The sequence below is a fragment of the Bidens hawaiensis genome, unplaced genomic scaffold (assembly GCF_021521415.1).
Source record: "Bidens hawaiensis isolate Kalapana, Puna unplaced genomic scaffold, B.hawaiensis_p1.1 tig00001521_1, whole genome shotgun sequence".
Taxonomy (NCBI): Eukaryota; Viridiplantae; Streptophyta; class Magnoliopsida; order Asterales; family Asteraceae; genus Bidens; species Bidens hawaiensis.
Genome location: NW_027491087.1, coordinates 2,437,972 through 2,510,060, shown reverse-complemented (window position 1 = coordinate 2,510,060; position 72,089 = coordinate 2,437,972). Strand labels below are relative to the sequence as shown.

The 72,089-nt window shown below is 37.4% G+C and overlaps 3 protein-coding genes and 2 pseudogenes across 4 annotated transcripts; 4 read left to right on the top strand and 1 right to left on the bottom strand.

The window, feature by feature from the left end:
* The first annotated feature begins 31,740 nt into the window (after nt 1-31,740).
* On the top strand, nt 31,741-35,924 carry LOC143584660 (putative 1-acylglycerol-3-phosphate O-acyltransferase). The gene is made up of 9 exons (XM_077066667.1): nt 31,741-32,120; nt 33,446-33,682; nt 33,815-33,861; nt 34,452-34,570; nt 34,653-34,813; nt 35,041-35,150; nt 35,228-35,327; nt 35,473-35,602; nt 35,768-35,924. Exons 1-9 carry the CDS (start codon nt 31,945-31,947, stop codon nt 35,891-35,893), a joined length of 1,206 nt encoding a protein of 401 aa, XP_076922782.1. The 5' UTR covers nt 31,741-31,944; the 3' UTR covers nt 35,894-35,924.
* A 1,953-nt stretch (nt 35,925-37,877) lies between these two features.
* Nucleotides 37,878-37,975, top strand: LOC143584824 (U6atac minor spliceosomal RNA; annotated as a pseudogene).
* A 205-nt stretch (nt 37,976-38,180) lies between these two features.
* Nucleotides 38,181-40,936, top strand: LOC143584650 (putative TPR repeat-containing protein At1g05150 pseudogene; annotated as a pseudogene).
* A 6,760-nt stretch (nt 40,937-47,696) lies between these two features.
* On the top strand, nt 47,697-55,138 carry LOC143584640 (porphobilinogen deaminase, chloroplastic). The gene is made up of 5 exons (XM_077066655.1): nt 47,697-47,783; nt 52,965-53,370; nt 53,450-53,656; nt 54,563-54,740; nt 54,820-55,138. Exons 2-5 carry the CDS (start codon nt 53,008-53,010, stop codon nt 54,930-54,932), a joined length of 861 nt encoding a protein of 286 aa, XP_076922770.1. The 5' UTR covers nt 47,697-47,783; nt 52,965-53,007; the 3' UTR covers nt 54,933-55,138.
* Nucleotides 55,139-58,317: 3,179 nt separating this feature from the next.
* On the bottom strand, nt 58,318-60,084 carry LOC143584328 (B-box zinc finger protein 21-like). Of its 2 annotated transcripts, none has more exons than XM_077066412.1 (2): nt 59,277-60,084; nt 58,318-58,680 (listed from the first exon to the last, which is right to left on the bottom strand). In XM_077066412.1, exons 1-2 carry the CDS (start codon nt 59,829-59,831, stop codon nt 58,318-58,320), a joined length of 918 nt encoding a protein of 305 aa, XP_076922527.1. In that variant the 5' UTR covers nt 59,832-60,084. The 2 variants fall into 2 exon arrangements, with proteins under 2 accessions (XP_076922527.1, XP_076922533.1); XM_077066418.1 differs by having other exon boundaries at nt 58,318-58,668.
* Nucleotides 60,085-72,089: the final 12,005 nt, after the last annotated feature.

The window sequence follows — 72,089 nt, the reverse complement described above, 5'->3', positions numbered from 1 at the left end:
AGCTTCTAAAACTTGCTTATTTGCTATTTGTTTGTTGAAAAGCAAATGGGTGTTTGGTAAAGCAGTTCCTAGAGCTTCAAAATGAAGCTTTTGAAAAGTTGCTTTTGCTTTTTCAAAAAGCAAATAAGCAAAAAAGCAATTTTAAAAGCTCCTCCAAACACCCCTCAGTTGTAACCATTGTTTCAATGCATTCTTCATGGACCATTTTTTTTCAAAAAGACCCACTGCTTATTAGGTTCTAAAGATTCCAATGAATTGGGTTATTATATTTGCAAATGAAAACTTTGATGATTGATTAGTCTATGTTGCATATAATTGAAGGGATGGGCTTTCAATTGGGAATTCATTGTAATTTTAATGTTAATATCCTCCTCAGTAAGTTTATATGTCTTATTATTGTATATTTTAACGCTAAATCAGTTGTTTGGAAAATTCAGCTCCGTTTTTATTAATTTTTCAGTCTTCACTTTGGAATGAGGAAGCTGAAGTTACGATACAATATACCTCTCGAACCAGCAATTCAAATATTATATCCCGTATGGCCATATGTCAAAAAAGGTTCAACCTATAGTATTTAGAACAACTTTATATGCTACAGAAAAATCATGAAAGCTCAGAATTCACTAGTGAAAAGTTATTAACTAAACGGAAGTCGTTGTGTTCGCCTGTAGTGTCTGCTTGCAGGTCTTCCGGTATGGCGACATAGTTTTTGGAACGATCGTCAACGTGCATATCGTAAATCAATCAAACTTTTTCTGATTTCAATAATTTATGTGGTGGTTGTGGTCTATTTAGTGTCAATCGATTTGAATGTCGGAATAGATAATTGTTGTATTTGTGTTTGTGTTTGTGTTTGTGTTTGTGTTTGATTTAGGGTTTTAATCGATTTGAATCATATTTACTTTTGCATTGATGATACCCAAAACAGGACGGTTGACGATAATTTTGCAGTATATATTTATTCATTTTCTAGCATCCGCAGTATAGTTAATAGTTACATTGATAGAAAATCAATTCCGTGTATAGTTATAAAAATCTAGATTTGTACAACACCACAACCTATCTCTAAATGATGAATATCTATCTGCGATCATGGAAGATAATTTGTTTTGTCATAATTACTCTGATAGATTTTGGCCTTTTCAAGCAAACTTCTATTATTGATTTTTCTATGCACGTACATTAATGTGTGTATTGTTTTGAGTTACGGTGGCACACCAATTCATTTCCTACATAGTTATGATGTTTATATAACCAAATTATTACTCAAGCCCTATAAACCAATTCATTTCCTACATAGTTATGTTGCTTCATAACCGAATTATTACCCAAGCCCTATAAAGATCGCTACTACTGCATATGACTACAAATTTGTGGAAGAGTTCTTTAGGCTTGGAGCAAATTTGTTGCAGGTGATCAATGTAGTCATTCTTAAAATTTTATCCTTCGGTTATACACTTTTTAAATCAACTGATACCCGCTGCGAAGCGCGGGTGGGTAACCACTAGTTTAATTTATAAAGAGGATGTCACTAACTTTAATCGAAAAGAAGTTGGTCTCCTTTTTTGCAACTTGAACCTTTTAACCCTTTAAGTGTGATAAGACATTGAAAATCAAGTTAGCTTTGACCCAAGCATTATCAGCTCTGATTTGGACTAACTCAATAAAGACAAATGAAGTTATAAATGACTGTTGGTCTTCTTGCTAATAGAATGAATGTGATAGTCTAGGTTTAAGATCTTAATTTCTGAGTCTCACAATAGTAAATTTCTTCCTTGATGTCGTATTTTATTGATTTAGGCATGGAGCGTCAAAATCATTATGAAAGACAAAAAGGCTTACTCGAATATTAAAGGTAAATCCAGACATCGCTAGAAATAAAAACAAAAAGAAATGCCCCAACTTATAAATGGGTGTTACATCCGTTCCGTCTTGAGTGACAAGCGGCCTATTTATAAGACATGGGTGAAACGTCCCAATGGGTCCAAGTCTTAAGTGACAATGCTTATAATACCAATCACATCCACGACCAAACCAACAAATTGGTTGTCCAGATTTAAGAAAGACAAGATAAACCAATTTAAACTCAGGGCCATGTTGTCCACACAACCTAAGACCACTCGTAGTGGTTGGGGAGAAAACACACATCACGAAGGAGAAAAAGGTTTCAGCTCCACCACCGTGCAAAACGGTTGTTGTCTACACAACGAATCCTGGAAAAATGAAGGAGAATACGAGGGTGGGGGCAGTGTTGAGCTTGTTTTGGAGCCTACAACGAGCCACTACGTTTGATCAAAGTTATCTCATGACTTATTATTTTTAACGTTGGCCACCTTTAAAAAAACAACTAATATCCCTTTATGTTCTTAAACTCATTTTTCACACCATGTGACACTAGCTAACATTTTATAGAAAATAAATACATGTCACATCTTCATTGGTTTTTATTTGATTTTCATTTTTTTTCTCTTTTGGGACAATTAAATTTCTATACACAGTTTGATGTTATCTAATAAAGTGTATTATTTAAGTTTCAAATAAATCTGAAAACACAAACTTGTTTTTTTTTCTTTTCTATTTGAACACTTTGAAAAATCGGAGTTCTATTAAAGTGTATTATTCTAGTTGTTTTAATATAGTTTTAATAATGTTATTTGTATGTGAACTTATTATCTTAGAAGTTTATACTTTTTATTACTACTATTACTATTACTAATATATATATAAAACTAGCTTTTAGCCCGCATGTTACGCGGGCTTATATAGATTTTTTATTATTAAATTAAAAAACGAAACAGAACATCTATAGCTTTAGAACTCGCGGCTGGATGCAAAAGATATTCTTTTAAAACAACTTGTTTCGACTTGATGTTACAAAGTATGAACAATGCCAAAAAAAATTGATAATTGTGTAACTATTAAAAAAACGCAGCCCCGTTTGGTAAGAAAAGAAAATCATAATAAGCAAAACATGTGCAACTTGTCCAATCTAAAACTAAAAACTGAAGATGTAATAATCCAAACACACTAATCATATTAACAGTATTAAAATGTGTACCCAAACACACCCAAATTGGGTATTTAGGTTAGAATCTATAGAACAACAAATTGAAAGCTAATTACGCTTGCACAAAGAAGAGTTCTAAGGAGAATTTCAACCAAGAGTGTAAGAGTGATGAATTTTCGATGTAAATTTGGGGAAGAACTGATTCATCAAAACTGGAAAGAAAAAATGCCTACGAAGTTTCTAAATTTACTGCATTTATAGGTGTTATTATGTGCACCATTAGACTGTTTACTTGGCTTGCTTTGACCAGACAAATCATAGTCATTGTTATTACCAAATTGTCCTTCCCGATTTATAGTAACTTTAAAATTTTGATAAAAATATTAGATATTACATATTTTCCCCTGCAATACAAAGCTTCCATTTTAACTTCCTTCAAAGTCAAACAAATGATTATTTTTACCTTAAGACTTTAATTCATCCATAACTAACTCGTATTTTGATCTGTTTGCAATCTTTGATGTTTGTTGATATTAGGTCATTTATAGCAACAGGTTGACTCGGACAACATGTTTTGTCCTGAATTCATTCTTATCATAACCTGTTTTGGCCCAAACTCATTTTACTCAAAAAAAACCATTTACCAGAACATTTTTATTTTTTTAAGTAATTTATCTTTTAAATTAGAAAATATAGCAGTTTAAAATAACATCTCTCTTAAAACAACTAATTTCGACTGAACTAATTCCAATCATAAGCCGTTTCGTCCATATGTTTATTTTTGTTATTAAACTAATAACTCTCGGACATTAAATTAGTTCTTAACTATATCAATGATGATGTTAACAAAGTCAAACTTAAAAACAAAAATTATACAACTCAGAATTTCAAAGATAAGTTAAGATGTGCATATATAAATAACGAATTTGATGGTATCCAACATAAACTTATTTACACATATTGAACATGATATATGTGAAAAAGTTGGATTACATATATAACCATTGACCTAAATATGAACACCCAAACCGCCGATTTAAATTAACATAAAAACTAAGAATAACACGAATAACGAATTTGTCTTTTAAGTTAAATAATGTTATAGTTTAAAACATGTTTCGACAGGAACTCGATCATAACCATCTATGACCGACCCATTTTACCCGAACCAATTTGAAAAGCAAATATAAAGAAGTTTATGCACATCCAACTGTATATACCTTTCTTTTTTCAAATCTAACAACAATGGTAACCGATAATCGATTCGGTTAGCAAATGATTTCCACAATAACATATAACTAAATTGGCATATAAATAATGAGATTATTAAGCAGTGTCATTACTTCGCGTTGTATGCTTTTATGTTCTTTTAATTCAAAGATTTTACGTGTCGGCCGAATTTATGGCAGCTGTAATCATTCTGACTAATATCCAGTATAACGAAACTAACAACATATATTAATATTTAAAAACTGAAAAAAGAAAGCCCAAATATACATCAATCATTTGCATTAAAATATGCGAAAAATTCTAAAATAAATAAGAAACCGATAACTAAAACAAATTTCATACCATGATTTGGTAAGCTGGAGATCAAAGCGACATCGAAAAACTTCATCGAGTGAAACCAAGCGCATCTACAACTTTTATAAAGGATAAATAAAACATTCTTTACTTTCTTTTATTCATACAACTTCTTAATATAGACATTATGCAACTCTATTTTGGTATGGTTAACCTGATAATGGATAAAACTAAATGAATTGTTAGGCGAATTGTGTATATTTGACCCACAATATAAGAAGAGGAAGAAAGACCGCGCCGCCACGTCCACGTGATGATTACCATGAAGTACATCAACTGTTAAGATGTGGATTGGGAGTGGTTTTACGGATTAACCCGCATATTTAAATTTGCAAATGTATATGCAATGGTGGGAAATCTTTGTATCGTCACTCACCGGCTATTTGCAATATTCCTTCTAGCTTTCTTCATTCACTCCACAATTGAAAATATATGACATTTTAATACCTTGAAGCCTCCATGGTGTTTCCTCAAAACCATTAGTATCCACTTCAAATTTATTCCTAAATAGACAATATTATGTCAGTTATAAAAGCATAAAACTAAATACCCACACACACATATACATACACATTCGATCATTGCTTATGTGAAGGAAGTGCGAAATCAAGTCCACTGCCAAAATTCACGACCCGCTACATTGTTACCCCAACACAGTAACACACACATACAACACATTCGATCATTGCATATTGGAAGGAATGTTTTTATTAATGCCAGTTGGACGCCATTCACCTATACCTCGACCAACAAAAGATAACTGACCACCAGGTGGATGAACTTGACCCGGAGCTCCACCAACTGCAGGACCTGTTCCAGGAATTAATGCAGTACCAGGTCTCACATATACTACACATTTGCAGTTACATACAAGAATCATTATATAAGGTCAGTATCAAATTATAACACAATAAAATGCATGAAAGTATGAAACAGTTCATTTCATGAAAGAAAAATATTTCATTGGCCAATAAATTAAATCAGCACAACAAAATAATAAGTTAATACATTTACAATCTTTACTAACTGAATAATAAAATAACAATCTATAGTACAACAATTTACATGTCAATAACTCAAGATGTATTATAGTTATCAGTTACCTTCAATTGCAAATGAAATGGATGATAATCATGACCATCAAATCCCATCGTGTGTGCACCTACAGCTCCACCGTCGTCTTTTCCATCACTGCCCAATTCGCTCCTTTCACTGTCATCATCGCCCGCTTGATTAACATCTTCACCCCAGTCTTTCATCTCCTCCATTGGTTGACGATTAACAATAACCAAATCATATCCGTCTTTATCATCGTCTTCATTTAAACCTCCACCACCCTCCATTCCCATCATAGTTCTTTATGTGATTAACAGATTATTTGATCTAAAGTATATTATGCTAAGCAAAATAAATGTCGAATATATTGTCATAAATTAGATTTCCATCATAGTTCTGGATTCCCTGTTTTGAGCTAAATCCTAAGGTCTTCACCGACCCCGCGACCCGACAATGGTCAAATTTAGTCTATTACAAATCTCAATGTATAAAAAAGCAAGTTATATATAAATACAATGATGATATACATACCACTACCATATTTGGAGCATAAAGCATAAAGAAAGTATTAACATTTTGAACCTATAAAAGGCGATCTTCTAAAGCCAAATCATGCACAAATTCATTCAAATTCTAATCTAACTCAAATACATTCAGTCCGTAGATAAAACCGTAAGCTAATGTGAAAAAAACCATAAGAAACCATATATGAATATCCAACATCATGCAATTCAAAATTACGAACATCTATAAACAAATAAAAAACCGAAAAACCAAAACGAAGCACACAAATTTCACATAACTTAGCTACATATTTAAATTATGCGAAAGTTGAATAAACCAAAACGAATCAACCCTAGTACGAATATCACAACCCAAACCAAACTGACAATTCGACGATGGTGGGAGAAACAAACTTTTTAGGATGTTATATCTTCATATTTGGTTAAAAAAGTGATTGTTATTATTAATTCAAACTTAAATAAAATCTACCATCTGATTAATTAATACATTATTTGATTAGAAAACTTTCATGACACAATTCAAATAATACCTTTGCCTATACCAAATGACCCAAACTGAAAGCAAATTGACCCAAATAATCATAAAAATAGGTAAAATGATTAGTTGAATGGATACTGCAAAGTTGGTGATGCTGTTTTAACTGAATAAAAAAAGATAATTGCTAACCAATCCGCTATCCAAATCTTCACATTGCAGCCAGCTGATACGAGTTTGGTGACACTTAGTGTCTTCATTTGGTTCAAACCGGGTTAAACCAATGAGAGTCCACCATTCAAAAATCAAGCAATCTGGTATTATTAAAGAAACCAACAACCTTAAACGGATCAAACGATAAAACATCAATGGTATCAATTTACCTGGCGTTGTACAGAAGGCCCGTTTGAACATTGAGGGTTTCGTGTTCATTCACCACATCTTTCTCCATGTTCCTAGAAACCCTAACCTTTACACGGGTCAAGAAACCCTAATCAATATAGTTTCAGTTCCGTCGGATAACCATCACAATCTACGATGATGGTGAGAACCCATTCAGATCCAATGCTTCCTTCAGTCGTCAAAGGATTTCATCAATTTCCATCTACTACTGATTACGATCTGCAAATTATCCACTGATTACATGTTCGTTTGTTTATATTATCACCAAATTCATGAGAGTAGTAGTTTTGGCGGGAATTGAGGTATAGGGTTTTGTTAATTTTGGGGTGATAGGGTGGCTAAGAGGGAGGGTGCGGTACCAGAAAACCAGAGAGAACAGAGAAAGGATTAAGGAGGTGTTTTGACCCATTTAAGTGTATCTCGATTTGGTAAGAATCATAACCCGCGAAATTTAAACTTTAAACGGGTCAAAACCGGGTTATATCAATGAGAAGTCACAATTTTAAAATCAAACAAATCTGGTGACTCCAAAAAAAATGGGAGCGATCACATCGCGACACCTGGGATTTTTATGTCTTCGTTTATATATATTATAGATAGAACTTTAGTGTCGCAAGTGCCTTATTGGACCACTTGGTGGCACCGTATTAGTTCGTGATTTTTTTTTCTATTTAGTTCAATTACAATAACGAACGTAAGGGAAACCGACCAAATGTCAATTTTTTTGTTTAAGTTTCGGTATCATAACGAAGCTGACGGAAACCGACCAAATTCGAGTAAACTCGCCTCTTAAACGCCTGTGACTGACAACGCTCAGCTTTTACCAACGCACAAGTTCACCGTCTAACGCCCCCTACCCATTGCCCATTGGTCCACCTTCATATTTATATTTTTTCTTTCGTTTTTTAGCTTCAGTCTCGTAACGAGCGTAATCAAAACCGATCGAATTCGTGTCGAATTACTGTCACAATGACCAAGACCTAAAACGCTTGTATTTTCCACCGCCTGAGTTTGCCAACAAAATAAACATCGTTTTAAATATTTTGTTTTTTTATATGTTAATCTTTTTATATGCTAATTTGAATAATTAATTTTTTGGGCTTTAACGCTCAAACTTACCTACGATGTCTAAACCTAACGAACATAACCGATACTGACCAAATTCGCGTCAACTCATCATCGTAATGCTCAGGTTTTACCAACGCCCGAGTTTCAACGTTGGACTTTTGTCAACTGCCCGTCGCAACGCGCCAGAGAGAAGAACTAGTTATATACGTTAGATAACCATAAACCGTATTTATTTGACAAAAATAAATGGTTTAGATTTAGCTATGAATGTAGATAGTCTATACTTGAAGATTTGTCTCATCTTATTTAATAATTTGAATTTCTTTTTTTTAGTAAAAGAGAAATATTTAAAATGCAAGATGTTCAAGAATGATTGTTCAAGAATGCCGTGAATTTTAAACAGTACAATTATTTATTCAAAACGTATTAAAGGCAATCTCTTCTTTAGACATGAAAAGCAGGACTTATAATAATAATAACAAAGAACTACAGTACACAAAGAGAATATGTTAATAAGGAAATATAGACAAACATATAGAACTGAAATTACAAACTTAAAACCCATAACTTAGTAGCACAGATTGAAACTACAAACTTAAAAGTCATAACTTAAAAGTCATAACTTAGTAACACATAGATAATTGAAAGTACAAACTTAAAAGAGAATAACAGTGCACCACATAAGCTTAAAAGAGAAAATGCTGGTTGCCACGTTTCAACGTCAGTTCCTCGCTTCACAAACCTACAAATTTGATTAAAAACCCAATTAGCTAAATGAAGAAACAGTAGGTTACCCCGGGCAGATTACGGATAATCTGGGGATTAAGTAGATGTTTCCCACGAGGGTTAGGTCCGGCAAAAATGGTTGTTCTTCTGATGACCTGCAAAACAGACACCGTGAGCTCGTCACTGAGAAGGGGGGGTACCTTCTTGTGACCACCCTCCGGCGTGAGAATCAGACTAGATTGCTCTTGAATATAAGTGTATATTAAGAGAAATTGCTAGAGCAGATATCAGATAATATATGGAGATATAAGATGATGATACCGTTCCAAGGTGTTGGAGTATTTATAGCCAAAGGTAGGTGTCCAAGAAGGTACAGCCGGCTGTATAATATTCCTTTTCTACCAACTGTGGGCTACGCACGTGCCGTGCTGGTGGTTGGTGGGTAGGCAGCGGCTGATAGTGACATGGCCGGCTGTGTACTATTCCTTTTCCACCAACTGCAGGCTATGTACGTGCCACGACAAGGGTTGGTGAGTAGGCAGCGGCTGATAGTGACATTAAGTACTAGAGCGTGCTGCTCGTCGTACTGTTGTCAGTGAGCTGTCGCAGCTTTGGTCAGATCTTTTGTCCATACCTTGGCAGGTATAGTACAAAAGGTCCTCCAGTAGCGTACGGACTGGCTCATTTGGGCGGGAGAATTCCCGGCTTTGGGCGGGAGTATTCCCGGCTTGCTCATTCCCTCTTCAGGTGACATTACTGAATTATTTGAGAGTTAGTGCCTTGTGCGTGTAGCCTTGCTGTTAGTGCGGGTAGCCTTCCCTGATGGCTAGTATCCGCAGCTGCGGGAACAGGCGGAGTACGTCACCATTGGGAGGCTTTTCCTGCTGGAACAGCTTGCGTACTGCGCGTAAGGACGTCATCTCTCTGAGCATGGTTGGTCCTGCGGATCCAGTTGGTCTTTGCGCAGACGTCCCTCTTTAAGGTGAGTCTTGCGAGTTCAACTGCGCAGACGTCCCTCTTCGAGGTGAGTCTTGCAGGTCCAACTGCGCAGACGTCCCTCTTCGAGGTGAGTCTTGCAGGTCTAACCGCGCAGACGTCCCTGTTCAAGGTGAGTCTTGCGGGTCCAACTGGGCTCTGCTGGGACCTACCTCTTCACTAAATCAAATCATCAGTGAATAAAACAGTTACTTAAAAAAATACCAACTAGCAATAAAGAACTTAGAATAGTTTGGATTAGACAATCACAAAGCCTATAATGTTAGTGTTTGCTGGTATTTGTTTTGAGTCTAGCTTTGTTTTGTTCCGTGTTTTTAGTATTGATCAAGTCTGGTATAATTTAAATTACGTTTGTTATTTCATCATATGTCCGGGTTGTTATCGCTATTTCACTGGTACTTTCTGCTTCTTATCTCATAATTGATCAAACATATGATATATGTAAGTTAAAATAAATCAAACCGAGTATTTGTGTCTTCTCCTTAAGCAATGCTTCTGCAGCCTGAACTTGCGATTGTTTTGTGGTAAAGTCCGCTTTTGACATGTTGAGATCAGTTTGGGCCACCTCAATCTTCCCATGTAAATTGCAAGCCTTCGATTTAAAAGGTTGAAATCATAAACTAGAGTATCTAAATAGTCTCTAAAGCCACGCTCTTGATATATTAGTCTACATTTAAATTCCAGAGCAAGACTTCGGATGAACACCAGTATATTTTGATCGCTTGAAATCTTTTGGAGACAAAATTCTAGAAAGCTAACGTTGTAGTAAGTGAGCATCTCCGCCATCTCAGTAGGGGTTATTGCTTCGACGGATAAAAGTTGTGCAAATACGCAGTCCCTTTGTGCACATTGTCTTGGAACAGACTGGCAGACACCACAACCCAAATCCATAAATTTAATAATTTGTCCTAGCTGTTACAAATGATCATCGATCAGGTGTCAGAACATAATAATATTTAAAAGTGGGATCCTGAGTTCAAATGTCTATACATAGGGGGGTGGATGTGGTGGCATCACTCATCACACACCCCACCCAATTATATGGTGCCACATCACCAACCCAAAATCTATCACATGTGATGGTTTTTTACTAGGGGTGGTAGTGTGGTGTGATGGTGTGTGATGGAAATTTATATTTTTTATTTTTTTTGTAACTTAAAAAATTAAAACAATATTTAATAGAATTTAAAAATAAAAACAATAGTTACTATAACATAATTCAACTTAAAAATTAGAATTAAAAAATAAAAAGTTAAAATAAACGTCTACTCCTCGTCTGAATCCGGGAATTCCAACCCTAAAGAACCTATAAGCTCAACTAGATCTCATCTCAAACGATAGTGAATATCTTCATCCCGTAAGTCTAATTGGACAACATCGGGAACGGGAACTTGAGTCGGAGGATCCGGTACCCAATCTGGAGAAATTGCATTTCCATCTTCTTTTATTAACATATTGTGTAATATGATGCATACATACACGTAGCTAGCGATTGTGGCTTTTTTCATTGCACGAACCGGTCGACTAAGTATACACCATTTACCCTTTAAAACACCGAAAGCACTCTCGACATTTTTTCTTGCCGATTCTTGCAACTTCTTGAACGTCTTTTCATTGGTCTCGACAGGAAACGAAAAGGCTTACACAAAAGCAGACCAGTGCGTGTAGATACCATCGACGAGATAGTAGCCACGTCTGTAATTTTTTCCCGTTGACAAAATACGGACAGAAAGGTGTGGTGCCATCTGTTACGCTTTGAAACAACGGTGATGATGTGGTAAAAATCATCCAAATAAAAACACGCTAATCTAGACACTAAGTAATAAATTCTAGACTCGTAAACTTAACTAAAACTACCAACCGGCAAGTGTACCGGTCGACTCTAGTACAGTTTAGTAAGTTCGGATATCGAACCCACAGACTCTTTAGATTACGTAAATTAACTAATTAGACTCAACTAACTAACACGACTATTTATTTTATATTATTAAAGGGGTTTTAAACTATATTATATTAAACTAATAAAATAAACTAATTAATAAAAAAACAAGTAAAATAAACAAATGACACTTTTAATTGATTTAAATAAGATGATGATGAAAAATCACCTAGGCTAGAATCCCCAAAGTTTCAGTTATCAAATATTTGGAAAATAATCGTTATGGAACTGGGATCGTAAAATAGACGCTTAAAAGAAAACCCGAACATGACCCTTGACACTTCAAGAAGATGTTGGAATACCGTATGCCCGAGACACATAATTAGGTTAATGTGGCTAGTTGTGTTTGATCCAAGTCGGGTCATACCCAATAACGAGTTAGACACACACCAATTATGTATTTGTTGAGATATGATCTATAAAACAAATACAGAACACGACACATTCAGAAATCGGGTTTCTGAATAATTACTTGAAAGTGTTAAATAAATTAATTGGTTAATTTATTTATTCAAATAATTATTATTGGAATGATTATTTAAACATGTGTTATTTTATAAAATGGTTTATAAAAGAAGGGGTGTTTATATATTTTATAAGGTATAAAATATATATATCATTTAAAACATGAGTCACATACACTCCATACACTTGGTCAAAGTTGGTAAAGAGTTGATGTAGGTTGAGTAAGACTTACTTGACCAAGACCTAACCAAGGGATTTGATTGAGATATGATCTCATTTTTAAATAGCATCAACATACTTTCAAGTAAGAAATAATATATACAACACACCATTCTCTTTCTCTCTTGTTTTTTTTTGGTTCGGCCGAAATCAAGAAGAAAAGGTTTGGGTCTCGGTTTCTCGTGTTCAAGCTTCCTAACATAGCTCGGTGTGTGTTGGAGGCTCGGGGTATATTCTGTTTGAGGATTTTCCCTTTGAAAGTCTAGCATCAACATCATCATCTTCTTCAACATCAACTACACTCTTAAAGGGTTAAGAATGTAAGTGTTTATAGCTTTGATAGTTTAGTTTTTCCGTATCATTTGATCCTTGCTTCGGGTTTCTAATAAATAGATTATTGGTAATCTTATGACATGAATAAACTAGGTTGTTCATGAACACATCTTATATAAACTTGTAATATATACATATATAAACACATGGATACATATGTTTAGTTTGTAAATATCACGCTTCCGCCATTTTAATGACTAGTTAAATGGTTAACTAAGTTTATAAATTCCATAGAAACCCAACAAATGGCATCAAGAGCCGGGATACGGAAAACTAAGCTTCGGGTTTTCGGTTTTATATTTTCCCTTGAAAGATTTTATACAAAAATAAACATGCATGATTTTTTTGAATTTAATCTTGTTATATTTTTTGGCTTTGTTAAAAAAAATAAAATAAAATAAAACCGAGTGAAATGGGCCGAAGCCCATTTTGGGTGAATGGGCCGAAGCCCATAAGACCTTTCATTGGGCCGAAGCCCATGTGTTTTGGACATGTGGGCCGAAGCCCATAATCAAGTTATTGGGTCAAGCCCAAATGGGTTGGGCTAGGCCCGATAAGGTCGAGGGTTTTTGAAACGGGATCCTAAAACATAACGGGTTATGTTTAATATTTATTAAAACTAGACCGAGCCTAGACCAAAATGGATGTTTGTTTGTGGTTGATAATTGTAATTAATTATTCAAGTTTCGGTTTGTAATAATTAATTAGGGGCAGTTTTGTAATTATTTATTCATATGGGTATGTAATAAATAGATTGTTTGTAATATTTTATTTTATAGAAAAATGTATTAGGACATTTGTTTTGTAAAATTAAAGAAGATTGCAAAATTGGAAGTTTGGGCCTTATTGGGCCGGGTATGGTGATAATGGGTCTCACAAGCCCATTAAGGGGATTCAAGCCCAAAAGGACCTAAGCCCACCTATTGAGCCCAAATGGAAGCTTATGGAAGCTAAGGCCCAAGTTCAAGCCCAATGGATCACAACGGGGTTGAAGAAGATGCTCGAAGCATTTGGATGCGGGATCGAGTGGGAGCTACAACATCCATGTGTCATGTGTCCCTTAGGATCGGACCTAAGACACACACTTGTTTCGGCTAACAAGTGTGTCTAACTTAGTGGCTCGTGTCTAGTATAATTGTGTATGCTTGTTAATTGATTGTTTGATTATGTGGTTGCTAAATATTAGGATATCAACTTCGTCACATAGAATTAATTAACAAAGCATAAAACGGGTTCTAATAATTATCGGTAATTACGTGACACATAGTTTAATAAAATGGATTTATTAACTAGCCGTCTCACGCCCATAATAAAATGGTTTTATTATAAATTAGAATTTTGAAAATGGTTTCAAAATTATCATGTTACTAAATGCATGTTAGAACATGATTTAAAGTTTTACAACTAGAATTATTAAAACTAAAAAATCCCTTTTAAAATTAAGGATAATAAGTTAAACACCATCCTTTTTGTATAACGCTTAACATATTAGTAAGCTCTTAGTGGGAAAAAGGTCACCTAACCGCGTAGAGTAAATTAATATGTTGAGGTAATATTGGCATATAAATGGGAAAAAGGTCACCTAACCGTTTGTATGTTGATATTACAAGTTGATACAAGTAGGACGACTTAAATTAGAACCATGTGAAGAGGGTCACCCAAGCATGGGGTCTAATAGGTGTTGATGGGATAAACATGCCGACACGAAATATGATTTCGAACCGGTCCTATAAACTCTAGAAGTTGCAAAAGGGTTTGCAATTGTTATGAATAACTACCTTGATAAACCGACAATGGGAAAAAGGTCACCTAACCGGAGTCGGGTTTATCGTTGGATTCTAGATTTTAATTATTAATTATATTTGGCATATATAAAAGGGTATTAATAATTAAAAAGGTAAAACACTAAAATGAACTTAATTAAAATTCTGCAGATGGCCGCACACGTCGACGACAACATAATCCCTAACGTCCAAAATGTATCTCTCCGATCTATTCTCGCTAAAGACCGTCTTAACCACAATAACTTTTCGGATTGGTTCCGAAATTTAAGGATTGTTCTAAAACAAGAAAAATTATATCATGTTTTGGAAACACCTATCCCCAACGAACCGGAAGAGGGAAGTGAGGTCGAATATATGAATTGGGTCCAACACACGGAAGATTCCATTCAAGTGTCATGCCTCATGTTGGCGACTATGGTTCCCGAAATCCAAAAGGATTTCGAAAACCATAATGCGTACGACATGATTACTCAACTTAAGGAAATGTTCCTTAAGCAATCAAGAGTTGAAAGGTTCGAAACGGTTCGAGCCTTGCATGCATGTAGAATGGATGATAATCAACCAGTTTCAACTTATGTACTTAAGATGAAAAGTTACATTGATCGCCTCGCCAAGCTCAATTGTCCCATCTCAAAAGAGTTAGCAACGGATTTGATCCTTAACTCCCTGTCGAAAAGGTTCGACACTTTCGTGTTAAATTATAACATGAATGGGTGGGACAAAAACATTGGAGAACTTCACTCAATGCTTAAAACAGCCGAGGCGAGCATGGGTAAAAGGGTTTTACCCGTGTTTGCGATCAATGAAGGTAAATCCAAGAATCGATCTCAACCCAATTCTAAGGCTAAGGTAGCAAAAAGAAAGGGTCCTCCTGTGCATCTTAAGGGTAAGGGCAAATCACCGGTTATGGCAAAGAAACAAAAGGTTGTGGAACCGAGGGGTCATAAGGATGATCCTTGTTTTGGTTGTGGGGAGACCGGACATTGGAAACGCAATTGCCCGGTCTACCTAAAAGAGCTAAGAGACAAGAGGAATGCGGGGCATGCCTCGGGTAATGTCTTTATGATTAATATTGAGCTAAATCTTATTTCTTCTAACACATGGGTATTGGATACCGGATGTGGAACTCATATTTGCAATTGGTTGCAGGGGTTCAAAAGGAATGAAGACTTAAAGAAGGGCGAAGTGAGTCTTTTCATGGGCAACGGTGCAAGGGTGCACGTGGTCGCTAGAGGAGACTTCACTTTATCGCTTCCAAGTGGTTTGGAAGTTGTTTTGAGAAATGTTTTGTATGCTCCTAATTCGACTAGGAACATTATTTCCGTGCACCTTCTTAGACAATGTAACTTTGACTTTAAATTTGTAAGATCAGAAATGCATGTATCATCTAACGGTATCTTTTATTTTAAAGCTGTACCAAACAACGGTATTTATGAATTGGTTCATGACAATACCTCAAATAGCTCATTATATCAAACTTCCACTAAAAGACTCAAAAAGGATTTGAGTGATTCCTACATTTGGCATTGTCGTCTTGGACACATAAACAAGAATCGTGTAAATACTCTCCAAAAGAATGGTCTTTTGAAAACAAATGAGTTAGGTTCGTTTGATGAGTGTGAATCTTGTATTCAAGGCAAGATGACCAAAGAACCTTTTAAAGGTACAAATGAGAGGGCTAAGGACTTGTTAGGTATCATACATACAGATGTATGCGGACCTCTCAAGCCCACTAGTAGGAATAGTGAAAGGTACTTCATTACCTTTACCGACGATTTTAGTCGATATGGGTATGTGTATCTAATGAAACACAAATATGAAGCCTTTGAAATGTTCAAGGAATTTCAAAATGAAGTACAAAATCAGCTCGACCGAACAATCAAGGTACTCCGCTCCGATAGAGGAGGCGAATACCTAAGTGATGCTTTTCAATGTCATCTTAGAGATTGTGGAATTATTTCACAGTTCACTCCTCCGGGAACTCCTCAACATAACGGAGTATCCGAGAGGAGGAATAGAACACTGTTGGACATGGTTCGATCAATGATGGCACGAAGCTCACTACCGCCATCATTTTGGGGATATGCGCTACTTACAGCGGCTCGTATTTTGAATATGGCCCCGACCAAAAAGGTGGATCGAATACCCTATGAAGTGTGGCATGGAAAGGTTCCATCCTTTTCATATTTAAGGGTATGGGGATGCATAGTTTATGTTAAACGTGACACCCCAAATAAGCTTGAGGCTCGATCCATCAGGTGTATCTTCATAGGATACCCAAAGGATGATATAGGATATATATTCTATGATCCTAGTGAACAAAAAGTGTTTATTTCACGCAAAGGATACTTCTTAGAAACTAAGTTCCTTATGGAAGGACCTAGTGAAAAGAGAGTGGAACTTGAAGAGGTTCAAGAATCACCGGATGATACACAGTTGGTCGATACTAGTTTTCAACACGAGGATGTTGAAGGTGATCAAATGGTTGATCATACACACGTTGCTCGCAGATCTAGTAGGATTAGTCGACCTCCCAAGAAATATGGATTTCTCGTGGATGATTGCTACTTGGTCGATTCGGATGAACCGATTTCCTACAAAGATGCTATGTCACAACCTGATTGTGATAAGTGGCTTGAAGCCATGAGTGCCGAGATGCAATCCATGCACGATAACCAAGTTTGGGAATTGGTTGATCGTCCACTTAACTCCAAACTGGTTGGATGTAAGTGGGTCTTCAAGAAGAAGACCGATATGCATGGAAATCTAGATACTTACAAAGCACGACTTGTAGCAAAAGGTTTCACACAAACTCAAGGGATTGATTTTGATGAAACCTTCTCGCCGGTCGCGATGCTTAAGTCGATCAGGATATTATTTGCCATTGCAGCTCATTTTGATTATGAGATATGGCAGATGGATGTCAAGACCGCTTTTCTTAATGGATATCTTGAGGAAGATGTCCATATGGTTCAGCCTGAAGGTTTTGTCGATCCATCTAATCCTGACAAAGTATGTAAGTTAAGGAAATCAATCTACGGGTTGAAACAAGCATCACGGATGTGGAATCATCGTTTTAATGAAGAAATCAAAGCGTTTGGTTTCGTCCAAAACGGTGATGAGGCGTGTGTGTATAAATGGGCTAGTGGGAGTATAGTCATGTTCCTTATTTTGTATGTCGATGATATACTTTTATTTGGAAATGATATACCAAGTATGGAAAACGTTAAAGCGTGGTTAAGTAGTCGTTTCTCAATTAAGGATCTTGGAGAAGCGACATATATCTTGGGAATAAAAGTCTATAGGGATAGACAAAGGAAATTTATCGGACTCAATCAAAGTGCGTACATTGATAAAATCCTGAAAAGGTTCAGGATGGAAAACTCTAAGAAAGGTTTGATACCTATTCCTAGAGGAACCGTGTTAAGCTCATCTCAAAGTCCTAGCTCTAAGGAAGAGCAGGATAGGATGAAGCATGTTCCTTATGCTTCGGCAATAGGATCTATTATGTACGCAATGATGTGCACCAGACCGGACGTCTCGTATGCTTTAAGCATAACGAGTAGATACCAGCACAACCCAGGTGACAGTCATTGGATGGCTGTCAAGAATATATTAAAATACCTTAGAAGGACTAAGGATATGTTTTTAATATATGGGTCTGGTGAGGAGGAACTCGTCGTAAAGGGTTACGTGGATGCGAGTTTCCAAACTGACCGAGAGGATTCTCGGTCACAGTCGGGATATGTCTTCATTTTGAATGGAGGCGCTGTCTCTTGGAAGAGTTCGAAGCAGGATGTTGTCGCGTTATCCACTACAGAATCTGAGTACATCGCCGCTTCAATGGCAGCCCAAGAGGCTGCATGGATGAAAAAGTTCATCATGGATCTAGGGATTATCTCTACCATTCAGGAGCCCCTAGAGATATTCTGTGACAATGAGGGTGCTATTGCACAGATCAAGGAGCCTCGTGCTCATCAGAAAACGAGGCACATTGAGCGCAGATTCAACTACATAAGGGATGAAGTTGAAAAGGGAAAGATATGTATTCATAAAGTTCATACCGATCAAAATATTGCGGACCCACTCACGAAGCTCCTCGATAGGCCAAAGCATGAGGGTCATGTTTGTGCATTAGGACTTCGGTATTCTAGTGAGTGGATTTAATCTGTGTTTAGTGTTTGTATAAGAACGAATGTAATGGGTATCTCATGATAATTAATTATGTTTTAATTTTTCAATGAGTTATGTTCTATATTTGCATGTTTAATCCATGAATGACTTATGTTGTTCTAAAAGTCCGTAGTCGATCATGCTTGTGGGAACAAGTATGAAGGTAAGACTATTATGAACCCGGATTGGTTGATATTCATGTGATGAATATAGGGCATAGGTTTGCCACCAAGGTTCATAGATATTTGTGGGATACGAATATTGGATTTGACCCGCTCTCAAGAATCACTGCATGGAGTTAGTGTAACTGATCATAAGTAATCCTTGAGTAAAGGCGAGTATCATTGTGTCCTTTGACCTGAGATGCATATTGGATCTGGTTTTTCATCAAGTCTGATAACTTGACTCTCTTCTTTGTTATTTTGGTAACACGATAACGTGTAAGAAAGAGCTCAGATATCATACGAGATGTCAACAAGGGTGTATGCAGTCAAGATGGGATTTGTTCCTCTTATGTGTTGAGAGTTTAGATGTCTAAGGCCTGTTAAGTTAAATCATCGAGAGAATGATCACTCTGTGTCTCTTCAATTTGACAGGACATCTAGTAACAAAGGGATGTAGTGATAAGACTTACCTATATCATATCAAGTATGGACTTGAAGGGGATGATGTTATTGAATGGCACTTAGTCAAACACACTAGGGGTGGTGACCTGTTGTTAGGCGGTATTCACCATTAGCATTAACTTCTTATGAGTCACGTGCAAGTGGGAGATTGTTGGAATACCGTATGCCCGAGACACATAATTAGGTTAATGTGGCTAGTTGTGTTTGATCCAAGTCGGGTCATACCCAATAACGAGTTAGACACACACCAATTATGTATTTGTTGAGATATGATCTATAAAACAAATACAGAACACGACACATTCAGAAATCGGGTTTATGAATAATTACTTGAAAGTGTTAAATAAATTAATTGGTTAATTTATTTATTCAAATAATTATTATTGGAATGATTATTTAAACATGTGTTATTTTATAAAATGGTTTATAAAAGAAGGGGTGTTTATATATTTTATAAGGTATAAAATATATATATCATTTAAAACATGAGTCACATACACTCCATACACTTGGTCAAAGTTGGTAAAGAGTTGATGTAGGTTGAGTAAGACTTACTTGACCAAGACCTAACCAAGGGATTTGATTGAGATATGATCTCATTTTTAAATAGCATCAACATACTTTCAAGTAAGAAATAATATATACAACACACCATTCTCTTTCTCTCTTGTTTTTTTTTTGGTTCGGCCGAAATCAAGAAGAAAAGGTTTGGGTCTCGGTTTCTCGTGTTCAAGCTTCCTAACATAGCTCGGTGTGTGTTGGAGGCTCGGGGTATATTCTGTTTGAGGATTTTCCCTTTGAAAGTCTAGCATCAACATCATCATCTTCTTCAACATCAACTACACTCTTAAAGGGTTAAGAATGTAAGTGTTTATAGCTTTGATAGTTTAGTTTTTCCGTATCATTTGATCCTTGCTTCGGGTTTCTAATAAATAGATTATTGGTAATCTTATGACATGAATAAACTAGGTTGTTCATGAACACATCTTATATAAACTTGTAATATATACATATATAAACACATGGATACATATGTTTAGTTTGTAAATATCACGCTTCTGCCATTTTAATGACTAGTTAAATGGTTAACAAAGTTTATAAATTCCATAGAAACCCAACAGAAGACATCTATGGATTTCTAACAAGTTTTAAGACTCACCAGTTTTATATATTAAACTTCCCTACAGTTATTTAATTATATATGATAGAGTATCTTTATAGTGAAATCCTACCTTACAGCGCGGAAATCAAAAGTAATTCGATGAACTTAATTGACTCGCTAGACAATATTAATTAATCAAACCTAGACGGACTCCTTACGAAAAACTAAATCTAGCAATCTTAATTAACAAATATCTAACAATAACCTATCACCTTACAGCTTTTTAGGTTAGCAACACACTTTTATTCGTTTGACTAATAATATTATTCCTATGATCTTATTCGAATTCAATCATAAACTAGTCAAAAACACACAGTAGATGACCTAACAAAATCCTATCATATGAAACAATCACCAAGAATTTTGTGGAATAATAAAACTAGAACAACCAAAACCAAGTACACATACGCATCAATCAAATAAACCAAACAATTTACTGAATCATAAAACCATAACGTAAGGCAAATTCCAAATAAAATAAAACTTCAAACAATGGCTCATCACAAGCCTAGGCAGTCTAATGGTTTAACCAACAACCATACTCAATAACAAAAGAAAATTAATTGGTTCAAATAATGAATTCATAAAGATAATAATAAATTCAAACCCATAATAATAATGTTTGATTTAGTAGGTGTTGAACCCAAACGCTCCTTCCTCGAACCAAGTTATCTTCTTTCTCAAAACCCCTTTCTTGCGTTGCCCTCTTTGTTCCGTCCGTATCCCCTCTTTAAAAACAAGAAAAACCCTTTACATACTTTCTTTGCGTGCGCATTACTTCTTGTGAAGCCCAAGTCCATGTCTTATTTTATTCCAATAATGCTCACATGCAGATCTTTTTCTTTCAATATGTATGATTTTCATTTAACTTAATATGGAATTTCAAAATTGACCTACCATATAATTCACAGAAAACGAATTTTAATTATTAGATGTAACATATATATATTATATAATATTTGTTTCACACATCGATGATTTAAATTAATTTAAATACTATTATTTATTAATTAGTTATATTAAATTAATAGTAAGAATAATAACATTGAGGATTTATTTAGATATTTGCCCATTATCTCAAGTTTATTAAAAATACTCTATTTTAACTCATTATCTTTTAGGACCTTTAAAAACTCACATATGAACCAGTTAAGAATAATATTCAATAAAAGTATGGCTCAAAAGCACTCAAAAGTGTATGAAATATTTATATAATAATATGTATATTTTAGACTATAACAGGTGATGTGTACAAAACAGTGATGTCGTTGTTTGAGCCGAGAACACCAAAATAAGAATGTCAAATCCATAAATCATTTGACGCAACCGCTTCTAGTGAAATAGTCGGGCGTTTGATATCACCCCTAACATACGCCCCTCGCAACTCCCGTGGACAATTCCTCCATTCGATATGTGTACAATCGATGCTACCGAGCATCACTGGAAAATGCCATATAGCCTCGTGTGCGGCGTAAAGACGTGTAATGTCGTGTCTTGTTGGTTTTCGTATAAACTCTTTGTCATACAATTTTATAATCGCATTACAAAAGAATTGTAGACATTCATGTGAAGTTCTCTCAGACATTTGTAAGTATTCATCGAATTGGTCGGTTGGGTTACCTGTCGCTAGTTGACGAATAGCGGATGTGCATTTTTTAAGCGCCGTAAAACTTCGTTTGCCTCTCGTGTCGTAAGATTCTTGAAACCATTCTTTGTTTGCTTCGACGTCGGCCACAATCTTTAAGAATAAAGATTTCGGCAAACTAAAGTGTTCCTTAAACGTCTTGTCATTGTATTTCGGCTCATCCATAAAATAGTCGTTCATTAGCACGTCGTGGGCATGTATACGATCACGCACCACCACTTTTTCTTTGGACGACTCAGGCCTTCAAGTTCTTTATATAGTAACGGGAACCATTCGAGAATGTCATCGTCTGAAGACGAAGAGCTATCGGTGTCTAAGGGCATCGAGTGTTTCGGAAATTCCATATTTTTTTGTTGTGAATGAAGGGAAAGTTTGAGAGAGTTTTTGAGTTGGATTTGGTTTTGATTTGGATTTGGTTTATGTTTTTGTTTTGATTTTATATTGGTTTTTTTTTTATTTAAACCCCCCCCCCCCTCCCAACGGTACAATTCCTTGGAAATCACCATTCATCAAGCGTGATGGCCATCACGCAAATCCCCTCTTTTCCGCGTGACAAGGGGGTGGCGGCGGTGTGGAGATGGTCACCACGCGTGATGGGTGATCCGTCACGTGGTGCCCAGTCCCCCCTAAGTAGATTGTGGATTTGTGTTAGGGCAGTTTGATTCATTTTTGAAGATTTAACAATAATTATCTTAATTTCAATATTGCTTATGAACATCAAATAAAAATTACACAAAACAAAATAGTTGTTTAACAAGGAATTCTTTATATATTAATAAAGAGAGAACCAGATTAGCGGCGAAGTTGCGAAGAAACTAGGGATTATGAAGCGACTCAGTCTGTTTATGATCCCAAAGACGTATCTAATTGCACAACAGTCCTCAACATTTTGTTTTGATCTTACTAGGTGTTTTCTTTTCTTGTTTCGGGTTTTTAACAAAACTAGACTCTAATATTTGAAACGTTTGGTTTATTTGATTTTTATAAAAAGTTGTGTTTTTAAATTATTTAATTATTATCTAAAACTAAAAAGAAACTAAACCGACCAAATAACAAAACTGATAAACCTTAGATAAGACCAAGCATAGGAAAATCAAGTGTCACACCCCGGCCTTAGGGTTTTGCATATAATATCATTTTGACGAACCCAAAACATCTATCCGTCCCAGAATAGTTCCAAGAGCCAAAAAGATGATTTTCCACCATTCCAATCTTCCTAATGGCGTGTTTCATCATTATTGAAGATATGTTCACGAAGATGAGTGACTAGTTGTCACACCCCTATTCTAGGCCTAGGGGTATAATCCATAGTTGGTACCATATTTGTAAATAAATCAGAGTTACGGGTTTTAGCGGAAGACTTTTATAAAAAACAAAGGATCGATATTATAAATATTTACAATACAAAAGACGAGAAGAAAGTCTCGTTTTAAGTTTACGTGTTTATATATTTTACAAAACCACCATATTTTATATTTACACAAAATTATCCGAGCCATCGGATTCTTGAGCTTCTTCATCTTGCAAGCTCTATTCCTGATTACCTGCAAAATGTTAAATAAAATACGTCAGCAACGAATGCTGATGAATATGCTGACGCTAAAAATATTTTCTTTACTTAATCACCCCTCGAGACCACATAAGTCTCGGCCCATCTTGGGTTAGGAATAATCAAGTTAAAACAATCATCATAAACTCGAGTCTCTGCACTAGGTCACCTTAGCGAAACACCGCAACGTTTATGACATAACTTAGGTACCATAAATATACACATGGTCATTCCCCACTCGGACGTAACTTAGGTCCGGCCCATCGTGGCTGGAGGTCGTGACCAAGCGTGGTGCGATACGCCCACCGCATTTCACATATGTAAGGATCCAGACAAACGTATACCATAGCCTGAGAGCTGGCTTATACTCTTATTTATAATATTTTTAGAGACACGAAGCCTCATTTAAAGTTTTACACATAACACGTTTGTTTGTTTGAAAACAAGTTTGTAAAAGTGGGACGTATTCACCTTTCAAATGGGATCGGCTTCCAACACCTTCCGTTGAGTCTTTCTCGCTATCTCGCACCTATAGTACGAGTATAACTTTCATTAGCCGGATACACGATCCGGCTTAAGACCTTTAGTCTTATTTATCTCGATGAACCTCTAGTTCATAATCTCTTTTTACTTTAAAACTTTTAGTTGAAAAGTAATATTAATAAACCTTTAGTTTATTTATAAAAACCCGACGTTTCTTCTTTATTAAGAAACGTATTTCTTTCTTTATTATTTAAGTATACTCATTACACTTAAATAATATATTTTATAACAAAGAATATTTATACATACATACATATATATATTATTTTTCTTTCTTTATTTTCTTTGTTATTCATTTCTTTGTTTATCGAGAATAACTTCTACTTGGGTATTAAGCCTTTATAATATTTTATTATTATTTTGGTCGGGCATTATGCCTACCTTGCTTGGCTTAGAAATACCCTTCTCACTCGGGCAGCACTTCGACTCTATCTCTCTTATCCACACACGCTTGATTAATCCTTTGACACGCTTATCGAGACACCAGCACGTACTTCGAGATAGCTATCGGGACGTCGGGCAGCACCTCCTCTACACTTGGAACTTTGTTGGCAAGTGGCACGTTTATCGAGGTGTAGGGCACGAAAAACGAGGTAACGGGGGCACGTTTAACGAGGCGGATCGATGTCACGTTTTATGAGGTATAGATATTAGTGAGAGAGTAATGTGTGTGTTTTTGGTGTGCAAATGGGAAGAGCCGGAGGCTGCTATTTATAGACTCGAAATTGGATCCCATCGCGCTACGCGATGGGTTCCTTGGCAAGCCCATCGCGTAGCGCGATGTAGGCTTGCGGAGTCACATCGTAGACTTGCCACGTGGTGACAAGTGGCAGGCGCCGAGCCACGTGGCTACACGTGGCGGACGTGTTGCCACGTGGCGGCAGACGTTGCCACCGTGTGCCACGTGGCACACGTGTCAATATCTGTCAGACATCCCATCGCGATACGCGATGGGTGTCTCTCTTGACCTGTCGCGTAGCGACGGGTCAAGAAAACAGATTTTTCATTTTAGTGCCTGGAGTTTAGAAATTGACAGAATTGGTCATTTTACTTTAGAAATTGACATTTTTGGCCCGAAAATTACGTGATGTTACACTAGTCGTCTTGAGTCATACCCGGGATGTATGGTATTGCACTTTTACAGTTTTTTCTTATATTTTAAGAACGAACTAATTAAAATTGTTAATTATTGATCTATGAACATTGATTTTTGGTATTATAGTGCACTCGGTCGGTTTAGTTTTTTTTTAATCAGAACGATTCGTTTGCCAGTTGTTATGATACGTGTTTCATAAGGTTGTATTGATTAGTTTGAATATGATGAAGTATACAATTGCCCTTAGTTGAGTCACGCTGGCAAGGAACCTTTGATAATCAGTGTCGCATGTTAGTGATTGCTGATGTCTAAGGTTTGACTAGTTGGTTAACCAGATTCAATTATTAATAATAAGTCTGTTAAATAACATGGGATTGTTGTTTGTTACATGCTTGAACCTCGTGTGTGATTTGCTCTTGTAAATTGTTTAAAACTTGATTAATTGTTTGCTTAATATTAAACTTAAATAATTTCTAGTGTGATCAACACTCAAAATTGCTTACTTCATACTGTTAGAATTTAATTACACGCTACACTGACCACATACTCCATGTGGTTCGACACCATACTTGCCATAACTAGTTTAAAGTGATTAGGACACTTGTTTATTATTGTATTTTACTAGATCATGATATTCTAGTAGAGGTGCACAAATCGGTTTTTTTAAAAAAACCGGTTCGGTTATTAACCGGACCGGTTTTTTTTGGCCCGGAAAAAAACCGGTTCGGTTAATAACCGGACCGGTTAATAACCGGTTTTTGTATCTGAAAACCCTAACCGGTCTAACCGGTTAGGACCGGTTTAGGAACCGGTTAGAACCGGTTAATAAACCGGTTTTTTATTAACCGGTTTTTTAATAACCGGTCTAACCGGTTAACCGGTTTTTTTTTTTTTTTTTTTAAATAACCATTATTTTTTCACAGTATAAACAAACCGGTAACTACAAGGCAAAACGGACTGACTCCATTCTTTGCTTTCGTTGTTAGGGTTCTTTGCTTGGAAGATTAAAAACACATAACTTTCATTTATAGCTTTTACATTAAAAATACAAACATTAAATCGTTATCGCATATTCGTAACTCAAAAATACAAACATTAAAGAATGCTTAGACACGATTACATTAACAACTTGCTGTTTCTTACTCATTATTTTCTTCGCTACCCGATCCCGAGCTATTCCTTAGGTAATCGTCGTACGCGGCTTCTTCATCGGTCATTGGTTGAGTGTGTCCTTGATTGACCTCGTCTTCATACAAGCCCGCCTCATAGTCCATTTCCCCCTCGAGTGAGCGTTGATGTTGTGCCCTATCTAAAGAGTCCAAGTAATCCTTGTAGCAAATCGACATCTCTACAGCTGGTGGAGTGAGTCGAGTCCTCCTAATCGATATAACCCTGCCAGAAACAGAAAAAGCAGACTTCGAAGCTACCGTGGAAGCTTGGACCGTTAGTAAATCTTTGGCCATGGCGGCGAGGATCGGAAACTCATCCTCCTTACCTCTCCACCAAGCCAGCAAATCAAGACTTCTAAATTCATCCGGAGTCATGTGTTTCACAAAGTTGGTACCACCATACCTTCCAAGTTCACTGCTTGGGGTGTTTACCTTTTGACGTTTACCGGCGTCTTCCCAAATCATGTAGTACATCCCCATTTCAAGGTCGGTTTGGGATTGGGATTGGGCAACAGCTCTTAACGAGTCATGAATTTAGGAAGACGACCCGTATTTTGTAAGGTAAACATCATACATGTTAGACAAGGTGGTGTTGAAAGCATTCTTTAAAGTTTGGTTATAATAGGGGTTTTGATCGTCGTTTAACTCTAGCTCATCACAAATTTTTTCTATTAAAGCTTCAACACCACCAACATTGATGCAAGGGTTTAACGCAGCAGCACATGTCAAAACAGCGGGTAGTTGTTGAAAATATTTTCTAAATTTTTCTTTCATTTTTACACCCATATCAAAATAAGGTGCACCCCTACAATGAAGTTCACTCAACTTTGTGCACATGACAGCAATTTTTGGTAAAGCAATGGGGCTTGTTGGATAGTAAACCCCGGATAAACTAGTTGTGCAAGATTTAAAAATTTGAAGGACCTCCGTAACGATCTCAATCAATAACCAGTTTCTAGGATCGTACGGTGCACATTTACCCCTACTTGACAAAATTTGATGAAACGCAACTAGTGATTCTTTTTGTTGGATGGCTTTCTCAAACATATCACAAGTCGAGTTCCATCTTGTTGGACAATCCCAATTTGGCCCCAACCATTGACATTAGCTTCTACACAAAATTTTTTGTATCTTGAAAATGTTTTATTGTTGCTAAAAACATCTCGTAACATTCTTTTAAAATTGTTTCTTTGCGTTTCGATCACGTTTAACCCATCTTGCACGGCCAAGTTGATAATATGTGCAATGCATCGGCTATGAAAAAACGCTCCATTACAAATAGGTTTATACTTTAATTTTAAATGGCCAACCGCGGCCGTATTGTTGGACGCGTTATCAAACGAAATTGAAAAGATTTTATGTTTAATCTTGTATTGTCGAATGACTTTATCCAAGAGTTTAAAAATATTTCTACCCGTGTGCGGGTAATCAAACAATTGAAACGCAACGGTTCGTTTCATCATTTGCCACGACTCGGGGTCAACCCAATGAGCCGTCACACAAATGTATGAGTCGGGCGAACCATTAGGTACCGACCACACATCCGTTGTTAAGTTTACACCAGTTTGTAAGTTTGAAAAGTATGAAATTAGTTCGGATTTAGCGTTTTTCCATGCTTTAAGACAATCTCTTCTAAGGGTCGAACGAAATTACGTGTTGGTAGCGTGCTTGAACATACTTTTGCATCATCTCCGTGAATTGAGGGTTGTCGAAGTGGTTGAAAGGAAGTGTTTGTTGAATCACAAAGTTTGAAAACTGTTGACGTACCGCTTCAAGGTCGTACGTAAACACCGTTCCTTGATTCGTCATCTCCGGCTGCGAACTACTTCCCGATTCGTCCTTCAAGGCCTTGCAAAAGGGCCTTTGTACATGCGCTTTTAAAGTGGAGTTTGCATCTTTGCCATAAAACTTCAAACAATGTTTGCATCGAGCTTTTTGGCTACCGTTAGACATTTCGCATAGGTCGAAATGTTGCCAAACATCTTGGTTTCGTTTCGTGGGGATGACCCGAACGACCGTTTCTCCCGTGTTCGAGGCACCCATGTTGACGGATGAAGCAGCACTTTGGGAGGCCATGATAATCGACTACGAAATAAGAGCGTATGGAGTGGTAATGTGGTATAATTGAGCGTGAGATAACAAAATAATCGCGTATGAAATAAACGTTTAGAGCGTTTGGAGCGTTTGGAGTTGTATAATCGAGTGTGTTCTAACCAATACCCAACCTAAACTATATATAGATGTTTGTGGGGGTAGAATGGTAAAAAAAAAAAAAAAAACGGTCAAAATTGAAAAAAACGGCTATATAGCCGTTTCACAACGGAAATAAACCGGTTTTTAACCGGTTAACCGGTTACTAAAAAACCGGTTAACCGGTTTTTCTATAACGGTCATAAACCGGTTTATAAAAAACCGGTTAACCGGTTTTTTAGTAACCGGTTATTTAAAAAAACCGGTTTTTTTTTATAACCGGTTTGAAAACCGGTTTGGGCTCTAAAAAGTATAACCGATATACAAACCGGCGGTTTGTAAACCGGTCAAACCGGTTTTAAAAAAACCGGTTTCCGGTTTAAACTGGCAAACCGGTTCGAGGACCGGTTTTTTTGACCACCTCTATATTCTAGTATCATGTATGCTACTAGACATGACTCGTTATTACTAAGACTTTTGGACTACCCATAAGTTATGATTTTCTAGTTTACGTTACGTTATAAAGAAATACCATTCCATATGTAACCAACCTTTATCATTTTCTTACGACATAGATAAGTATGTATTCATGATTCTTCATTTTTGTAATTAAGAATAAGGCCGCTTGTTGTGGTTTTAACCCCACCGGCATTAACATCCACCATGGCAACAAAGTCAAACAGGTAGCTGACCGACGATCAAGTCAAACTTTTATTTAGTAATCAATCAATCGATGATGATTCACTTATGAGCATTAGGTTCACCCTAAGACGTTAAAGATCCAAAACTATGGTTCAGGAGGAATTGAACTCATCATCTACTCCGGCAACCGCAACGACAGAGACAAGACGAGACGTACCATGCTTCAAAGAAATTCGGGGTGAATACTTCGAGAGTAAAACCAATTAGAACCAAACATGGTCAAGGCTACACTTCCGATTACATAAGTACTAGATCTTTTATCGCCAAACAAGAAAAAAACACAATCGTGTGGAAAACATATACTTTTAGCACAATAATAAAGCAAATAAGGTTTCTTCAATTCAACCAAAAACAAATTTATCGAAACATGCAATCTCGAACTGAATGAGTTCAGTTGAACAAAGAAGAACAAATTGATTAAAGAATTGTTGCAATGCAACTGGAATCTCATCATCATATATATAGCTAGTGTTGGTAATCGTCAATCAATCAACCACAACGGTCATAGATCCGTTGAAGGAGATACACTGTTGGGAGATAAGGTATGGGTCTGAAACTAAACTTTATATGGTATGCCTTGACTAGCAACACCATTTTAACCCAAACAATCCCGTTTTAAAGATATTACAAACTAGCTTGTATGTTCTTTCTATTTCTTTCAATTAACACTCTCAACAATGTTTCTTAATTAATTTTCAAGATATTACAAAGTAGCTTAACACATATATATATATATATATATATATATATATATATATATATATATATATTCTTCGAACAATAATTTTTTATAAATCGCATCAAAATAGAAACGTGACATCTAAATATTTGATTTATGATACTTGTTGATATAGATGCTTGCTACGCGTGTGTTCGCTCAAATGTGTTATTTCTTCATGAGGATTTTAAATAATTATAGAATACTAAGCATAATAATACAATTTGGCAGCCGCCAAACTTATTCTTGCAAGTGAAGAAATTTAAATTTTATTTTTAAACCTTTTCTTGATACGTACTCTTTTGACATTTGACTACTCATACGTTTCTGAACTTCCAAACATAATTTAATGTTCCATCACAGTTTAATATTATGCTATATGTTCACTACTAGAAAAAGAGATGTTTTTCTACAATCGAATTGTAGAAAATTTGTTGGAAAAATTCTGTTTCTAACAATTTTCTAACAAAAAAGTTGTTGGAAAAACACATCCTTGAAAATCATTTTCAACCGTTTTCCAACAACTTTTCTTACAAAATTGCTACAAAAACATGTGGTTGTAAACTTCCTACAACTTTCATACAAAAACTGTTCATAATATTTATTACATAATATTGTAGGAAAGTGTGAGCTTATTTTTTTGTTGGAAATCTGTTGAAACTACTTGTCGTGAGAAATTTGTAGGAAGTTTTTGTAATAAAATGATTTGTTTTCTAGTAGTGGTTTATTAGATAACTAGTCTTGTATTTGAAATGTTGAGAATGCAGTGTATGTTATTAAACGTGACTCACTGTTACTAAGACTTTTGGGGTACCCATAAATTATGATTTTCTAGTTTTGTTACGTTATAAGGAAATACCATTACATATCAAACCAACCTTTATCATTTTCTTACGACATAGATAGGTATGCATTCATGTTTCTTTATTTTTGTAATTATTATAAGGCCGCTCGTTGTGAGTTTAACCCCACCGGCGGTAACATCCACCATGACAACACTTTTGCAAACTGGCTAACGTTAAACACCGAGTCATGTCAGCGTTTTCAGGCGTTACTAGCCGGTAATGTGTTAACGGACGAAAGAGAAAAGAGAGGTGCATTATGCAAACGTAACGACGTTATACCACAACAAGCAACTTGAGTTCTAATGAGGTAACTGTTTTGTTTTTATACTCTACTACATTGATACCCAAGCATAAGTCTTTCACGAATTTCGCGTATGCATCATTGAGGCATTAATGGTGTAGCACTCTTAATAGGATTTTAACCTCAAACTTGAGCCTTCATAAGTTAAATGAGGTGAACTCAAGAATATAGTCATGAACAAGTTAAACACCTTTTTTTTAAAAGGCGTATGATCTTCTCACACCACCTTAGATATTTCCACACTAGTTTTTGTCCAGTTTGATAGGGTTATACGGGTCGCATAGGCACAAAATCATGTCAGAGCGTGTGCGTGTCTTCCGTATAATACGAGCCGTATAGGTTTTATAGTGTATCAGACCTATACGATTTGTAAAAGGCTATATGGGCCGTATAAGCCGCAAAAAAATTTGTTTTTATTATTATTTTAATGTGTGGAAATATATACATAGACACTCCAAACTCATTTGGAATCTGCTATAATAAGTTTCTTGTCCAATACGAATATTCTATAAAGTCAAACCTTTTTCCGATTGCCTTCTAACCGCCGTTTACTTATCTGACCGGCTGGCGATCAAGTCAAAGTTTTGTTTAGTAATCAATCAATCGATGATGATGATGATTCACATAATAATAATTTAACTTAACTTATGAGCATTAGGTTTGGCCTAAGGCGTTCAATTTCCAAAATTATTATGGCTCAGGAGGAATTGAACTCATCATCTGCTCCGGCAACGTCATCGCTGTGGCCTTCTGTTCTCCGTTGGATTCCGACATCTACTCATCATATTGTTGCCGCTGAAAAACGCCTTTTATCACTCCTCAAGTACTTATTATTCCCTAATTCCTTCACCTTTTAATTACATCTCATATTAACCTAATTATTATTATTATTATTATTATTATTGTTCATTAAATACTTGTTACTTGCTATGCTTTACGTATAAATTATACTAAATTTGATCCATTGAATGTAAACTTGGACAACACTTTAAGCAATAATAAATTAAGCAAATATGTACATATCTTCACAGCTGAAGTTTGAAATCTAATCTGTAGCATCTTTTAACTGTTTTGTATTCTATAAGCTGAAATGTACATGTGTTCAACAAATACTCGAATTAATCCAACTTTGAAACCTAAATTCGAATTCCACTACTGAACTCGACCCGAATCGAGTTTCAAGTCCGATTCGAATATTGGACATCCCATTGAGTATAAAAAGGGAAATTTTAAGAAATTGAACAAACACCAAGCTTCCCAATGTTTGATTTCCGCCTCCTATGTTTTACCCAAAAAAACGATATAGTCTTTATGTCATTTACCACTTTGTCAACCGACACCGGAATATTATTGAAAATCTTGTCATTCCTCGCCTTCTAAATCAAACCAACAAGTAACGAGTGAAATTGCTTGTATTGATTGACATTCCTCCTTATTTTCTTATGCTTATTTGGGAACTTCAACACCTCTTTAACCGAGTCAAAATCCGACGCTGCCATTAGTTTGACCCAACTCTGTATAACGGACCAAATCCACTTAGCCACCCTACAATTAATCATTAGGTGCACTGAAATTTGGCCTTCCAATTTTTTTTTAGTTATGTTCTATAAATAAGTTAAGTGACATGCTAAGTTTCAATTTCTTCACTAAAGTTACATTACATCCATTGATTGTCTAAAGCTTTAGGTTGAATGTAAACTTGGAGAGTACTTTATAACTTATAAGTAAAAAATAATTTAGAAATATAGGTAGATTTCTTCACAATTGAAGTTTGAAGTCTATTCTTAACATTTTTTAGGTCTTTTGTATTTTATAATTTGAAATACTTGAATGTAAACCGAGAGAGCACTTTATAAACAAAAAACAAGTACAAAAAATAAAGCAAATATGTAGATTTCTTTACAATTGAAGAGTGAAGTCTAGTCTTGACGGTTTTTAATTCTTCTGTAACTTATAATGTGAAATGTACATGTGTTTACTGACAAAACATGAGTATAGGAATAGTATATTCATTATGATCTTGTATGATGCAAATATGCAATCTGAATCGCAAAGCAGGATAGCATTTGCTGTTATTTTTTTTCAAAATTTTTTATAAATAACAATAGTTACAATTTTAGGTTGTAACTGTTTTGGATTGAATACCAGGACACCGTATACTCAAGAACTGGTTAACATTGGGTCCGGACCACCTGGTCCTAAAGTGAGCTGGTTTCGTTCCGCTAGCAATGAACCACGGTTCATCAACACGGTTACCTTTGACAGCAAAGAGGGTTCACCTACTCTTGTAATGGTGCATGGATATGCAGCTGGTCAAGGTTTCTTTTTCAGAAATTTTGATGTTCTTGCACAACACTTCAGAGTGATTGCAATTGATCAGCTTGGGTAAGCTCAGCACGCAATATATTCCTTCAATTTGTTTCTATTTTTGGGCATTAACATTATTCTAATGAATAGTGTCTTCTACGTACTTTCAGTGTCTACATTATTATCTCTTGATTTTTTTTTGTTTGACAGTTGGGGTGGATCTAGCAGGCCTGATTTCACTTGCACAAGTACTGAAGGTTGCTTCTTTATCTTGTACTCTATTGATGAAATAGTTATATGCATGTAGTTATGAAATTATTATTAGAGTTACGTTCTGTTTTGTGTGGTTTTGGCCATTTTTACCAGTTTAGTCCAAAAATGAAACCTTTAGCTCTTTGAGTCACTATGGCTTTATTTTCTTAACCAATTTCATCCCTAACACTAACTCTGTTAGATTTTTTTCTATTAGTTTTCTTGAAATGACCAAAATACCCCTGTTTATTACAACTTTTTGGACTGAACTAACTATAATGACTAAACCATATAGAGAAAGTTCTCTTTACGTTCATGTGATTTGTCCATTTTAACTAGTTCAGTCCAAAAGAATTTAATAAATAGGGGTATTTTGGTCATTTCATGTAAACTAACAGAAAAATCTCACAGAGTTGGTGCTAGGTTAAAAAATTAAACCATTGTGACTTAAAAGGGTTAAAGGTTTCAATATTGGACTGAACTAGTTAAAAACTTAAAATGACCAAACAACACAATAAAGAAGTTAACTCTTATTGTTATTATCGTTAATTTTTCTAATTAATTAATGCATAAAAAATATGCTATATTTCAACAGAAACCGAGGCTTGGTTTGTTGATTCCTTTGAGGAATGGAGGAAAGCCAAAAACCTTGATAACTTTATTCTGCTCGGGCATTCATTTGGAGGGTACGTTGCAGCTAAATATGCTCTTAAAGTAAGCCTCATGCTAATAGTTAATTACTCAACAATAATACAATATTAAGAAAAATATAAGCTGATTACTGAAAATATTAAAGCATCCGGAGCATGTACAACATCTGATTTTGGTAGGACCCGCTGGATTTTCGTCTGAAACCGAGCATAAATCAGAGCGACTCGCTAAATTCCAAGAAACATGGAAAGGTGCGGTTTTGAATTATTTATGGGAGTCCAATTTTACCCCTATGAAGGTTGTCAGGTAATAAAATCTTCCTTTGACTACCTGTTTGTCTAATGTTGACCCATAAGGTTACTCTAGAAGAGTGTCTCGTATTAGGTGTAAAGAAAGGGTAAATAGGTAATTTTGCTTTACCTAATATATTCTTGTTAGATGTATGAAGCTCATTTTCCAGATTTAGTTATAAATTATCAAATAATAATAACCAGTCAACCTTAATGTCTCATATGTTGACTCGTGTATTGCAGAGGTTTAGGCCGGTTTGGTCCAAATCTGGTCCGTAGATATACAACTGCAAGATTTGGTGAAAGGTCAATTGGTCAGCCGTTGACTGAGGACGAGTCCAGATTACTTACAGGTGATTAAAATCGAACATACTTCACACATCAACATTTTAGAAAAAACAATTTTAATGATTAATTATTTTAAATATAGATTATGTGTACCACACTTTGGTGGCAAAGGCGAGTGGAGAGCTGTGTTTGAAACATATTTTTTCATTTGGGGCGTTTGCTCGGAGTCCTCTATTACAAAGGTGCGTTAATTTGTTTAGATATTTACTTTCAGTTTCTGAATAATAGAAAACATGTCATTTTTTATATATTGCATAAGTTAATATTTCTACATTTTTATGATGTTAACTATCGAAATATCATTATCATTATTTGTTTTGGGTGCAGATCTTCTAACTGGAAAGTGCCAACAACTTTTATATATGGTATCAAGGATTGGATGGATTACTTACTGGCTGTTGAAGCACGCAAGAATATGCCGGTTGATGTCCAGTGTGAAATCATACGGGTCCCACAGGTATCCACACAACTTAATGATTTTGATACACACACACACATGTCACATACAACGGGGTATTTAATATGCAACTGATTAAGTAGAGAACTGCGATAACCGTATAAACACATATATCTAATGTTTATAACTGATTTTAATATGTTTAGATAATAATATGATTTACAGGCGGGTCACTTTGTGTTTCTAGACAATGCGACAGGTTTCCACTCGGCAGTATTGAACAGTTGCCGTAGATTTCTGCCACCAGATTCAGATAACTATCCTCTAGAGGAAGGTGTTACATCGGTATGATCATTTATTGAATAATTGTTCATAGACTGTATTATATAATGATTAAATATTATTTGCAGATTGTACATTACATATTTGTGATTATTATAGGCTCTTGCCATGTATTATCTTACAACAGTATTTTTATGAACTCTTAGATTTATTGGTTTTTAACAGCACAAAGGCACGGTTAGGCTACAACACTTATACAATAAGCCAATTTTTCTCAACCATGTAACATGCAAAAATCTTTTTTTTTTTTTTTTTTTTTTTTGTTTTGTAATTTTATCAATTGGCATAAGGTGAAGGTGCTAATTACTTGCACAACCATATAACATGTCCAATCTACAAACCAAATATGGTGGCGATTATATATAACTAGGCACAATTATAATGCATCAAGTCTCGCTTAAATTCATCCAAGACTGATATGGATAACCACAACGCAAGTAATATATGATAACATAAACAAATTCACTACCACGTGATACTAATGACACAATCACAATTAAAGCAGTTCTTAAGTCACATAGGTGATAATTTAATTCACAAGATGAATCCACGTTACTGATCAATCTAAGTCCATAAATTCAAGTATCCGAACAATGCTACAAATCGCAATTGTATATACCGAGGTTCACAATCACGAAAACTATGTGAGATTCTTAGTTATCAAAACTACTCATGGATTCTATTCCTTAAACGCCAACTTGTAAGAATCAAGTTCTTATGAACATGTCTTGTGAATATTGTGTGGATCAAGTCCACAAAGCCCTTTTTTAAGAATACTTTGATTCGAAGCTAAATACTTTGATTTGAAGACTTTTATATACTTTTATAAGTAACTTGTTTACATTAGAAGATATTCAATCTTACAAATTCAAAGCACATTAAACATTTGTTAGTTACCTATACAAGTTTCTTTATCAAAAGTGGGTTTACAAGCTGATTATACCACCATTGATTTGTTGCTCGTTAAATACGATACAACAAGCATAACACCCAATGACACATCCATATGTTATTCAATAGATCTCTAACCTTAATCTTGTGCGTTTCAGAAATCATGCGTCACACGCCTTTAATGAATATGCTAAGTGTATACAAAGGGGTTGCGCACCACAAACCTATAAAAACAATATATATATATATATATATATATATATATATATATATGAACTTTGGAATATGAAGAACTCTTATGTGGCCCCAAACCACACTTCTTCAACGGGCTCTAGCCCGACCCAAACACATTTATCTTTAATGGACTTCGACGGGTAAACAGTGATCTTTAACATGTCCTAACAATGTTAGAGCTTCGGCCTAGAAGACTATGACTCTATAACTGATACGCATTTGGAGCTACACTTAGGAACAATATAACTATCTTCGGGCATAATTTGGATGGACATTTGTACAAATTAACACGCCTAGCAACCTTGCTCCTAGGAGTGCATGCTTTGGAGCTTGCGAACATAGCATACCTACATGCAGACAGTGCTTTGGACACAATGCAGCTTGTACCCCTAACGCTTGTCAAAACGACGCCTTGTGATGCCCACAATCCAAAACCATAAACTCTAGGCCAATAACAATCCCTGACAGTCGGCACCACTTTACCAACACTGCTTGGCGAGCCACCTAGCACTACAATTCAAACCAAAAGTAAGTATAAAAAAAAATCTTCGAACATGTCTTGTTATCGTTATCCTAAATAGATCACATTATATCGTCTAGATCGTTGCACATTACACCATCATCTTCTTGTGTTGAACTGTTGAATATGAACCACATGTGTAGGATCTCCTTTTAAACAAAAACATTACCCATAAAAGTAATCAAATCTCATTTAAACCAACTACTATCCATATAAAGATGTTTAAAATTTAATTTTGTTTAATAGTAGACATCGATGTATAAAAAAAACCTTCACCTTGGTGCATTCTATAAAACTTTCTAAATACATCAATACAAGCTAATTTAATTATAACAAATTTAGTACAAAAAATTGACAAAGGAAAGATGGTTGGCATCTCCTCTGACAGGGACGTGAACATCTTTCGAGCTTACATGTTACACATCCGGTTAAGACTATCTATTTTGACACTTTGATAGAGGTGATAAAGTGTGATCACGGTTCAAACCCTGTATAGTTAAAAAACAATGCAATAAAAGAAAATTAAATTGTTAATATGAGAGTTAAAACAAGAAGATAATAATGTCTTAAAAAATAAATTATCAATGTTAAAACAATAGTTTTTGTCATATGTTGTTATTTCCGAACTGTTTGAGCACATGGTTATTGATATATTGCACCTGTGCCGACCGAAACAAGAATTTATGCAGCAGTGAGAGAATCTCGTGCCTCTCCCTTTGCTTTACTCACTCACTCAACAACAACAAACATAATATCTTTCTTTTACCCTCAATTTCTACACTTTTCTTCCATTTTCGGCGTCAATATTAACCCCTTTGCCTGTTAAAAGCCCACATTTTTACCAATTTCTGTACAACAATGGCGGCCAGAGGTAGCAGATCCGAGAAGGTGAAGCGGATCTTCCAGCAGTTCGATTCCAACGGCGACGGTGGCTTAAACAGACAAGAAATGGCCGCACTTGTCGTCGCTGTAAACCCTAGGGTTAAATTTAGCGACGAGCAAATTAACGCCATTCTTGATGAGGTCTTCCGTACATACTCTGATTTCATCGATTCCGATATGGGTCTCACTTACGACGGCTTGTTACGCACTTACGACGACGGCGCCGGTGACGTTGATCGTGATTTTGAAGCCCTAGGGTTAGAATTCAATAATAATAATAATATTAATAATATTAGTATTATTATTAATAATAATATTATTGTTAATGCTGAAAATGAAGTTGAAGTTGAAGAAAAGATGAAGTCTCCGTCGCCGGAGAATATTCCCGTGACGGAGACGCGGCAGCGGACGGTGACGTGGGCGGCGTCACCGAACCACGGGATAATATTCGATGACACGTGGAAGCTAATTGATGATTTGGAGATTTTGATTAAGAGATTAATGACAAAGCAACTGAAGGATGTGAAATCCAAAGGGGAGAATTCGGATATGTATTCGGATCCCGGGTGGTCTCGGGAGTTTGGCCCGGTGGGGGAGTCGAACAAGCCGATTGTTTGGGACGAGGCGAAGCCCGACTACGGTCTTTTTGTTAAGGAGTTGAGTGCGTTGAGATCACGGGCAGACGGGTCGAGATCTAGAGAAGAGGCGTTTGACGGGCATATGGCGATCGGTTGGGTGTTATACGATCACCAGCTGTTTAAAGAAGGGTTGTTGTGTTTTAAACGGGCGTGTGAGTTACAGCCGACGGATGTTCGCCCACATTTTCGGGCTGGAAACTGTTATTATGCGGTTGGGAGACATAACGAGGCGAAAGAGGAGTTTATATTATCTTTGGATGCTGCGGAAGCGGGTGGGAATCAATGGGGTTATTTACTTCCTCAAATTCATGTGAACCTTGGAATCTCGCTTGAAGCCGAAGGTATGATTATTAACGCGTGTGAGCATTATCGTGAGGCTGCGATTCTTTGTTCGACACATTTTAGGGCTTTGAAGCTTTTGGGTAGTGGTTTGTTAGGTGTAGGTGAGCATAAGGCTGCGGTTAAAGCGTTAGAAGAAGCGATTTATTTGAAGAACGATTATGCGGACGCGCATTGTGACCTCGCTTCGGCTTTGCACGCGATGGGGGATAATGATAACGCGGTTAAAGAGTTTCAAAAGGCGATTGATTTGAAACCGGGGCATGTTGATGCTTTGTATAATCTTGGTGGGCTTTATATGGATATGGGTCGGTACCAACGGGCTTCTGAGGTTTATGTTCGGGTTTTGGGCTTGTGGCCTAATCATTGGCAAGCTCAGTTGAATAAGGCGGTGTCATTGTTGGGTGCGGGTGAGACCGATGAAGCTAAAAAGAGTTTAAAAGAAGCTTTGAAGATGACTAGTAGGGTTGAGTTGCATGATGCTTTATCTCACTTAAAGCAACTTCAAAAGAAGAAGTTAAAGGTTAACGGAAACGGTGAAGATTCGGTTATTGTAATTGACCCGTTAAAGTTTAAGACTTTAGGTGAAAAAACATCATCAAGACAAGAATTGGCAACGGGCCTTGATATCCGATCATTTCAAAGAATCACTCGCTTGTTTAGATGTGATGTTGAGCTTCTCAAGAAGGAAATGAATGAAACCGACGCCCCTTTAAGCTATTCGGGGTATGGTGGGCCCCAAAAGTCGATACGTAAGCCCGCTTTAGAATGCATTCTTAGAAGATTATTAAGTTTCTTGAAAGCCGAAACCTTTGTAGGGGCGGTTAAGGCGATTAACCTTAAAATCCTCTCGGTTCTTGACGAATCCGAATCGGGTAGGGTGGATTTAGGTATGTTTTTTGCTGTTTTAGCCCCGGTTTGTGGTGGCTCGCCTGATAAACGCAAACGGGTCGCGTTTGAATCACTTTTATGGCGTCCAGTTAATGAAGAAAGACACGGTGGTAAGATTAAAAAAGCCGACGCTATATGTTACATAAAGTTATTGAGATCAATCTACATTCCTTCGCATCCAGTAAGCGATGTTTTGGAGATTCATGGTGAAACAGATGCTTCTTTGGTCTCTTTGTCCGAGTTTGTTACTATGTTTGATGATCAAGAGTGGGGTTTTGGTGTGATGTCTACTTTGTTAAAGCTTGAAACCGGAGACCGAAACCGTCATGGAAACCACACGTGTTCGGTTTGTAGATACCCGATAATCGGGTCTCGGTTTAAGGAGATGAAGTCAAGGTTTAGCTTGTGTAGTCAGTGTTATGGTGAAGGGAAAGTGAGTCATAATTTTAAGCAAGAAGAGTATAGTTTCATAGAGTATGCTAATGGGAGTGAAGCAGTGAAAGATAAGTGTATGTGGTTTAGTTCAAGTTCACATAAAAGTTCATAAGGTACTATTAGTTCATAGGTTTTTTTTATTAAAAAAGTTGAAAAATGATTGATGTTGTAATGTTTTTTGTTGTAGCTTTTATACTTGTTGTAATGTGTGATGAATGTTTTTTCTAATAAATCCTTTTGTGGCTACTTAATCTTATTTCCTTTACTATTTAAGTTACATAGTTTTTTTAGAATATTTATACATGTTTCAATTATTATTTATCAAGTGTTGGGGGTGGAGACAAATGTATGGGCAAAGATAGGGTAGGTATGGGGTGGGGTCAATGATTATTACAACTAAAAATAATAGTAGTTATTAATTGACATATAATTAATTTGGTTAGTTGGTATAGTAAAATAAAAAGGATTAGGGTCCATTTTATAGGTTGTTAGATATTACTTTTGCTTTTACTTTTAACCAAACAAAGATTGTTTAATCTTAACACCCTTGATTAAGACATTGTCTCCCATCATGACATCTTTTTCTTTTGATTGTATGATAATGATTTCTATGAAATACCAAAATCAATCTTTGTGGTAGAGGTGCACAAATCGGTTTTTTTGAAAAAACCGGTTCGGTTATTAACCGGACCGGTTTTTTTTATCCAGAAAAAAACCGGTTCGGTTAATAACCGGACCGGTTATTAACCGGTTTTTATTGCTGAAAACTCAAACCGGCCAAACCGGTTTGGACCGGTTTAAAAACCGGTTAGAACCGGTTATTAAACCGGTTTTTTATAACCGGTTTTTAATAACCGGTCTAACCGGTTAACCGGTTTTTTTTTTTTTTTTTTTTTTTTTTTTTTTTTTTTTTTTTTTTCTTTAGGGTTTAGGGTTTAGGGTTTCGTTGTTAGCATTCTTTGCTTGGAAGATTAAAAACACATAACTTTCATTTATAGCTTTTACATTAAAAATACAAACATTAAATCGTTATCGCATATTCGTAACTCAAAAATACAAACATTAAAGAATGCTTAGACACGATTACATTAACAAGTTGATGTTTGTTACTCATTTTCTTCGCTACCCGATCCCGAGCTATTCCTTAGGTAATCGTCGTACGCGGCTTCTTCATCGGTCATTGGTTGAATGTGTCCTTGATTGACCTCGTCTTCATACAAGGCCGCCTCATAGTCCATTTCCCCCTCGAGTGAGCGTTGATGTTGTGCCCTGTCTAAAGAGTCCAAGTAATCCTTGTAGCAAATCGACATCTCTACAGCTGCTGGAGTGAGTCGAGTCCTCCTAATCGATATAACCCTGCCAGAAACAGAAAAAGCAGACTCCGAAGCTACCGTGGAAGCTTGGACCGTTAGTAAATCTTTGGCCATGGCGGCGAGGATCGGAAACTCATCCTCCTTACCTCTCCACCAAGCCAGCAAATCAAGACTTCTAAATTCATCCGGAGTCATGTGTTTCACAAAGTTGGTACCACCATACCTTCCAAGTTCACTGCTTGGGGTGTTTACCCTTTGACGTTTACCGGCGTCTTCCCAAATCATGTAGTACATCCCCATTTCAAGGTCGGTTTGGGATTGGGATTGGGCAACAGCTCTTAACGAGTCATGAATTTGGGAAGACGACCCGTGTTTTGTAAGGTAAACATCATACATGTTTGCCAATGTGGTGTTGAAATCATTCTTTAAAGTTTGGCTATAATAGGGGTTTTGATCGTCGTTTAACCCTAGCTCATCACAAATTTTTTCTATTAAAGCTTCAACACCACCAACATTGATGCAAGGGTTTAACGCAGCCGCACAGGTCAAAACAGCGGGTAGTTGTTGAAAATATTTTATAAATTTTTCTTTCATTTTTGCACCCATATCAAAATAAGGTGCACCCCTACAATGAATTTCAGTCAACTTTGTGCACATGACAGCAATTTTTGGTAAAGCAATGGGGCTTGTTGGATAGTAAACCCCGGATAAACTAGTTGTGCAAGATTTAAAAATTTGAAGAACCTCCGTAACGATCTCAATCAATAACCAGTTTCTAGGATCGTACGGTGCACATTTACCCCTACTTGACATTATTTGATGAAACGCAACTAGTGATTCTTTTTGTTGGATGGCTTTCTCAAACATATCACAAGTCGAGTTCCATCTTGTTGGACAATCCCAATTGGGCCCCAACCATTGACAATTAGCTTCATCACAAAATTTTTTGTATCTTGAAAATGTTTTATTGTTGCTAAAAACATCTCGTAACATTCTTTTAAAATTGTTTCTTTGCGTTTCGATCACGTTTAACCCATCTTGCACGGCCAAGTTGATAATATGTGCAATGCATCGGCTATGAAAAAACGCTCCATCACAAATAGGTTTATACTTTAATTTTAAATGGCCAACCGCGGCCGTATTGTTGGACGCGTTATCAAACGATATTGAAAAGATTTTATCTTCAATCTTGTATTGTCGAATGACTTTATCCAAGAGTTTAAAAATATTTCTACCCGTGTGCGGGTAATCAAACAATTGAAACGCAACGGTTCGTTTCATCATTTGCCACGACCGGGGGTCAACCCAATGAGCCGTCACACAAATGTATGAGTCGGGCGAACCATTAGGTACCGACCACACATCCGTTGTTAAGTTCACACCAGTTTGTAAGTTTGAAAAGTATGAAATTAGTTCGGATTTAGCGTTTTTCCATGCTTTAAGCATATCTCTTCTAAGGGTCGAACGACTTACGTGTTGGTAGCGTGGTTGAACATACTTTTGCATCATCTCCGTGAATTGAGGGTTGTCGAAGTGGTTGAAAGGAAGTGATTGTTGAATCACAAAGTTGCCAAACTGTTGACGTACCGCTTCAAGGTCGTACGTAAACACCGTTCCTTGATTCGTCATCTCCGGCTGCGAACTACTTCCGGATTCGTCCTTCAAGACCTTGCAAGAGGGCCTTTCTACATGAGCTCTTAAACTGGAGTTTGCTTCTTTGTTATAAAACTTCAAACAATGTTTGCATCTAGCTTTTTGGGTTCCGTTAGACATTTCGCATAGGTCGAAATGTTGCCAAATATCTTGGTTTCGTTTCGTGGGGATGACCCGAACGACGGTTTCTCCCGTGTTCGAGGCACCCATGTTGACCGATGAAGCAGCACTTTGGGAGGCCATGATAATCGACTACGAATTAAGAGTGGTATACTCGAGTATGAAATAAACGACTACGAAAGAAGAGCGTTTGGAGTTATAATCGCGTATGAAATAAACGTTTAGAGCTTTTGGAGTTGTATAATCAAGTGTGATCTAACCAATACCCAACCTAAACTATATATAGATGTTTGTGGGGGTAAAAAAACCAAAAAAACGGCTAAAAAAACGGGCAAAAAAAAAAAAAAAACGGCTATAAAGCCGTTTGGTAACGTTCGAAAACCGGTTTAACCGGTTAACCGGTTATTAAAAAACCGGTTAACCGGTTTTTTTATAACGGCTATAAACCGGTTATTTTAAAAACCGGTTAACCGGTTTTTTAATAACCGGTTATTAAAAAAAACCGGTTTTTTTTATAACCGGTTATAAAACCGGTTTTGGCTCCAAAAAGTATAACCGATACGTAAACCGGTTACGTAAACCGGTCAAACCGGTTTTTAAAATAACCGGTTTTTAAAAAACCGGTTTTCCGGTTAACCGCCCAAACCGGTTCCGTAACCGGTTTTTTTGAACACCTCAGTGTTTAGATTTCTGAAGAGTATTTGTATAGGTAGAGATGGACATGGTTGTGTTAGAGTATTTTGTTTTTTTTATAGTAATTTTAAGACACTTATTCAAATAGTATTGATATGGTTTCAATGTAGAATGTAACCAAATATATTTATTTGGAGGTAAATGTTTAAACTACTTGTAGCATCACTATCCCCCATCTCTTTTAAGTGTTTATATCCTCTGTTAATCCCTGATTTTGTTGTAGAGTTATGTGAGTTTCTAGTTGAGAGTAAGACATCCACATAATCGAACTTATTGTTAAAACACTCGCTGATAGGAAAATCACCGGTAACGAATAGAAATTTGAAATGATAAATAAAACGGATAAAACAACGGCTCGTTTTCGGATACAGACACACCACCGAACCAAACCGAAGGGCGTCTGACACGCGTTTAGGATACAGAAATCACCACCAAACCGAATTTGTATAAGCTCACTACATATTGTTTTAGTTTCAGTATCGTAACAAAAACCGATAGAGTGCCAAATTTGTTTTGATTTAGTTATGATACGTAACAAACTTGACGAAGACCAACCGAATTTGTGTCGACTCATAGTCTCAAAGCCAACGATTGACAACGTTGGGTTTTAACAACGCTCGACTTTAACCGACCGAAAACCCCATTGAGCCACCTCAATTTTTATATATATATTTTGTTTTAAGTTTCAATACATAATCCGGGGCGGACCTACGTACATACTGTGAAAAACAATAAATTAGTACACTATTATATTGTTAAAATCTTAACCGACCCTGTGAAATTTTGACACCGACCCTGTGGAATTTCTAAATCCGACATGTGATGAAAGAAAGCTAGAAGAAAGAAGTTAGGATGATTTTATTCCGGCCGGCGGCTGGTTTATGCAGGTGGTGTTTGAATGATAAAGAAGGAAGGAAAATAGAGGTTTGGGCCTGGGATGCCCTATATTTATGTTTCACTTGGGCTTCTTGGCTGGTTAAATATCTAACAATAAATACTTTAATTTATTAAAATTTTCTTTAAAATGTTCGATGATGGGTGGGACATCAAACCTGACAATCACTTTTGCAGACTAAGAAATATTAAGAAATTTTTTCCTATAGTTTATTTATTTATTTTGTTATTTTATTCGATCTAGTATAAAATCATATAAATACATTTGGTTCTTTATTGTCTAAAACTCTAAATTTTATTTAATTTAATTTATCATCTTTTTTATTTATTAGACTCAAATTATATTTGATATTTTATGTCTATACTAAAAATAACCTTAAAATAAATATTGATCGGTATAAATATCTGGCATAGAGTTCTCAACTTAAAATCAGTCAAGTGGCTGGATATCACCCAGAATATATATATTTAATATACATTTATGCAAATAGGAATTACAATGTGACCATAGTCATAAAAAATCTGGTTCCGCCAGTGACAAAGTAGATGACGTTTTCGGTTTTATTTCAAAAAATAATAATCCGTAGAGCACAATTTAAATAAATTGTATTTTAATTATGTATTTATAATAATATTTTGTTGGGTTATATATATATCATGTGAGCCGACCCGATTCGACCCGACCGGAACGGCTGAACGGACCAAACCAAAAAAGTTGTGTTGCGATTTGACCCGACCCGAATGACCGAACCCGAACAAATTTTTTTTGATATAACTGAATACCGACCCAAAAAAAATTTCCGACCCCTGTAAGAAAATTTCCTAGATCCGCCACTGTACATAATGCACCACAATCAAAATCGATTAATTCACCTTGACTTATCGCATCAACACCCGTGACTGATAACGCTTAGGTTTTACCATCGTCCGAGTTTTACCTACTTGCTCCGGCGCCGGATGTATGTTATATTTGATTTGTATTGGACCATATGCGTACTTATTGGAGATAATAGTTGGGTCTTGGCATGGGCTTATAAAGGATTAGGGGCCAGGCTTGGATAGTCCATGTCTTAATTCTTTAGTTGATGACTTGAGGAGTTGAGGTATGGTATGGGAAGGTGAAAGTGAGTTTTGCATTATTTATTATTTTTATAGAACTTATGAGGGTACTTCTCTTTTTATAAAGAAAATGTTACATAAAACACAAAAAATATTACAACTATTCGGATAAAAGAATAAGAATTCAATATCGAATTTTGACTGAGCATCATTCGTAGGCACACCCACGAACGGAGCCACAACGATCACTAGAGCTCATCTCCAAGCGACTCTTCTTTTAGGGACGTCACCACCTTTCTACCCTATCACAGGAAAGTCTTTCACCGTCTGTGATCGTCGGTTAAAAAAACTGGCTTGCAAGTGCTCTTAAGGACATCCTTAATAGAGGCTCACGAATCGCATCCCTCTCTCTTTCACATTAGCACCTAACGGGCTACACTAATTTCCATATGGCTAGTCGTGTTGCACTTTCTCTTTCCTTTGTCTCTCACAAAGCCTTAACTCTCTCTCACGCATCATTTTGTCTCTTTTACATCAATGTTTGCGGCTGCTGAACGTGTTGAAGATGCAATAAGAATAAGTGTAGTGCGTTCACGTCTCACTTTTATAATCAAACTCTAAGTATACTATTAACACTCTTACAATAAGTAAAATTAAAATCCATATATATATATATATATATATATAAGATTGGCGTACGATATTATACATATATACAATTGACAACTTTGGTGCCGCTAAACCCCTATTGGGCCAAGGCCATGTGGCGGCACCAAAATGGTCAACATCATTTTTTTCTGTTTTGTTTTTCAAATTTGATAATTAAACGGTTATTTGTCTCAACTCACCGATGAAACGCCCAAATGGACAACATTAGGTTTTTATCAACGTCCGGGTTTTAACGACTTTTCTGTTTACTTCAGGTATTGTAACGAACGTAGCCGAAACTAACCGAATTCGCGTCGACTCACCACCACAACACCCGGGACCGATAACACTTACGTTTTACCAACACCCAAGTTTTACCGGATAAAAAAACTAGTTAATTATAATAATTACAATTGAATTAAAAGTAAATAAAAAAATGAAATCCAACCAGTACTAATGAAACCGGCATCCATATCCTCCTCCTTTGATCGATCTGCTTCAGTCTCCACCAAATCCTTGTTTCTTTTATAGATGGAGACATTAAATTAACACCTCCTTCAGGTCATCATTCATTTCTGCCAACGGATGCAATCCACCAGTAACACATTCTTCATCAAAGCCTCAGTCTCCGCAGTCGAACAACAGACCCACAAAAAGGTTGCTCTTATCAGAATTGGCACCAGAGGAAGGTACCAGTAGTAGTTATTATTAATAATTAATATTCATTCTTTTCTGTTTGTTTCCAAATGATATGACCGGTTAGTTATTGATTGAGATTTCTGTAGCAGAAATCAAATTACCAATTAATATTACTACACATATTCCTCTTATAAATAAATAATATTACAATCTCAACTCATACATAACCATTCATTGATATTAGGGTTACACTCTTGAACCTTAAATGCAGATTATAAACTTCATATTAATTGATTAATCTTCATTTAGGGGTGTTCAACGAACCGAATTCCAAATTATTCGAATTTCGAAATTATAAAGTCTGATTCGAATTCACACTAGATTCGACAAATCGATTCGAATTCAAATTTCAATGATAATTCGATTCGAGTTATATATATATATTTGTGTGTGTGTGTGAGAGAGAGAGAGAGAGAGTATGAAATAAAAATAAAGCGCATTATTTGAATCCAACTTACAAATCGAATTTAAAATCATGAATTCGCATATGATTCAAAATTTGATTACTGAAATCGAATTTGATTTTTTGAAGACCGAACTCGAACCTTGAATTCGAATTTGAGTTGAATTGAGTTTCGAGTTTTCAAGCCCTATTCAAATACTATCAATCAATCAATCAATCATGCCCAGTAAAATCCCACCGACAGCAAAGCTATAAGTAGGGTCTGGGGAGGGTGGGATGTAGGCACACCGTACCTCTATCCAAAGGAATAAAGAGGTGGCTTCCAGAGAGACCCTCGGCTCTAAGTACATGTGTATGAAGCAAAATAAAAGAAATCAAAGTTTAACAGTTATATAAAAACTACTACTAATTATAATAATATTAATAATAAGATCACAGTTTAACAGCTATATAAAAGCTAATAATAATTATAATAATAATAATAATAATAATAATAATAATAATAATAATATATGTAAGGGAAATACCATTATGGTATGTGACCTAAATAAGTTAAGTCTAAGCCCTAAGGTATTCAATTCTCTCTAAAAATCCTTAACTTTAATTCTACTTCTCCACGAATTCCTATCCTCAACCATGTCCTCGGAGAGGTTTAGGTCTATCAAATCATGCCTAATCCTCTCATCCCAAGTCAATTTCGGTCGTCCTCTACCCCTCCTCCCCTCTATAGTAATGTTTTCTACGGATCTAACAGGATTCGTTGTCTGTCTTCTCTTTACATGTCCAAACCATCTCAATCTCCACTCTCTTATCTTGTCTGCTATGTTCGCCACCCCTAATCTCTCGCGAAACACAACGTTTCTTATTCGGTCTAGCCTTGTGTGCCCACACATCCAACGTAGCATTCTCATTTCTGCTACCTCCATCTTCCGCACTTGTGCCTTCTTGATGGCCCAACAATCTGTTCCATATAGCATTGCAGGTCTAACTGCCACCCTATAGAATTTTCCCTTTAGTTTAATCGGGAAACTCTTGTCGCACATTATACCTGTGGCTGCTTTCCATCTACACCATCCTACCTGAACTCGGTGGGTCACATCACATGTCTAATTCCCCATCGCTCTGTACAAATGATCCTAAATACTTGAACTTCGTTACCTGCGGGACCACCTGCCCTTCAATTGTGATCTGTGCGTCTTCATTGTCGTTTATCCCACCAAAATCACAGTGGAGGTACTCCGTCTTAGATCGGCTAATCTTTAAACCTTTTGTCTCTAAGGTTGTTCGCCACTCCTCAAGCCTCATGTTTAGATCTTGTTTTTTCTCAGCAAGTAACACAATATCGTCTGCGAACATCATGCACCACGGGAGAGTCCCCTGAATCGACTTTGACAACTCATCCAAGACTACTGCAAAAAGAAACGGGCTCAACGCTGACCCCTGGTGAAGACCTACCTCTACAGGAAAGAAATCAGTATCCCCCACTGGCGCACGGACACTTGTTTCACTCCTGGTATACATATCCATAATTATCTCTATGTATTTCCTGGGCACTCTTCTACCCTCCAAGCACTCCCAGAGCACCTGTCGTGGCACACTGTCGTAGGCCTTTTCTAGGTCAATAAACACCATATGTAGATCACGCTTCTTCTCCCTATACTTTTCCATTAATCTTCTTATAAGGTGTATTGCCTCTGTGGTGGAACGCCCCGGCATGAAGCCAAATTGGTTGACCGTAACCTGAGTTTCTCGTCTAAGTCTAACCTCAATCACTCTTTCCCATAGCTTCATAGTATGACTTAGTAGTTTGATTCCTCGGTAGTTACCACAACATTGGGCATCTCCTTTGTTCTTATAGATAGGAACTACAGCGCTGCTCCTCCACTGGTCTGGCATCTTACCTGATTTGAGAATACTATTGAACAGGGTAGTTAACCACATGACTCCTTCCTCCCCCAGACACTTCCACACCTCGATGGGTATGTTGTCTGGGCCAACCGCCTTAGACCTTCCCATCCTCCTAAGTGCATCCTTCACCTCTTCTCGTGTGATCCGTCGGCAGTAGCAGTTATTCGATTGTTGTAGTTGAAAGTTTGTGTTGTCATGTTCTTCTTGGTAAGCTCTCCCATTGTTAAAAAGATTGTGGAAGTAGGTTTGCCATCTTAGCTTGATGTCCTGCTCCTTGACCAGTACATGCCCATCTGTATCCTTTATGAACTTCACTGGTCCTAGATCTTGCCTTCTACGCTCCCTGGCTTTGGCAATCTTAAACATAGCATGTTCCCCCTCTTTTGTTTCTAGACTTTCATACATCCGTTTAAAGGCCGCCTTCTTTGCTTCCGCCACTGCCTTCTTCGCCTCTATCTTGGCCGTTTTGTAGTTGTCCCTCAATTCCACTCGCTCCTCCTCATTCGTGCACCTCATTAGCTCCCTAAAACATCCTTGTTTGTCCCTTATCTTGTCTTGCACTGCGTCATTCCACCACCAAGACTCCTTATGCCCACTTGTCTTTCCTGTTGTGACCCCGAGAGTCTCCTTTGCTACTTGGATGATCTTTGTCTCCATAGCTTCCCATATATGAGTTGAGTCCCCATTTAGTCGAGCCCGCGTATGCAGTATGAGTTTATCCTTAAACAGTAGGAGATTTTCGTCCTTCAAATTTCCCCATCGAATTCTCGGTGTACCTTTCTTCTCTCGAATAGTCAGCTTATTTCTGAAGGCTATATCTGTCACTAGAAGTCGATGTTGAGTCACAACTGCCTCCCCAGGTATGACTTTGCAGTCCTTCCACCAACGTCGGTCTCCTTGCCTCATCAAAAGGTAGTCAATTAGCGTGTCGCGTCCGCCACTGCTAAAAGTGATTAAATGAGAATCTTGTTTCCTAAAATAAGAATTTATAATACCTAGGTCATGTGCCACCGCAAACTCTAAAAGATCTGTTCCGGTCTCATTCCTATCACCAAAACCGAAACCCCCATGTACGGGTTGAAAACCATCGTTAGCCTTACCAATGTGTCCATTAAAATCACCTCCTATGCAAATCCTCTCCCCCCTAGGTATGCCCCCTACCACTGCGTCTAGGCAATCCCAAAATTCTCTCTTTTCCTGATCCCCTAGGCCTACATGAGGCGCGTAGGCGGAGACTACTGCCACTACTTCCTCTCCTAGTACTAATTTCAACACCATAATCCTGTCATTATGTCTTATCACCTCCACCACACTAGTGTGTATTTCCTTAGCCACTAGAAACCCCACTCCATTTCTAGCTCCATCAGACCCCGAGTATCACAACTTATACCCATTACATCAGCCCCTCTATGTCCTTTCCACTTAGTCTCCTGGAGGCATGCTATCTGAACCCTACGTCTTTTAAGCACATCTACCAATTCTAGCAACTTACCATTTAATGTTCCTACATTCCAAGAAGCCAAACGCAATATACGCTCCCTATCTTTACTCTTTCCTACACCCCTCGTTTCAGGACATGGTCTCAAGTAATAGTCATGGTTCCTACGCTCTATGGTTGCAACTAATCACACAAACACAAGCAATAGAACACCAAGTCAATAATAATAATAATAATAATAGTAACAGAAACTAATAATAATAATAATAATAGTGTGTAGCAATAACAATAATAGTCAAGAGATCTTAAAATGAAAATAAACTCCAAAGATCCGGATCACGTATGTTCTAATGATAATAATAATAATAATACTAATAATAATAATAATAGTGAGAAAGGAACGAGTATACCGTGAAGATGATGAAGGCAGATACAGCTCAACGGCAGCCAGGTTACAAGAAGCTCACTCTTTTGCTTTGGGACCCCCAACGGCAGCAAAAATAATAATAATTGCGTACACAAAAATAATAATAATAATAATAATAATACCAACAATGATAATAATAATAATAATAATAATAATAATAATAATAATAATACCCACAATAATAATAATAATGCTACAAGTTACAGATCTGGTTTATTCAATATTAACAAAAAAACGAAAATTAATAAAAATCTTAATTAAACAGATTTTCGGAGAAAACAATAAAAAAAATAAATTAAAAGATCAATAATAAAACTGTTTAAAAAAATCTAAAGTTGGCTGCAAAATGGGTGTATGTGCACTGTACAGTATGTGAAATTTTGTCTACAATCAAAGTGGTTTTACGGGGAAAACGAAAATCAAACCTTTCTGATATGGAGGAGCACAACGGTGGAGAAGAGTGACGGTGGTGGAGCACGGTGGTGGAGGAGAGTGACGGTGGTGGAGCACGGCGACGGAGGATGGTGGTGAAGGAGAGTGACGGGTGGTGGAGCACGGCGGCGACGGAGGATGACGGTGGAGGCGGATCTTGTAGCAGATCGCTCGGTTTAACGATTTGTGATAATTAGGGTTAGGATTTTGAGCGTGATTAATATATATATGTATATTATATTATAGCATTTGGAGCTCCGGTGGAGTCAAATATGGGCGAGGTTAGGTGTAGGTGTAGGTGTAGGTGTATCGTCTCCGTCTAATTCTCTCTCTACAAATTCTGCAGTTTCTCTCTATTCAACATATTCATACAACTAATTAAATATTAGAAACTACATCACAGTGATAGCATGATAACAAAACCTGACATGTTGGTTGCTATGAACCCTAGTGATCCTATTCAAATACTAGACACCCCTTATTCATATGTTTTTAATCAATGCTGTTTTGTCTTGATTTATCACTGTCTTAAGAAAATCTGTTATGAATTATGTGTGAAACAGTCCATTAGCACTCGCACAAGCATATGAGACACGTGATAAACTCATGGCTTCAAGTAGCGAGCTAGCAGAAGATGGAGCCATTGAAATTGTGGTGATCAAAACAACAGGTGATAAAATCTTGAGTCAACCTCTTGCGGATATTGGTGGCAAGGGTTTGTTCACTAAAGAAATAGATGAAGCTTTGTTGAATAGTGAAATCGACATTGCTGTTCATTCAATGAAAGATGTTCCTACTTATCTCCCTGAAAAGACAATTTTGCCCTGCAATCTGCCACGTGAAGATGTTCGTGATGCGTTTATTTCATTGAAAGCAACTTCGTTAGCTGATCTGCCAGCTGGAAGCGTTGTTGGTACTGCATCACTCAGAAGAAAGTCTCAACTTCTTCATAGATATCCGTCACTCACTGTAAGACCAGATGAACATGTAATATGATTTAATACCCACATCCAAACGCACCTTAATTTTGTTATTGTAATCTTTGTAGGTGTTGGAGAATTTTAGAGGCAATGTGCAGACTAGATTAAAGAAACTAAATGATGGTGTCGTTGAAGCAACATTATTAGCATTGGCTGGACTAAAACGGCTAAACATGACTGAACACGTGTCTTCCATTCTTCCTATTGATGATAGGCTTCCTGCTGTTGCACAAGGTGCGATTGGGATCGCATGCCGAGAAGGTGATGATACGATGGTAAGTTATTTCGTTTAGTTCTGGTTTTGTTCTCTCGATTCATAAGTAAATGGTTCAGTATTTGAAGTTAGAGGTGTGAGTTTCTGATATGAAATGAACACACGACATGAACCTAACATCAAGTTTGCATGTTGAGCTACATGGGTTGTTTTCAGGTTGGTCAGGTGGGTTTGCGGATTGACCGTTTGTTTTATATCTGTTATAATAAACTTGTGTTATATATATCATAACTTATACTGATTGTATGTTTTGTGCCAAAGTTTAAAAGATAAAACAGAACTGAGCATCAGGTTTTATAGTTTAAACGTAGTTGTTGGGCTCAACCCGAACTAAAAGACGAAAATTCGGCTTTTGAGTATTTGAAAATTGTTCAGTTTCGGTTTTACCATTTGGGCTAGACATCTATGGACTGAAAAAAAGAATTAGCAGAAAATAATGAATCTGGCCATAAATATTTTTGTTAATTAATTAATTAATTACAATTGATTATTATGCGTTTGAGCTAAAATATATAGGTAAAACTATTCAGTTCGGATTTTTCGGTTTTAGTTACACGCAAAACCGAAACACAACTAAAAGTTTGGTTTCTACAAAAATATAAAACCAAACCATCAAGTTTCCGCTTGGGTTCGGGTACGGATTGGTTTTTTTGGTTTCATGCACACCCATACACATTTGTAATTTTGGTTCTAGATTTGTCACTTTATAGTCTCAACATGCAAAACAATAGAAAGTTTTCCTGGTTAAACAGGTCGTGTTTGTATCAATCCGTGAATAAGTGTGTTGTGTTCAGATTTGGGTAAACTTTCGGGGTTCATGTAGAGTTTGACCCATCAACACGAACAATTTAATTGCATGGGTTTGAAATAGTAAAATACTTATGCTAAATGTGATTCAACTTTGCAGGCTAATTACATAGCAAAGCTAAACCACGAAGACACAAGGTTAGCGGTTGCATGTGAACGGGCTTTCCTACTAACACTTGATGGATCTTGTAGAACACCGATAGCTGGATATGCGTGTAAAGATGAAGATGGCGGATGCCTCTTTAGAGGGTTGGTGGCCTCGCCTGATGGAACAAAAGGTGGTTAACAAAACACATGGTTTATGCAACACGTTTGGATAATACTTGATGACTAATGATTGTTGGTTTATGATTATAGTTCTGGAAACTTCTAGAAAGGGATCATATACTTATGAAGATATGATTCTGATGGGGAAGGATGCGGGTGAGGAACTGCTCTCGCGTGCGGGTCCTGGTTTTTTTGATAGTTGAGGTCTTTGAATTCGGGTAGCTTCTGGTGAGTTTGTTTTGATTTGTTGTATCATTTTAGTAGTTTAAGAATAGAATTTGTCAATTTGATTTGTCCTGTGTAATGTAGTTTTGTTGATCATTCGTGTAATTTAAGGAGATAATTTCTAGATTAGTTTCTAAGATTGCTGGTTTGTATTCTTTTCTGCAATGTGCTGTTTATTAGATTGGGTTATATCATGTATTGATTGTATTCGGTGGGTCTAACGGGTAAAAATCTAAAATCATTGGCTAAAACAATGGTCGCGGGTGGGTACTTAATTGGACCCATTTTAGGTTAGCAAGGTTTATATGAAACGAGCGACCTGTTTTGACTTGTGGGAGTACATCCAAATTGAGTAAAGTTGAGTACACTGAAATTGACTTGTTATATAATTTGAGTTGAGTCAAATATATCTGCAAATCATTTTTTTATTCACTCAAATCAATCCAACTAAAGAAAAAGGAAATTGGTAACGTTGTCACATCTATATGTTTTATTTTAAAGTCAAGATTGTATCCTTAAAAATGGTATGTCAACTTCCATTTGGGTATGTGTTCAGGAATGGGGACATGTTTGGTCATGTGCTTAATGAATAATAGTGTGTTTGGGAGCAACTTCCATTTGGGAAAATGATTTACAGGTTTAGTTAAGGACATACTCATCACATGACAACCTTATTTGGTCATCACATGACAACCTAATTTTCTAACCAAATGACATATTAATCTTCATACGGTAGGGTTTAACCTTTGTTTTAAAAACAAACCGTGACGAAAACCTTTGTGTTGATTTCCTATGAAATAAAGTATTAGGCAATGAAACCAATGAAAATAATCTCTTTTCTTTAATTCCAATGCCATAGTTCATGGGAATATATTTACGCCCCTTAACTCAGCGTAGATGCCACATTGCCCGCTTTACTTCCTTTCACTCCACCCCAAGTTCCTCACCCTAAAGCTTAAGCTTGGCCCGGGGGTTCCCACCTTTTAAATTTACCCGTTTTTGTCCAAAATTTTGAGCCCGATATTGATCCTTTTCCGTGCAAGATTTGCCTCTGTTAGTTTAATCTAAATAATTCTTAATTATTGTGTAAAGGAATTCAAAGTCCGTTACCACTTTAATTCAAGCTTTTTATGCCCCCTTAACCCATGAAGGGAGGGGTATTTCACTCATTAACCTTTGCCAAATCATCTTTAATGCTAGGTGCGTTAATGTAAGGTTTAGTCATACTTTTGTTTTAAAATTTCACAATGTTCCTAATTAACTTTTAGCAAATTATTTTAAACCCGAAGTTTTCATATAGACAAAATATAGTCATGACGACTTAATATTACAAATTTGCATTTTTATCGTGAGGTAAATTTGTTTCTTACCATTACCCTGCACCACTATACAGTTTGTTCGTGTTTTAGTATTTTAGTAAAAGTTTAACTTAAGTCTTTTAAGTGTTAGAAATTAGACAACACAAAAAGACACAAAATCCTATTGTTTGTATGTCTAATTCGGGTCGTGTTAGTAACCATCACATCTAGATAAAGTTAAGATGCCTATAAGAAAAATATTTCCTTATTCTATTTTGATTTACTTGCTACATTTTAGTTAATTAGCTATTTATGTTAAAAAGATATTTTTAACATAATTAGCATCATCAAACACTTTATATATATAAGGACATCTTAAAACATTAACCTCGATAATAATCATAATTAATTTTTCTAATCCACTGACAAAATTATATCATCTATTATAATAACTCAACCCTATATAATTATATTGCTTTAATAAAAAGGAAATAAAGAGGGGATACAACTAGAACATGCTCTTACTAAGTGAATTAGGTTGGTAAATGTCTCAACAATATCCCTTCGTACAAGCTATATGTGACTCAACAAACCCCACCTATATCAGTGGACGATCCCGGGATATCTTGGCGCAACTTATCACATATTCTGTCTATTGAATATCATAGAAACTTATTAATAACATTTTCAATAGAGACAAAATTAAAACACCAAAAATACAATTTAATTATATCGATAAACAACAAAATAATAACTAATGGTATAAAGCATGACAAAAGTAACATAAAATTTGTGGGTTCAGGTTTTAACCTAAACAAGTTTGTGCTATCAAAATTTGAATATGTGGAAAACTTTAGTTTCGACTAATAGATGAATGGTCGACTCTTGCGTCACCCTGCAACTGGTACACCAGATCCCTCACCAACCCATTATTTATAAGTTATCTGATAATTTATTTATAACTAGCTTGATATTATCAAATAATAAAGCTATTATATGATCATGACATAAGAGACTTCTATAACCTTTTTTTCATGACATAGAGGCTTGTACCTTGTGCCCTTGTCTTTTATGATTTTCCTTCTATTTCATTTGAACCAATTTGGGTTGAATATAATTTTCTTTATAGAACAAGTAAAAGTGTAAGGTGTCCAAATTTCAGGTATATTAATTTCCTCAAATAGACAAAGCAAAACCCCTTGCCTTAGTGTCACACTGTCACAGTCTAGGGTACACCATTTTTTTCCTAGGATACTTATTTAGGCCATTCTCGTGGAGTGGCCACAGAGGTTTTTAAGGGTTTTCTTGATGAGGTGGCAGAATTTCGAGTCTCTTTGAAAGCTAAAATTTATCAAAGTAACCTTTAATTGGTGTGGGACTACTGAATGTTTGCTGTTTAAAAAAAGAATACGCTGTTTTGTTTATTTAATGACATCTTTTTAGTATTATTCCATCTTTAGTTTTAATTCTTCTTTCTTTTTTTGTTTTTCAAAAATCAACAAATCAAACGGTATTTCTATTCTAATTTATATCTCTTCTTTTCCTTATGTATCCTTAAAAGTTTAATTAACATCGGATTGGTTGGATGTTTTGTGATTAAGATTATTATTTCATTTTTTTTATTTGATTCATTTATTATCATAACTAGCTTAGAACCCGTGTATTACGCGAGGTAGAAAATATAATACATAAAGTTATTAAATATCATTTACTTATGCATCTTTCAAACAAAAGAACGTATCACACTTGCTAATAGTTTTGTAAAAAATCAGAAATAAATATGTAAAAATTAATATATTACCGGGTTTAATTTTCTCTTTTAATAAACATATTCAACAATTCATAATAAATAAATATACTATATTCCTAGACCAGTCTTCAAGTTATCACATCATTCAACCATAATTCACATAAAGAACACCTTGATCTATGTTTCTTTTGTTAAAAAGCACAAGCCAAATGATCGAAGAACATACACAACTCATTTGGATTAAAAGAAACATCTAACAACAACATACACCATAATAACAACAAAATAAAAGATAACTCTCGATGGGGTTCGGGTTCATTGCCAAAGCGTTCTTGATCTCTTAGAGGTTGTTGAAGATGGACTAATCTGAGGCACCATGAAGCAATGTCCATTGTCGGGTACCCGATTTCTGCTTAATTTTGTCCCATTTGTGATCTTATTAATATAATTGTAATCATTTTGAGCAAATACAAGTGATGATCCGTTACTTGCTTGAACTCCAAATCCCATACTTGATCTAGGTTCAAATTGTTGGTGCACATGAGCATACCGCGCATGCGGTGGTGCCTGTGGGACCCATATCCCCATTGAAGACGTTAAAGAACTGTTCAAGCTTCCATCTGTTAGATCACCACCCCATACTGGCCCTGGATCATTGTCACCAACCTGTAATTTATTCTATTGAATTAATAAGATGCTGTTAGATTATTAAATATAAATAGAGACAAAAGGCAAACCACTCGTGTGTGTTACTAGAGATCAGATAGTAAAAAGTTCAAAAAATAAGCTTCACTTATCAAGCTGACTCTTAAGCATAAACGAGCAATATATCATTATAACTTTTATTTAACATATATTTTTATAACAATTATTGTTATATATAATTATGATATTATTATTAAATATTGTGCATATATAAAATTAAAGTTAAAATAATACCTATATATAAATGATTAAATGTATAAACACTAATTAATAAAAAAATAAATGGATCATGTTCAAACAGGCTTGTGACCTTGAAAGAGTTTACTATTTATGACGTTTCTATTGATAGTATTAAATACATGTTTATACAACAATTATTGTAATATGCAAGTTAAAAAAAACTTATATTGTATTACATATAAAGTTAATAAGTTATAATAAAAAGTTAAATCATTTGTATAAATCTTTTAATAGAAAATTAAACTAGTCACGATCTGAGTCGAGTTCGAGCTGTAAAAATAGATTCAAACTCAAGCTCGACTTGTTTACAGCGATTGTCGGTGACAAACCTTAGAGAAACTTGGAGGAGGATCAAGAAAATCTTCAACGTGCCAACCAGGAAGCGTCTCAATCAAATACTCCGATATGCTACTTGTCGTTGACTCTTGTTGGCAGTTTGTTGTCTTAACACTTATAGCCTGACTCATGATCGGATAAGTAACCGGTTTCTTTTGATGATCAGGTACTACCACGTTTGAATAATTTGTCACCGGATGAATTGAAGAAGAGTATAAAGAAGCCGTGGGAGATAACTTAACACCGGTTAGAAGAAACCGGTTGTGTGTTTGTGTGTGTTGGTTGACTTTATGAATAGCAAGATCACAATCTTTGCATAGTATGGCTCTATCTTGTTGACAAAACAAGAAAGCCTTTTTGTCCTGACAGATATCACACACGGGTGAGTCTTTCTGAGACGGGAGTAGGAGGGAGAATCGCGGGTGTTTTCCAGCGAGTTTGTTGGCGTGGTGGACGCGGTGGTCGCAGACGGAGCATAGGGCGGCTTCGTCGGCCGAGCAATACACCGACGCCTCGTTTTCGTTGCATACGTCGCATTGGATCTTCATTATTATTGGGTGTTTGGTGGCGGTCCGGTGGTGGTGGGTGGGTGGGTGGGTGTTGAGAGTTTGGGATGCTAAAATGAAAAGTGATGAATATGATGTGTGTTATGGGCAATAGTAGTAAGTATAATATTAAAATGGATAAGGATGAATATGAAAGTTGAAGACCAATATAATGGGTGTGAGGTGGAAGGAAACCAAAAGTGGTGATGATGGAGCTTTTGTTTTGTAACTAGATACGGGTAATCTTAAATGGAATAAATTTCAATATTGAAATGGAGAGTGGGCAAGTAGGGTTTAAGATATCAGATTGGATTATTCAAACCTGAATACGACTTGTTTGTGTCATGTTGAACACATTTAAAGTCGTGTTGTGTTTCGGTCTGTTTTGATATTAGTAATGCATAAATGTTTGGTGGTAATTTAAGTAACCGATTTGGACTCGGATGAAATCGTTTTAGTGCTTACTTTGTTGGAAGTTTAATCCTGAAACAAAGTTAGAAGTTGGGGGGCTAAAGATGCAAGTTTATTAATTAGTGTTTAGTTAATAGTTTGAGAATTTTAAGTTATTGGTTAGTAGGTTTGTTTAAATTTGTATCTTATTATTTGAAAGTCTAGAAAATAGCGGTTTGAGTTTAAGTATGTTTATGTATTTTCTAGGTTAAATAGAGGTAGGATGATGGTCGATGTTTCAATATGATAGTCTGCAATCAATAAAAGTGTCCAACTATTTGTTTATTATTTGTGTGTTTTGTTAATATGTGCCATTGTGATTAAGCATTGTAAATGATTTTATGACAAGATATTTGTATGTATAAAAATTGGAATTTATAGCTATGGAAGATATATATGTTGTACGGAGTCAAGATAAGATGCATGAAGAAATTGTTTTAATCAAAACAAAGAGAACCTTATCCCTCTTTTTCACTTCCTTTCAATATAAATGCATGATTGATACGTGTTTTTTATATCATAGTTATGGTTCCATACCTAGCATCTAATGTGTTCTTGTCTTTATTATTTGGTATCAGAGCCATTGGTTATAAAGAAATTGTTTTATAGCTATGGAAGATATATATGTTGTACGGAGTCAAGATAAGATGCATGAAGAAATTGTTTTAATCAAAACAAAGAGAACCTTATCCCTCTTTTTCACTTCCTTTCAATATAAATGCATGATTGATACGTGTTTTTTATATCATAGTTATGGTTCCATACCTAGCATCTAATGTGTTCTTGTCTTTATTATTTGAAACTACAAAAAATCTGAGGTGTTGGAGTATTTATAGCCGAAGGTAGGTTTCCAAGCAGGTACAGCCGGCTGAATAGTGTTCCTGTTCTGCCAACTGTGGGCTACGCACATACCATGCTGGTGGTTGGTGGATAGGCAGCGGCTGATAGTGACCAGGCCGGCTGTGTACTATTCCTGTTCCACCAACTGCAGGCCATGCCATGCACGTCCTCCGACAGGTTGGTGAGTAGGCAGCAGCTACTAGTGACATACAGTACAAGAGCGTGCTGCTCGTCATACTGTTGTCAGTGAGCAGTCGTATCTTTGGTCAGATCTTTTGTCCATACCTCGTCAGGTACAGTACAAAAGATCCTCCAGTATCGTACGGACTGGCTCATCTGGGCGGGAGTTTTCCCGGCTTTGTGCGGGAGTATTCCCGGCTTTGCTCATTCCTTCTTCAGGTGACATTACTGAATTATTATGAGAGTTAAGTGCCTTGTGCGTGTAGCTTTGCTGCGCAGGTAGCCTTCCCTAATGGCTTGTATCCGCAGCTGCGGGAACAGGCAGAGTACTTCACCATTGGGAGGCTTTTCCTGCGGGAACAGCTTGCGTACTGCGCGTAAGGACATCACGTCTCTGAGCATGGTGGGTCCTGCGGACCCAGTTGGTTTCTGCGCAGACGTCCTTCTTAACGGTGAGTCTTGCGGGTCCAACTGAGCTCTGCTGGGACCTACCTCTTCAAGTCCCCCCAGTCCATTGTTCTTCTCATGAATTTAATAACTGAGGTGAACTTTTGGACTTAAGCAAAGGGTTTTGAAAAGGGTTTAGTTTTAAGGTTTTCCATGGGGATTCTTCCCGCGGAAGTCCTAATGTCACGTGCAGAAATTCCCGACTTTTCTGCTTGATCTTTGGGTGTGATGCGGGTAGGTCTGTAACCTCCTCGCAAGTCAGGAGCGTTGAGTTCCACTTGTGTAGATTCTCCATGAGGTTTTGGTAGTTTTGAACATAGTGATCAATTATGTTTAAACAACCAATTCCATCTTGGAGGTTCAAACAATCTAGTTCTCGACGTTCCCGCTATGCGGGGATGTTATTCCCGTTTCCGCAAGCACTGCCCAGAAGATCCTTCTTGGTTTCAATTCCCTGCGGAGTGCTAAGTATGTGAAGGGTTTCGCCTTGACACTGTACCCGCACTCGTCTTATAGTTACTTTACTTCCAAGGTATTCCTGGCTTCAATTCCCTGCGGGTGCAAAGTATGTGAAGGGTTTTGCCTTGACACTGTACTCGCACCCGTCTTATGGTTGCCGAGGTATTCTTGGCTTCAATTCCCTGCAGGTGCTAAGTATGTGAAGGGTTTTGCCTTAACACTGTACTCGCACCTGTCTTATAGTTACTTGGTTGCCAAGGTAAGGGGTATTTTCCCGCTTACTTTTGAATCTTTTTGAAATTCGAAGAGTTGGTGAAAGGATAAGAACAGTCCAAACTGTTGAAACGTCGTCCGAGGGTTTCTTCTGACAGTGTCAGGACGTGCAGGAAGTTATGGCGACGTGACAGTATATGGTCATTCCAGGCGCTTTTTCAGGCGCGTGGGCGCGATTTTTCGGGCGCGTGGCCGCGAAATTAATGGCACGCGTCCTTTCAACAGCTGTTGCCAGCTTGCTCTTTGCCACGTGTCATTGTTTCATTGCACCTGCGATTTCTCTCTCTTCCGCATTAAATTCATCGCATTAATTGCGATGAGTATATAAAGGGCGAGAGGGTGCATCTTAGTCCACACTTTCACTTCTCTCTTCATCTTCTAAACGATTTCCGGCGAATACTCACTATTCCGTCGAGCATTCTTCTGAAATCGTTGCTCTGTACATCTAAAACATGTCTTCTACCCGTGATTTTGAGGCCACTGCCGAGGAGTCTGAGTTGTTCGTCGAGAACCCGACGTCGACGTCCGAAAAGGACGACAAGAGCACTGCTGGCGAGTGCCAGTGCGCTCTTCCTATTGACCTCTACCAGTACATCGTCCGGAAGTTCATGCTCGAGCCGTTCGAGTCTGAGTTTCCGGAGCCACACCAGACGGTGTACGATGCCCCCAAGGGCAAGATAGGGGTGTACGCTGCATTCTTCGTTTATGGGAATCTCAGGTTCCCATTGACGAAGTTTGTATACCGTGTCTTGGAGAGACACGGTGTACACTTGACGGAGGTACACCCAATGGCGATCGCGAAGATCCACCATTTCGAGTGGGTGTGCCTCATTATGGCTGTAGAGCCCCATGTCGATCGGTTGATGACTTTCTACTCCTGGAGGTGCATCCAGGGGTGTACACCTTGGTCAATCGGATCAAGGGTTTGAAGATCTGCGCTACCGAGCGCAGTCTTCGGTCGTGGAAGCGGGAATTTTTCTATATTTCCGCTCGCGTCGTCCCCCTTGCGATGACGTTTAAGAATGGGAGAGCACTCCCCGCCCTTCACGCCCTCAACCACCAGGAGGCGGAGTGGTTCGCCAAGATCTCCCGGATCCAGACTCCGGTGTACCGCTTTGCGGAGTCCGGGATGGTGATGCTCGGGATGAGCCGGGTGTGGAAGGAGGCGTCACAGATTCCCATCGTCCTCGAATACGGTTTGAACTATATCCCTTACGGTATGCTCTGTCTTCTTTGTTGATATAGGTTTTTCTTCTAACTGTTTCTTTTTTTTATTTCAGAGGGAAACGACTTGCAGTCGCTCCTGCATCCGCGGGAGGCTGATGGTCCCGCTCGGATGGGTACTCGTGCTCTCGATGAGAACGAGTTGCCCATCTTGGAGCAAACGAGGGATCGGTTTGTGGAGGTCTACCCGCCAGGCCACCCCATTCTGAGCGCCACGCGGCCAGGTAAGGAGTTATTCAACCCTCGACCTCTCAATGCTGAAACCTCTGCTGGAATTCCTCTAATCTTGTCATCTTCTGATGAGGAATCCGCAGATGGTCCTCCGTTGGTGCGGAAAAAGAAGGCCACTGGCGCGAAGGGCAAGGCGAAGGTTGCCTCCACCGCCGATCCGGTTGTCCGGTCTGACTCGGAAACCCAGAGCGAGGAGGCGGCGGGGAACCCTGGTGGTAGTGAGACCACTGTTCCGGAGGTTGAGACGGCTGTCACCTCCGGGCAGCCCAGTGTGACGACGGTGAGCGGCGTGAAGAGGCCGGCTCCATTGGGTTCGTCCCCGCCTGTCAGAACCTTTAGGCTCAAGAAAACCCGTAAGTATAATCTTCCTTTACTTTAACTGCATAGCTTTCCACCATTATACTTATATCTTCTTTGTGCAGGCGTGGATGCTACCGCATTCCAGGGTGGAGCGGGGAGGAGCACCTCCGGACCCATGACGGTAGGTTTGGTCAACCTACCTGAGACGATGACCCAGGCGTCTGCGCCTGCTTCAGTTGTTGGTTCAGTTGCTCACCCGGTTGAGCCAACTGTTCCAACTGCGATGACATCTCCGCCAGCTGTCAGTGCCATATTTACTGATTCCTTCACTGAGCCGGCGGTGAATGTTACTGTGGATTCTTCCGCAGCCGCGGCCGCGGTTGTGAGTTCACCTCCGGTGAGTTCACCTCCGCTGGTTTCTACCAAGGCAGCCTCCGCTATGCCTCCTCCGGCGCCGGCGACTACGGCCGGTCCTTCAGGTATGTCCGGGGTTGGGGCGTCAAGCCAATCTCTGCCTCCTTCCCATCTGCCTGACCTCTTGGATGGATATCCGTTAGGTTCGGGTGATGGGTTTGGCGGCTACAGGCCTGTCGTCGACCCTACAGGTGCGTAGGGTTATTTTGGCCTTTATTTTATATATATATATATATATATATATATATATATATATATATATATATTTTATCTTCTTTTCCTAACTGCTTTTTACTTTTGCAGTGTCGGATTCCAATGAAGTGTATGTTCCACGATGGAACATCCGCCGAGGAACAACCCTTCGGACGCCTGTAGAATGCGTCGAATGGGCACGCCACGCCGCCCCCGCCGGTGCGCTGGGGGAAGCCATGTCCAGCTACCAGGAGGGTAGGCTGTCGAATGAACTGCGGATTCTCCTTGCCCGGATGCAGCCGCGCGTCGAGTTACTTTGTCGTGAAAACGACAAGTTAAAGACGGCGCGTAGCCTGGAAGTGGCTCAGGCGCGGGCCATCCGGGAGGAGAACAAGAGACTTGCCGTAGTGGCTGCGGAAAAGGAGAAGGCCTTCCAGGCCCTTGAAGTTGAAGTTCAGGCCCGTCTCGAGGCCCGTTCCAAGGCTGCCCAAGCTGTTAACGAACAGCTTCGGCTGGCTAAGGAAACTGCACGGAACGCAACTGAGAGGGCCACCAAGGCTGAAGCTGTTGCTGAGCCTCTACGCATTGAGAATGAGGAGCTTAAAGCCAAGCTAGAGAGGCTCCAGCAGGCTCATGATGCCTTGGCTATGGAAGACGCCAAGAAGCTCCAGGAGATCTTGGACCAGAGGGGCGTGCTTGACCACACTGAGCGGAAGCTAAAGGGCGTTGAAGAGGCTGCTGCTAAGGAAGTGTTGCTCGCCAACCTTAACAAAAGTGAAGCCGAACGCGCCCGTAACCAAGCTCAAGCTGCCCTCCAGGAGGCTCTGGTTGCCAAGGAATGGCTTCTTCGAGAAGCGTTGTCTCAGGTATGCGTAATTTCATAATATCTTTACGCTTTTCTTTGTACATAAAAAAGGTTTTGATACTTGTATTTTTTCTTGTAGGTTGTGCATCGAGTCTTCACAGACACATCATACGACGATGCCATGAGCGCAGCCCTCAACGCTTCTCATGAGGATGGGGAAAAGGCCGGCTTCCTGCTTGGTCTAGGGTTCGTTGAGAAAGGCATCCCGCCTTCCAACTTCCCTTTATATGATGTGGATACTGAAGCTGTATATGACCAAGCAGTGAACCAGTATGCCGCCTTCCCGCATCCGGTGGTGGAGAAGGTGAACGAAGTTGCTGCTGCTGATGATGGGCTAGCCATTCTAAAGACCTTCCTTGAACCGCCACAGCCAACTGATGGTGCGGGTACAAGTGGGTTTGGAGGGAGTGGTCCTGAAGCTTGAACCTTAAGATCCCTTCCCACTGTTAGGATAGGTTTACATTGTATAGATTTATATTCATGTAGGCGGGTAGTTACCCGGCCATTCTTGTAATACTTGAATTATTATGAAATATAAATCTTTGTGCGGGTAGGACCGCTACTTTCACTGGATGACTTGCTTTATAAACGTTATATGACTTGCTCATGCATACTTGTGTTTAAATTAGCAACCTTCCAAGTGTTCTAAATAAGTTAACCTTTGAACGTGGTAGATAATAGGTTGAAGTTTTGCTTCCTCCTTCGTGATTGTGCGGGTAAGACCGTCACTTGCGCTTAGGAGGATGGCTAAACTTTACCTATATCTCACCTGCGTGGAGGTTTTCCTCATCTTAGAAATTTTCTAAGTGTTTAGAATAAGTTAACCTTTGAACGTGGTAGATAATAGGTTGAAGTTTTGCTTCCTCCTTCGTGATTGTGCGGGTAAGACCGTCACTTGCACTTAGTAGGATGGCTAAACTTTACCTATATCTGACCTGCGTGGAGGTTTTCCGTTTATTGTGTTTTGAATAGGTTAACCGTTCGACGCGCGGTTGTCAATAGGTTAGTTCGGTTTCTTCTATCATGATTTGTGCGGTTAGGACCGGCACTTTCATTTAGTGGGATCACCAAACTTTACCTATAACTGACCTGCATGAAGGTTTTCCGTTTATTGTGTTTACGCGGGTTTTGCCGCCTTCCACACGCAACGACTTATTTCCCCACTTATGTATGCGGTGAAGACCGGCATATCAGTGTGGAAAGTTCATAAGTATAAATGTAAGACCATCAGCGTCAATGTGATAAGGAGAATCATTTCCATTAGAAGTGGCTCTGGGCCTTTTCTTTTACAAGTTTGGAATTGATCTACATGCAGATTGTGTAATTGAGCTCCCTTCCATGTTCTTGGGAGTGTCATCGAGCCTTTCGAGCCGATATGCACTTGGTTCGGAATCTCGTTGTTTACGCAGTATGTAGTCTCCAACATTGAAGCTGCAGTTTTATTCGTGTTTTCCCCAACTGGGGTTCTACACGCATCAGCCTGCTCAGCGTTCGTTACGCCACGAGGTGCGCGAGCGTCCCATCTCTGACAAATGCTTCGACGATGTCCTTCACGTCTGTGCATCCTTCAGTGTTGTGGCCTTTTGTCCTGTGAAAGTCACAGTATTTGCTCCGATCAGCATTGTGACGATGTCGGATTATTGGAGCCTTTGGCCATGGGAGCTTCTCGGTGGCGAATATCTCGGTGACGCTTTTGGTGAGTGGCGTCCATCTGGAGTTCTGGTTCGACTGTACGTTATCCCTTCCGCCTAACCGATGTTGCAAGCCGGATGAGGTGTCAAAGTTTACCCTTGACTGCCAAATGCCTAGCTTCCGCTTTTTGTTTAGTCGGGCGGTAAGAACGTTGTCTTCTCTTGTTTTCTGGGTGTAGAGGTTTGTGCTCTGGGGGAGATCTCTACCCAGTTGCTTCTCCGTTTCCGCAAAGCGTTTAGCTGCTGTCATGATGGCATCCCATGTGGATGGCTTGCCATCTTTACCCGTTAAGGTGCGGATGAGCTCTGGGTCATTCGCGCCCTGGATGAAAGCAGCGCGAACAAGATATTCGCTAATATTACCCAGACTTAGCTTCTTTGAGTTGAAGCGAGTGATGAAGTCTGGAAAAGATTCATCTTCCTCTCGAATGCAATTGAGGATTGTCCATTGCTCTTCGGTATACTTTCTTTGTTGGCTGAAGTGTTGGCTAAACTTCTGCTGGAAGTCTGCCCAATCGTAGATGTGGTGGACCGGTAGACGATCGAACCACGCTCTAGCTGCCCCAACAAGCGTCATTTGGAACATGTAATACCACGTAGGTTCCGTCCAACTACTGACGGTTGCCCCCGCTATGAACCTGTTCAAATGATCGTCTGGATCAGATATACCATCGTAAGTGCCGATGTTGGACATCTGTTTGGCACTTTTCGGGGCGATTGCTTCCGCAATGTCCCTTGCAAATTTGGACGTTCCCGCCTTTGCAGCAGTTGGTCTAAATGTTTTGGAGAAGTCACGTGGGTTTCCACCCGCGTTTTTTGGTTTGAAGGTTTCTCCAAAATGCCTTCTCGGTTGGGAGTCCGTTTCCTTACGCTTCCCTTTCGCCCTGTGACGAGGGTTTGCGTCACTATCGGATTCCTCCGAATCATCATCCAAGTACTCTCCGAATTCATCAGCCTGTTGGATTGAACGTAAGCGTTCATCCAACTCAGCTTGGAATTCTTTTTGACGTGCTTCCGCCCACGCTTTAACTTCATCGAGTGTTTGGCGGGGGAGCCTCGTTTGTTGTCTCTCTAACTGGGTATCGGTGAATCCCAGTGAGAGATTATTTACTGCACTTGCCCCAGCTCGGGTAACTGGGATAGTGTTCGTAAAATTTACTGCACTTGCCCCGGTTTGGGTAACCGGGGTAGTGTTCGTAAAAACTGTGTAGTTGCCGGTATTCCCCCCAGTAGCTGGGGTTGTGGTTACCGGGGCTTCTTGGTCACTCGTTGGTTTTGGGACCGGAGTACCTTTAACCATCTTTCCAGAAGTTTTGAGAAAACTGAAAAAGAATTAAGTTCTAGCTTTTATGCACGGATGGCGCCAATGAAGAAACACTAATCGACCCCGGGCAGATTACGGATAATCTGGGGGTTAAATAGATGTTTCCCACGAGGGGTTAGATCCGGCAAAGATGGTTCTTCTGATAACCTGCAAAACAAACACCGTGAGCTCGTCACTGAGAATAGGGGGGGTACCTCCTTGTGACCACCCTCCGGCGTGAGAATCAGACTAGATTGCTCTTGAATATAAGTGTATATTAAGAGAATGACCAGAGCCGATATCAGGTAATATATCAAGATATGAGATATGAGATAAGATGATACCATTCCAAGGTGTTGGAGTATTTATAGCCGAAGGTAGGTTTCCAAGCAGGTACAGCCGGCTGAATAGTGTTCCTGTTCTGCCAACTGTGTGCTACGCACATGCCATGCTGGTGGTTGGTGGATAGGCAGCGGCTGATAGTGACCAGGCCGGCTGTGTACTATTCCTGTTCCACCAACTGCAGGCCATGCCATGCACGTCCTCCGACAGGTTGGTGAGTAGGCAGAGGCTAATAGTGACATACAGTACAAGAGCGTGCTGCTCGTCATACTGTTGTCAGTGAGCTGTCGTATCTTTGGTCAGATCTTTTGTCCATACCTCGTCAGATACAGTACAAAAGATCCTCCAGTATCGTACGGACTGGCTCATCTGGGCGGGAGTTTTCCCGGCTTTGTGCGGGAGTATTCCCGGCTTTGCTCATTCCTTCTTCAGGTGACATTACTGAATTATTATGAGAGTTAAGTGCCTTGTGCGTGTAGCTTTGCTGCGCAGGTAGCCTTCCCTGATGGCTTGTATCCGCAGCTGCGGGAACAGGCAGAGTACTTCACCATTGGGAGGCTTTTCCTGCGGGAATAGCTTGCGTACTGCGCGTAAGGACGTCACGTCTCTGAGCATGGTGGGTCCTGCGGACCCAGTTGGTTTCTGCGCAGACGTCCTTCTTAAAGGTGAGTCTTGCGGGTCCAACTGGGCTCTGCTGGGACCTACCTCTTCATGAGGTTTTACATCACTTGTCGGACGAGAGGCATGGATGGGTTTCGAGTGCATTAATGTTATAGGTTCTTTGCTGGATTTCGATTTAACAAGAAAGGAAGGGGTTCTTTGCCAATTTTACACAGTTTTGAAAGATGTGTTTATTTTTTTATATATATATTCTAGTGTACCAAATACACTGGATTGAATCGGATTGCAACGAACCAAAGTTAAAAACTTGCTCGATCTGTCACACTACAAGAACACAGACTCATTGAAGTTTATCACGTATTACCAATACGCTTTATTAGAGTCGTAGTAATTGATTGTTTAAATTGTTACTAAGTCACTACACATGAACACTAAACCAAACAACGAAGATGACATGATTCTAAGCCTGTGTAATATATATATATATATATATATATATATATATATATATATATATATATATATATATATATATATATAGGAGATGGTTCAAGAGAGAAATGATATTATTGCAAAAAATGTAAGAAATGAATATGTACCACTAGTTTTGTTTTAAGTTTTAAATGTTTAAAGCTAAATAAATAAAATATTAATTATTCTCTTTCTTCAATTAATATAACTAATAAAGCATAATACTTATCTATTTAACTAATATAAATAATTAAATTATTATAATTAGAAAATATTAAGAACTAATTTATTTTTATAACTTATTTATTGTTTTTTAAATTTTTATCCTACACAAGTATAATTTATTCATATATTAAAATTTCTTTCTATCCAAAACTAATTTCTTCCAACTCAATATATTAATATCCATCAACACATACTTACATTATGATGAATAAGACCAAAAAACTATTTTACATGTAGTTGCATTAGATATTAACAAAAAACATACAACCTACACAAAAACGTATAATCTACACTTGTTCTAAGAATAAGACAACATATAACCTACACACGAAAAACATTTTACCTACACACAAAATTCATCATCAATAAAATACACACGCACACGAAAACATTTAACCTACACACGAAAAACATATAACCTACACACGAAAATTTTATCTTACATAAAATACAATTTATTCATACATTAATTTCTTTTTATTCAAAACCAATTTATTCAAACTCAACATATCAATATCCAGCAACACGTAGTTACATTGTAATGAATAATACAAAAAACTATCTTACACATGTTTGCATTAAATGTCAATGAAAAATATACAACCTACACAAAAACATATAACTTACACTTGTTCTAAGAATAAAAAAACATATAACCTACCTACGAAAAACATATAACCTACGCATGTGTAGGATATGTGTATCTTTGTGTAGTTTATATAATTGTTGATGTCGAATTCCATATGTAAGTTGTATGATTTTTGTATGTTGTACGTTTTTATCGCTCAAAACAAGTGTAGGTTATATAACTTTGTGTATGTTGTATATTTATTGTTTACATTAATGGACACATTTGTATGATATTTTTTATTATTATTTATGACAATAATTTTTATAGGCATACCAATTGAAAAAAATGTATATTATGTTTTGATATTTAGTGTTAAAAAACATGCTAATAAATTGAGTGGAAATTATTTTTTTAATATAAAGAATAGTATTATATAAATAAATTGTATTTATGTTGAATAAAATGAAGAATGTGTAAATAAAAAATAAAACTAAAGTAGTGTTTTTATCTTTTTAATTATTATAGTTAAATTAGTTAGATATATTAATTAGAGAGAAATTCATTATGGTTATATTAGTTGTATTAATTAGAGAGATAGTGCATTTATTGTTGCATTTACATCTTTTTTATTTATTTTTAAATATTTAAAACCTAAAATAAAACTAGTGGTTCATATTCATTGCTCTCATTTCTTATAATAATTTGATTTCTTTCTTGAACTTAAACCTATATATATATATATATATATGGTTGGTATCAATTAAAAATCAATCTTTTATTGAGAACTCTAAGAACTCCTCTTAACCAATCAAATCATTTTATTTTTTTTCTTTATCAAATTCTAAATAAGGGTAGTAGGGTCTTTTTGAATAATGACATTTTTTTTTAATATCTGGTCAAGATTTTGTTCATTACTTGTTAATTATTCCTATAAATTCTCAAAAAGATTCGAAGGTTATATCTTGTAAACATATTTCAATCAACTATTATCTCTTCATCTTCTCATCGATTTCCCTAAAAAATGACAAAATATCAATTTTTGAAGAAAGTAGCCACAATGATTAATGTTCTTATTCTTTTCATATTTAAAATATTTAATTTGCTGATATATATATATATATATATATATATATATATATATATTTCTTATATATATATATAT

What these genes read in the sequence shown, in the direction of transcription:
- LOC143584328 (XM_077066412.1), bottom strand. Translation starts at nt 59,831, where the DNA reads ATGAAGATCCAATGCGACGTATGCAACGAAAACGAGGCGTCGGTGTAT. An exon ending in CTCCTCCAAGTTTCTCTAAG is followed by an intron (nt 58,681 to 59,276) that starts GTTTGTCACCGA and finishes TTAATTCAATAG; the next exon opens with AATAAATTACAGGTTGGTGA.
- LOC143584640 (XM_077066655.1), top strand. Translation starts at nt 53,008, where the DNA reads ATGGCTTCAAGTAGCGAGCTAGCAGAAGATGGAGCCATTGAAATTGTG. An exon ending in ATAGATATCCGTCACTCACT is followed by an intron (nt 53,371 to 53,449) that starts GTAAGACCAGAT and finishes TAATCTTTGTAG; the next exon opens with GTGTTGGAGAATTTTAGAGG. An exon ending in CTCGCCTGATGGAACAAAAG is followed by an intron (nt 54,741 to 54,819) that starts GTGGTTAACAAA and finishes TTATGATTATAG; the next exon opens with TTCTGGAAACTTCTAGAAAG.
- LOC143584660 (XM_077066667.1), top strand. Translation starts at nt 31,945, where the DNA reads ATGAGCATTAGGTTTGGCCTAAGGCGTTCAATTTCCAAAATTATTATG. An exon ending in CGAGTCCAGATTACTTACAG is followed by an intron (nt 35,151 to 35,227) that starts GTGATTAAAATC and finishes TTTTAAATATAG; the next exon opens with ATTATGTGTACCACACTTTG. An exon ending in CGGAGTCCTCTATTACAAAG is followed by an intron (nt 35,328 to 35,472) that starts GTGCGTTAATTT and finishes TTTTGGGTGCAG; the next exon opens with ATCTTCTAACTGGAAAGTGC.